Source organism: Rosa chinensis, chromosome 7, assembly GCF_002994745.2.
Source record: "Rosa chinensis cultivar Old Blush chromosome 7, RchiOBHm-V2, whole genome shotgun sequence".
NCBI classification, from domain to species: Eukaryota; Viridiplantae; Streptophyta; class Magnoliopsida; order Rosales; family Rosaceae; genus Rosa; species Rosa chinensis.
In genome coordinates this window covers 45797613-45867203 of record NC_037094.1, presented here as the reverse complement: position 1 = coordinate 45867203, position 69591 = coordinate 45797613, and the positions used below count along the sequence as shown (strand labels likewise).

Here is a 69591-nt window from a genome sequence, read left to right as displayed (position 1 = left end):
CATTCTCATAAAGTTCTTCAGCTAAGGCAAAGAGAGCTGGGAACATTAGACCACTGCTTCTTTCTTGAAAGGCAAATAAAAGATTATCCAGGATTGCCTTCTGGTGATAAGCTAGTCTCCTGCCAGTTCTGAACACAGGAGTATCAAAAGTTCTTAATTCATAATTAAAAACATTTATAACTCCACTAGGAGTTGGTCTGCTTTTTGGCAAAGCAGCAGCCATCAACGGTCTTGACGAGCCTTTACCGTCTGCCGTTTGAGACGGGCTAGCCAATCCTTTACCCTGGGATTGATCAGTTGAGGCCAAGCTTTTTGAGCTTAGCAGAAACCTTTTAAGGATTTTTTCTTTGGTTTCTTTTGGATCTTCTTTAGGTTCTTGTTCTTTCCCAGGCCTTTTACTTCTGGGATTACGACCTTCGTCGTCTTCTCTTTGGCTGAACATTGCCAATTCTCTGGTCAATGCGTCTGGGAGATAGTTCTTGTTTCCTGCAATTAATTCAACAGTATAATCATATTGGTTAAGAAATAATTGCCAATTTGCTAATCTTCCTCTGTCAGCAGCTTTATCAAGTTTAAAATTTTTGAAATTCTTTACTCTGGCACAATCGGTGCGAACAGTAAAGGGTTTTCCAAGAAAAGCTGGAGAATTTAAAATCGTTTTCTTGACAGCTAAGATTTCCTTTTCCCCTGTGGGATAATTCAGTTCTGCAGGGCTGAACTTGCCGCTACAAAATTTGCAAATTTTTTCAATGTTGGTTCCAGGCGCTTTCGCCAAAACAACACCAGACCAGTAATTATCACTCGCATCAGTTTGGAGGATAATCTCATCATTCTCTTCTGGTTGTTGGAGAGGAGGGAGGTTTTTGCAGAGATTTTTTATCTGCTTCACGATCTTTTCATCATCTTCTGTGAAGTTCCATTTTCGTTTGGAGCTTGTCTTGGGAGATAACATTGCTGTTAATCCTGAGATTTTAGGGATGAAATCTCTCCCATAATTTATGACACCAAGGAATCTCTCTAGACTCTTAGCATCAGGAATTCTGTCTGGAAACTTCCAGATCTTTTCAAGAATATGAGGTTGGAGTTTTATCACTCCATTCTTGATGTTTATCCCTAGGAAATCTACCTCATCAAGGATAAAGAAGATTTTCTTTTCTCCTAGGATAATTCCATGCTGAACTATCAGCTTTGTTACCTCATGGAGGTGTTTCATGTGTTCTTCTCTGTTTTTGGAGAAGACCAGGATGTCATCTATATAGACGACGCAGAACTCCGATACATGCTTGAAGATGTTGTCCATCTTTCTTTGGAAGATTGAGGGAGCTTGCTTTAGACCAAAAGGCATCACCAACCACTCGTAATGACCTTGTGGTGTTCCAAATGCAGTGAGAGGTACACTCTCGGGATGCATCTTGACTTGCCAGAAACCCGACTTTGCATCGAATTTCGAAAAGACTTTGGCTCCTCTGAGCTGGTTGATCAGTACTCTTACTTGAGCAATTTGATAACCATCTTTGACAGTCTTCTTGTTGACATCTCTGTAGTCAATCACCATTCTAGCTTTTCCTCGTAGAGTTTCTGCATGATTTCTCACGTAGAAAGCTGGAGCATGATGAGGGCTAGTGGAAGGTTGAATCAATTTCTTGTTCAGAAGATCTTCAATATCTTTTCTGAATTCTTTTTGATCTTCTTCTTTGTAATGAGGAATGGCTTTGACATGGCAGATAGCATTCATGTCATGCAATTTCAATTCACAGACCACTGGGTCTTTTTCCCAAAACTTCTGAGGATTTGTATCTACATTCTGCTCGAGTAGTTTCTTGATTTTGTCAAGAGTGGGAGTTTGTTGAGACTCAAGCTTGTTCTGAAAGTGCTTGAGGTTATGCTCGAGGATGAAACTAGCTTCTTCGTCTTCACTAGTTTCTTCTTTTTCTTCTTCTGAAGATTCTTCAACAAGCAATTCTTCTTGTTGTTTGATTTGGAGTATGGGCTCGAATTTGGGTTTGTAGGGGGTAAGATCACCACTATTCGGTTGCGATCTCTGATAGTGCACCGTAAAACCGGGACCTACCACACTGAATGCATGTGTGAGCCGGTCTGCCCAGAACACCCGTTCTCCTTTCCTGAAGCCTATCGCTTCTTCATCCTGAATGAATCTCTGTTGGAGAATAAAATCATTTCCTAACAGGAAATCAGATCCTTGGCCTTCTGACTGCCAAACATTCTGGATGATAAATGTTCCTCCACCAATGGTGATATGAACATTTTTTGCTACTTTCTTCATTGTGAGATGGCTTCCATCAAATGTAACACCAGTAGCAGACTTTTTCTTATCTTCTTTCCAGAGTTCATCTGGAATTGCAAATCTCTTTGCAACAGTAAAACCTGATCCATTATCTACAAAGGCATGTAGATGATATTTCCTGTGATCAGGGAACTTGAGTCCGATCTCTATGTAGTTGCTGTATCTACTTGTAGAGACGACTTTCGATTGGTGAGGCTCATTTTCTTGAGCTTGCTCTTTTGGAATGAATGGTTTACATTCTTCTGAAACATTTTCCTGCATGGGTGATTTATCTTCACTATCATCCCAGTTTGTAGGAATTATCTCTTTGATGTCTGGATCACTGAACCAGGACGGAAGATCATATCTGACTTTATAATCATACTTGCCAGAAGGTTGGCCAAGTAGATCCCATGTGTCAGTAGTCTCCTGTCTTTCCAAGAGATGAACTGTTTCTGGTGGTTGTTTTACCAGTTCAACATTTTCTGGTATTTCAACCAGTTCAATATCCTCATCGATTTTTTCTTCATCGATGGTTTCTTCCTTTTTCAAGGAAGAAGGTTGTTCCATGGTTTCCTGGAACAGAGTTTCTACTTCTTTTGCCTTTTGTTCGGCAAAATACTCTTCATATTCTTGTTCAACCAGCTGGCTGACAAGACCATTTTTGGTTTTTCTTCTTGCTTCAGCTATGAAGCATTCTTTATGATAAGTCTTCTTAGACTCTTCACAGAACATAGGAAGACCATTCTTTTCGTGACAGAAGCAGTAGTCACAAACGAATGAACCAGGGTTCACCTGATAGGAAGACATGAAGGATTCTGTCTTGCTTTCTTCCCAGTTTTTGATTTTCAAAACATTCATTTGTCTGGATTCGAAGTACTCTACTTCAGAATCATTCTCAGACTCTGCTGATGAAGTTTCTTTTTCAGACTCGTCAGACCAGGCAGAATAGACTGACCTGCTATCTTCTTCATCATCAGAATAGGCTATTTCGTAGCCTTTCATATTTGCTACTTCTACTATTTGCTCATATTCTTCAAAGAGAGCTTTAGTAGATCTTTTACCCTTTTCTGGACATTCATTTGCATAGTGTCCTTCGGCTTTGCACAACCAACATCTGCAAGCTTTCTTGCTAGGTTGTTTATGCTGAGAAGAATTCTTCTTTTTCTTGAAGAATTTCTTTTCTGGACCTTCTTTTTGTTGCTTCTGGTAATTGGAACTTTTCTTGAACTTCCACTTCTTCTTCTGATTACTCTTTTTGAATTTTTTAGAGTAATATCGTTCTTTTTTCTTTTTCCTGTGGAAATTGGATTCATGACATCCCCAGTTTGTGGGCATATCAAGTATTCCATAGCAGAAATTTTCAACTCCTTTGAGTTGTTTTTTGGCCATCTTAGCTCTAAGATTGGCTTTGCATTGCTCCTTCAGTAGTTGCCGGATTCTGTCGGCAATTCCTCCAACTGAAAATCTTTCAATTGGTTTTTCAGCTATGCTTTCTCTCACAGCTGTTCTCCATGGTTCAGGGAGCTTTCTGTGCAACAGGTTGACTAGATCAGTATTCTCTAGTTCGCCAATAGTACAGTAATATTCCTGAAACTCATTCAGGTATTCTTCAAAATATCTCATGTCACAGATTTTGAGAGCATAGATATTTGATTTCGCTGTTTCTTTAGCTTTATCACTCAGATTTGAGAGATCTCCACAGAACTGATCGTACAGGGGTACTGCAAAATCATACGGAGATTTTGAATTTTTTATCTCTTCAAGCCAGTCTCTTCCTCTGGCAGTTTCTTTGAAAGATAGGTAATACTTTTTTGCTACTCCAGTGAGAGTAGTTTCATAGTACACCTGCAAATCTGGTGCTTCAAATTTTCCAAGGGTGAGTGCAGAAGCCATCATCAGGCTGTCTACCCATTGGTCAATAGTTTTTCTTTTGTCTAGACTCTTGTCTAGATTCAACCAGATTCCGTAGTTTGTGATAGGAACTCTGGGCAGATTGTCCTCTGGGACAAATCTTTGAGAATTTCTTTCTCCTTTTCTACCCGTGGGGGCTTTTTGGAATGGGAGTTTTGTTTCCCTTGTTTCTTTTTTGATGAAAGTTCTGGAGCTTTCTCCATCTTCCATTTCAATATCTTGATAAGGAAAGACTTTTCTTGTCTTTCTGAATTTGAATTCTTTCATTTCTTCGATTAGTTTTTCTAATCGTTCAGGATTTTCACAATTCTCAGCTTCTTCATAAAGATCATAGAGTCTTTTAGCTCTAACCATATGGACTGGTCTGTTTAGATCAGCTTCCAGATCTTCTTCTGATATCGGCTCTTCTATAGTGGGTTTTGTACCACTGATACTTGCTTCTCTGGTGCTGTAGCTTCTTCTCAGAAGATTGCTGTTTATCCTGAGGTTTTCAGGACAGACATCACTTTTTCTGTGATTGTCGAAGTTGAGGCTGATTTCTCCAGTTCTTCTACTCTCGTAGATTTTTGCTTTTGCTCTTTCCGGTTGCTTTTTTGGACCGGATAGTTTCCATTCAAGAGGAAATGTTACTTCATTCCAAGTAACTTTGTGGATCTGCTGTGAATGGTTCTTCTGATTGGTGAGGAATCCAGTAGTAAGACCTGGGATATTTGTAATCCGTGTCTTAGGGGCTACTGTAGTACTCATCAATTTATAGTATATCCTGTATACTATTGCTAGTTCTTGCATATCTTCTTTCATGGATATGCCATCCGTCTTGACTCTCAGTCTGAGACAATGAGCTGCATCTTTCAAGCTGGTGGTGAAGTTGGGGAAGCAGTTGAAATATGCCACTTGATCACATAAAGATGCTTCGAGTGTTCCCAACAGACTAGCTTGGAAGTCTGTTAACCTGTTGTCCTGTAGCACACAGAGGACTGAACAGTTTATACCTTCTCGAGCAAGCAGATTTATGCCTACTTGGACTGCTCCAATATGCATAAATTGATATTTTTTCGCTTGTGCTCTGGCAACTTCTGCTGGAGTGATGAGTAGAAGATCAGTCTCTCCACCGGCGGTTGCTGGGGTTGTAATCTCCAGTAGTTTAAAATAATGGCTGTCCATTAGATCAAACTTTCCTCTTTTGTAGATTTGTTTGAAATCTAACTTTGGGATTGAGGAATTTTTTACTTCTTGTTCAATCTCATTGAACTCAAATTCTTCGGCATTTAGAAGTTGAACTCCTTTCTTTTTCCCAAAGATGCTTAACATCTTCATTTCTCTTTTTTCCGGGTTTTCATACCGGATACTAGTCTGACTAGTAGATGGTTCCAGAAAAATCATGTTTGGAACACGATTTGTGTCTGGTTTTTCTAATGGTTTGAATCCATTAGTCTTCTTTTTTACTGTAGGCAATTTCTTGTCCTTCAGTATAGAATCTAGCGTTTTTTGCTGTTCTTTGATTTTTCTACTAACACTTGTTAGTTTTTCTTCTTCCGTTTTTGGAAGCTCTTTGATATAATCCAGTTTGTTTTCCAATCTTTCCAATTGGTGGACTATAGCAGGAAATTTTTCTAGAGTCGACTGACATCTAGATATTTCTAGTAACAACTTCTGATATTTCTCATCAGAAGATTTCAGTAGAGAATTTATTTTCTCTAGTAACAATTCTGACATTGTCCCCATTAAGGAGGGGTTCTCCTTGAGCTATTTTACAAGCTCTGATACCAGTGAATTGCGGATCTAACCAATGCTCAAATAATCAAGAGGTTTTTGTTCCTCTTTCAGAACATCTAAGAGATTATCTATCTCTTCTTCTATTTGATAGATTCTAGTCTGTAGTCTATAGATAATATCCCAATAGTTAGGTGATTCTCTATCAAGATTATCTCTATAGGTTTTTAGTTTTCTCAATTTTTCTCTTTCCTTTTGCAGTTCTTTGCTTGTAATTTTACAGATGGCTACTAATTCGAGTCTGTCAACAATCGAAATTATGAATAGTAAAGTGTACTGTTTACCTTTAGGATAGAGGATGAATTCGTATCATGCTTCTATTTAATAAAAAATGGGCCCACCACGTTTCATCAAAGATTAAAAAAAAAAAAAAAAAGAACAGAACATACTATGCAAAAGATATCTTAAAGGATATGATCGGGAGAGAAAAGGAAGAGTTGGGTGAGAAGGAATGAAAAGGACAGAAGTCTGGGTGGAGAGGAACAAAAATAGTTTAGTGGGGTTTTTGGGAAGTATTTTATCAGAAATCGGGTGTATGAGCATTATCCCATATTTGAAATCCACTACTACAAATGCAAAGGGGGAAGAACTCTGCAAGAATAAAGATACAACAAATATTAGTATTTGAAATAAAAACTAAAAACAACAATGTACCACTGCAGCGCAAACGTGGCACTATTTATCAACTAGATAATAATAAGCAATCTAAAAAACTATTGTCATAAATATAGAATGTTACTATAACACACATACAAAGCTACTGAATCAGTAATAAAAAACTACTAACACAAGTACAGAAAGCTACTATAAAGCTACTGGACTATTAATAAAAAGCTACTAACATAGGTATATAAAGCTACAATAACACGTACAAAACTACTGGACCAGTAATAAAAAACTACTGATATAGGTACTGCAATTTCAAGCTACTAGACCATCAATCAATACGTACTGCAATTTCAAGCATTTAACAACTTCTAACACCACAAACATCATCAGGTTCATAGCCCAAAGAATTCAATTCCTTCAAATCAATTACCAAAAAACACAAACAACTCAAATCCTCAAGAAAAAGAATTAGCCAAATCATACGGCCAACAATAAAAATCTAAGGCAACGAAACTAACTTTGCAGAAAATTACCAAATCTGAAACCAAAAAGAAAAGAAAAAATTACCTGGAGCCAGCGGTTGTCGGAAAGCGACTTGGTTAGTGTTTCGGAGTGGAAAATCGTTCTAAAAGGTTAAACGGGGACTGTAGTGATGGAGGCGTGAGACACGTCGGTGCTATTGCTGTAGAGATACAGTTGCGAAACGGCGCCATGCGCCAGAGATTCAATTTCAGTCGGCCAACGCGATCCATTTTTTCCATGAAAACAAAATTCACAATTCCAGGAAAAAAAAATTGAAACAGCAATTAGGATAGTGATTACCTTCATGAGAATCAGGTGGCTTGAAAATCAGGAGGTTTGAAGGAGTCAACACCAAACTGAGCCCTAGACAACATCGTGGATGCCTGGGCTGCCTTGTGTCACCTCGCCATGCACCTTCATCATCGTCGCAATCCTCCTCTCACCTTTCCGATCACAATCATCAAGCAGTGATCAGACGGCAGCCGACTAGCTGCCTGCTCCTCTCTCATTTTCATTCGATCTATAATTTTTTGATCAGTTTCATTTTCTGAAAATCGAAGGTGACAACGGTGGTGCAAGGTCCGATAGCGCCATGTTGGTGTTCGCCGGAATCGGAAGCAGAGACAAAGATGTGAAGATATGTTATCGAGGGGAGAGAGAGAAAAGGAGGGGTGGGAGAGAGATCTGTGATCGATGTTAGGCTGATGGAATTGGGCTTCTCAGGTAAAAGGGTAATATTGTCATGGATGAAATAAGGATTAATTTCAGTTTACCCCCCCGAGGTTTGGGGGTGTCATCATTTCACCCCCTGTACTTTTAATTTTGAATTTTTACCCCTTAAACTTTCCAATTTCAATCAGCCGTGTCCAATTTCTACTATTCCGTCCAAATTGGACTTTAAGTTTGACTTTTGAGGGCTAAAATGGTCATTTCAACATAAAAAAATTAAAAAAAAATCTTTTTTTAGTTTTTTTTTTTTTTTTTTTTTTTTTTTTTCAGTTTCTTTTTTTTTTTTTACTTTTTTTTTTTTAATTTTGTCTTCAACCTATATACCACAAGTTATAATAGATTTATAAAAACAAAAAAATACTCTAGGTGGTTGAAAGCCGCTCGCTGGTCTACGATATTTGTGATATATCTCTGATAAAGTAAAGAATTTTAGGATATATCCCCAATAAAGTGAAGAAATATTTGTAAAAAATAATTTTACACTTTATCTGTAAATAAATATCTGTATATCCCCAATAAAGTGAAGAAATATCGGTGTAAAATCATTTTTGGTCTATGATATTAGTGATATATCTCCAATAAATTTAAGAATTTTATGATATATCCCCAATAAAGTGAAGAAATATCTGTAAAAAATGATTTTACACTTTATCTGTAAATATCTGTATATCCCCAATAAAGTGAATAAATATTTGTGTAAAATCATTTTTTACAGATATTTATTTATAGATAAAGTGTAAAATTATTTTTTACAGATATTTCTTCACTTTATTGGGGATATATCCTAAATTCTTCACTTTAGTGGAGATATGTCACAAATATCGTAGACCGGCTAGCGGCTTTCAACTACCTAGAGTATTTTTTTTGTTTTTATAAATCTATTATAACATGTGGTGTATAGGTTGAAGACAAAAAATAAATAAATAAATAAATAAAACGAAGAAACAGAAATTTTTTTTTTTTAAAGAAACATAAAAAATAAAAAAAAACAGAAATTTTTTTAATTTTTAAATTTTTTTATGTTGAAATGACCATTTTAGCCCTCAAAAGTCAAACTTAACGTCTAATTTGGACGGAATAGTAGAAATTGGACACGGTTGATTGAAATTGGAAAGTTTAGGGGGTAAAAATTCAAAATTGAAAGTACAGGGGGTGAAATGATGACACCCTCAAACCTCAGGGGGGTAAACTGAAATTAATCCATGAAATAATATGTGGATGGAAGTGGCCTTATTTGTATAAAAAGAATTAGGTGGCTTTAAGGCTAATTAAAGTTTCAAACTGACACTTGTATGTAATTTTCTATTTATTTTTTTGGCGAGCAGGTATTCAATGTGGAGAGAAAAGTATGTGGTAATTTTAGGGTTTTAAATCCCAAAAAAATGATTGGAAAATTAATATAAAAGTAACTTAATTATGTTAAATAAACTCACTTTTTCTCTCCTTTTATATGAATTTTAATATTTTAAGTTTAGTATCATGTAGTCTAGCGCAAGATGATGTGTTTTAACTCATGAACAACAACTTATTCTAGGAAATACGATGGTCAAGTGGGACTAAAGCCAATAATGAGCAAAGTTCAGTTATAAAATTCTTTCTTACCTATCTCTACTAGGATTTACTCAAAGGCAACCATCTTCGACAAAATTTCAACATGGCCGCTAGTGGTGAACCTACAACTAGGAGGGCACGGTTTTGTTGCTTTCTCACTGCTGGTTGAATTAAGGGTGGTGGCGGGCTGGCGGCGGAGTTTTTCTCCACCTTGTTTCCCTACTTCTTGACTTCTCAATTCTACTCGTTTTTGTGAGTTTTGTGGTCGCAGGATCGGTGAAATACACTGTGTGACATGAAGTAGTGATGCACCTCTCCATATTTTGGAACACATAAGAAAAACAATGCTTTCCACTTGTAGGGATATCCTTATTACTGAGAAGCATCAACAATTTTGAAAGAACATGTTGTTTGTCGACAATTCAATTTAAGTTCACTCTTGTACAAGCACAACCCAACTCTTTTTGGTGTTTGGCTCTATACAGTGCCACTGTATAATGCTCGTAAGGAATCATTACCCTGCCAAGCGACTCAAATGTAAATGGCTTTGGATTGGACAAATCTTGGGATAGAATAAGCATTTCATTGTTATTTGGGAATCGGCATTCCCATTCCAATTCCAAGTTAGATGGAAGGCTTAACTTAACTAACCCATCTCAAACTATTGAAAGATCAAGGTAGAAAGATAGTTACCATCTACTAACCAATTACATTGCTAATGTCAACTGCATCGTGTTTACCAAAAATGAAAAGTGGTTCAACAGTTCATGCAACCAGTGCCAATATGTACCACTCCAAGCCTTCCGAACAGCTGATAAAATATATGGTAGGTCCATAATTATCTAGTAATTATTCCTCTAAGCTTGCACTTTTGCTTAACCTTTGTGTTTATTTATATTTATATATTTATTATATTTTCCTTATCATCCTAGGAAATGATGGAGAAGCTTGGAAATTGTTACGTCCCATATCTCAATTTACCGGTTTTACTAGTCATTTGGACGGTAAACGACAATTACTTTCACTTTTTACTTTGTTTCAGTACTTTTAGTGGACTAAAAAGTTGACTTTTTGTTTCGTTCCTTATTTGAGAAATTTTTTTTCACTAAAGTTGTAGAGGATGTCAAACCGAGTTCGTGGACACGCGGTACTCTCAAATCGGAGTTCCTATATGAAAGTTATGGTCAGAAAACTAAAATTACTGTTTCGGGAAAATTTACTATAAATAACCATTCACCTTCGGCAAGTTTCATTTTCGGAAACTTACCCAAAGGCTCAGCCGAAATTCTCTCTCCTGCAACCCGGAAGTCCCAACCTGACCATTTCTTCGCCACCCGGCCACCAGACTACTCGCCACTGTGCAATTCGGACTGCTTCGTCGCCCTTTGGAAGTCTGTGGTGGAGATAGGGGTCGATTTGGCTTGTAGAAAACGAATCGAAGCAAAAACCAGTTTTCGCCGTTGTTCGAGTCGACCCGGTCGTAACTCTTGATTCCGGCCACCTTTAGCAGTGCTACCGGTCAAGTTTTGAAGCTCTGGAAATGTATAATAGCGTCTTGATCCGATTTGAAGTGTAGAGGTCGAATCGAGGATTTGAAATTTCTAGGGCTTCAAGGTAAATTCCGGCCGATTTATGCCTTTTTTAGTGTGGTAGTTGTAAAGGTTGTTGGACTTGATGAGAGGAAGATTTTGGAATAGGTGGTTTCACCCAATTTGGGGGTCAGAGAAGGCGGACAAACACCACCACTATTGGTGATGCGTGGGGCTGATTTCGGCCTCCTAATTGGGTTGGTTGTAGCGTGTAGAATTTGTAGAGATGAAATTGGTGAAAATCGGAGGAAGTTTGATATTGATTGGAATTTCCAAAGTTTTGGATTTTCGGGTTATGATTCGAGGAGACCCATTCCTCCAAATGCTCCTGACGGTATGATATTCTTTCCTTTGAGTTATTTCTTGTTATGTTTCACCTTGGGGACGCGTATCCGGTAGAGGACAAAATTTTTATAAGGAAGGGGAGGTTGTTACTTCTCATACCACGATTTACTGGTTTACTAGTTTGGACGGTAAACGACAATTACTTCTACTTTTTACTTTGTTTCAGTACTTTTAGTGAATAAAAAAGTTGACTTTTTATTTTGTTCGTCATTTGAGAAAATTTTCTTCACATAAGTTGTAGAGGACATTAAAACGAGTTCGTGGACATGCAGCACGCTCAAATAAAAGTTCATATGTAAAAGTTATGGTTAGAAAACTAAAGTTACTGTTTCCAAAATTTTACTATAAATAGCAACTTTCACCAAGGTAACTTGCCATTTTCAGAAATTACCCAAAGTCAAACTGAGATTTTCTCTCCAGCCAACCCATGTAGCAAACCTGACCCATATTCAAAACCCAGCGGATTCCGCCACCCCAGACAATCGAACTTGTCCCATCTAGAGCACCACCTCACGCGATCCCCTTTTTGGCTTCATCTTTCATCGCCGGCCGGTCCAAATCATTTAAATTGGGGAAGAGAGAGAGAAGCCTAGCTTACCGCCTCGTCCAAATCAGCATTACCGGTCTTCACCGCCATAGAAGAGCAAGGAGGTCGCAAGAGAGAGAAAGATAGAGAGAGATCTGTGATCTGTGATGTAAGGCGTTGCTTTTGTTAGGTAAAAGGGCAAAATTGTTAGGGATGAAACAATTTGTAGATGCAAGTGGCCTTGTGTGTACAAGAAAAAGTAGGTGGCCTTATAACTAATTAATGTTTCAAAATAACACTTATGTGTAATTTTCTAAAGACTTAAATTGAATATGGAAGTCCTTAACTCCCTAAGGCAACCAGTGGTTATGGAGTCAAACAATAAGTCTCTAGCTTGAAGCCTCACATGGTATAAAATGGGTCTTTCTAAATGTACCCAGCAAATATTTTGGAAATACCCACCCAAACAAATTACATGTACCAAGCAAATCAAAATTCCAGAATAGTAAACCAATCGTACATAGTAACTATGAAAACCTTAAAGAAGTACATGCTGACGATAACTAAGAGACTATGGTTCACCACACATTGATTCAAGCTTTGACAGGACTTTAAAAAATTAAGGAACTCAAGTCACATGAAGACTAATCATACTATTATGCAATATTCCTAATAGTCTTAAGAAATTTGCTAGGATTTGTTAAGGATTATATCCTCTTTCGTGACCTTGTGTTGGATCCCAACACAAAACTTGAATCACAACGATGACCCACACGATAACCAAGGCTCTCCAAATAACATAGAAATCCATTCCATAAACACCAGTAAAAGGCCTCGTACTTGATTCCTAGATCAATGTGCTCCTAGATACCAAAGCCAAAGCAACCAGTATCACTAAAGTTCTTTCAGAGCAACTTGTATTTCTTGACCTTCAAGCCACTCTCCAGAAGAACGCTTGGGATCTGGGATTCTGGGTGCACTCAACCAAGGGAGATAATCGGGGTTTTGCTGGGTGTGAGTTTTGCCGGGTTTAATTAAAAGTAAGGGTATTATTGGAAAAGTTGCTAGGTGCAACTAGAAATTCTATGTTTTGCTCGGTGTAAATAACATGTTAGGTCTACATAGATATTTGCTTAGTACATTTAGAAAAACCCTATAAAATTTTGAGGAAATTACCACTAGCTACAATAGGCTAGTGTTTCTTCACATGCGCAAGATTCATAGCTTGCAGCCCATGCGGTCAATTTTAAGAGTAACGGCCCATTTGCAAAAAATGAAAAGGCCCATCAAGTTCTAATTAATTACAAAATTGCCACAACCTTTACTTCAGATTTCTCCCAAAATAAAACTCGTAAAATCTATTTCTCCCAAATCAAAACCCTCTCTTCCATTTTGGCGAAACTAGGCGGCAAAGCAAGACGGCGAAGTCAGTGTCGAAGCAAAGTAGCGAAGCTAGGGTTTGGTCTCGGCATACAAATCCATCGTTGTGCAAGGCGGCGAAACTAGAAGAGTAGAAATTTCTCCCAATCTGTAAATTTTCCTTTGAGTAAGGCAGCGAAGTTAAGGTTTGGTCCCGACCTACAAATCTACTATCGAGTAAGGCGGTGAAGCTAGAGATTGCTCCCGATCTGCAAATTTTTTGTCAAGTATGGCAGCGAAGTTAGGGTTTGATCCTGACCTACAAATCTACCGTCGAGCAAGGCGATGAAGCTAGGGATTGCTCCGAGTCTACAAATCCATCATCGATCAAGGAGGTCAGCATTATTTGAGATCAATAGCTTTAGTATCTGAGGTCATTAGCTTTACTTTATGAGATTTGTTTGTCATGATGAAAATTGATGAGTTATGTGTTTAAGAATAGTAAAAGAATAAATTTTATGAGCTTATTGAGAGTCACCAGCATTAGAATGTTGCAATATGTGCAATCTAGGATTACATGGACCCTCTAAAGATTCTAGCTTTAGTTTCAAAGGATCAGTAGCTTTAGCTTAATGATTTCATTAACCTTATGTTTATTGCAAGCTCATTATTATGTTTATTTCTGAGGGTCGGTAGCTTTAGTTGATTTCATTTGTATGTGTAACTCTATGCATATTACAACCTCATGTCTATATTTAATTTTGAGGATCAATAGCTTTAACTTCATGATTGCATAAGATATTCGACTCAGATTGATGTTATTAGGATTTGACATGTGAGTCGTGAAGCAAATAGTGCAGCGGATAGAATTGCTCACTTTGCTAGGTTAGATCATACTATTGATCTTACTTTGGAGGAGGCTCCGGGCTTTTTGCAGGATGTCCTTTACGAAGATAACTGTAATGCTATTAAGCATGCTCGAGGTCAAGGTATTACTAGTAAGCATGCTCGAGGTCAAGATATTACGTCCCCCTCGATGCGGCAAATAATTAATATTAATAACATAGGCGTGGGGATGATCCTCCCAGCTTGACTGGGTTCCAAACCCCATTATTAAAAAAAAAAAAAAGATATTCGACTCAGATTGGTATTTTGTTTTTCATCATTTTTCTGCTATTTTTCTTAGTAAAGGTTTTATGTGTTTCTTGCTATTATACAATTTTTGTTTGTTCTTTGATATATATATATATATATATATATATATATATATATATATATATATATATTGCCCTTTTTTACTGAGGTTAATGAGGGTCAATAGCTTTATCCTTTTAGAAGTGCTTGTTTGTTCTGATGGAAATTGATGGAGTTCTTGTTCTTGTTTTTTACTAAGCTTATTGAGGGTCAATAGTTTTATCCTTTAAGAAGTGTTTATTTGTTATGATGAAAATTGATGGAGTTCTCATTTTTTACTTAGCTTATTGAGGGTCAGTAGCTTTATCCTTTGAGATGTGCTTGTTTCTTCTTATAGAAATTGATGGAATACTCATTTTTTATTGAACTTATTGAGAGTCAATAGCTTTATACTCTGAAATGAAAATTGATAGAGTTCTTGGTTTTCATTGAGCTTATTGAGGGTTAGTAGTTTTATACTGTGAGATGTGCTTATTTGTTCTGATAGAAATTGTTGATTTATGATGTATGATTTAATTGTTGCTATATATTTTCTCAAATGAGTGGAGTTAGGATGAATCAAAGTAGCAAAATGATCACAAAATAGAATAGTTGGTTTACTAAACTATAAATTATTCATCTGCTTTGATATTAGTATCGAAGCTACTGCATGTCATGTAGCTTTAGCGAAAGTTAATACTTACATGAAATGCAATGTGTATTTGCTTCATAATGTTGTGTATATTTGATGCAATATGTATTTACTACTATATGTAATGTGCTTGCACCAATATTTCTGTCAGATTTTATTTCACCTACCTTACTGAATGTTAGTAGGTTTAACCAAATGCATACATTTACTTACATTTCTTTATCATTTTTCATAGTTTGATTGTGGAGCATATATATCCTAAACTATATAGAACAAGTTGCTATTAACCAAGAAGTCAAGGATAGAAGTGTTTAGGAGACAATGTGCTACATATTGAAAAGAAAATCAAAGATAGCCTCAAGCATGAGGAAATCCTACTGGAGAAACTTCTTCACCATGAGAAGAGGTGAAATTTAAAGCAACTTGTATGTGAAAGCAGTAAAGCCAGAGATAAATGATGTAGTGTTCAAGTTTCATATTATAATAGGTATGAATAGTTTTTGGGATTACTATATAAATGAGTTGTTTCTCAGAAAAACAGAGATGGAATGTAGAAATATGATTTCTCGATTTGTTTCTTTGAATATTTCACAACTTGAAAAAAATACTTTTTTTTGTACTGTGATTAAGTAGATTTTAACCAGAGGGATATGTTCAAGTTTAATGACACATTTGGATATCCTAAATAGGTTCTTCAAGTCCATATATGTATAAAATGTCACAGAATACTCATTCATGAATAACTTGTACTCAAAAGGAAACAATAGCATCAAAAGATAATTATTCATAATGCTACTAATATTTAGCAGTGCTAATACACATTATCAAAATCACAAGGGCAGTTTCATAATTTAATTGTTAACAGAAATCATTCAAAAATAGAAAGAATCTTACTACAAGGGATTAGACCTCGCACATGGGCCTTGTGCATTACCGCACGGGAATTCAAGAAAGCAGGCCTGCTGATGGCAAATTATGGGCTAAAAGTATAGGCAGTGGTAATTTGCTATCAAATTAGTCCACAACCGATCGTTTATATAGTTATGCCTTTGGTTTGCAATTGTATCTGCTACAAAATTTGGTCATCCTACTTTGATTAATATACATTGTCTTCCCAAAAAAAAAAAAAAAATAAATAAAAAATTCCTACTACACAAGAAAATATATGTATGACTGGAGACAAAAAAAAGGTACCTAGTAGGCCCAAGTACCGAAACAAAATGAAGTCTTTGGGAGTTTTGGTGAAGCTCAAAGGATCACAGCAACCAATTTTAGTTGTGACTTGTGAAGTTGAGAGGATACACAGAATTGAAGACTTTTTTTGTTTCATCTTTATTAAAGAGGATCAAAGGATTTCACTCATATCCCCATAGTGACTCGAACCTATGACTTCGTACATAGGTAGTGGGTGCTCTAACCACTGAGCTAACACCACTTGATCTTTCTGAAAATGATGCGCAAAACGTCTTCTTCTTGCTTTTCTTGTTTCAGTAGCACAAGAGATATCCCATTTCTTCACTCTACCACTCTTCTTGTTTTCATCAACAATTACATGAGCAGAAGAAGAAGAGACCCAGCAAAATCAAGAGAAACCCATCGAGGGAAGCTCTGTGCCCTAAGTCAGAAGTCTTGAACATGCCTTGTAAGGTTTTGGATGAAATGTTCCAAAGGCGTCATCTGTCAACTTGTCAAATTGAAACACTATTCTACAGTCATGGCTTTGAATAATAGACCAATGTGTCTGATCGAAATCACTTCTAATGTTTATACTCTTATCTATTATCATTAGTTCTTCTGCCATTTAAATCAAATGGGATTTAGCTTTTCAGTCTTGGGACAATTCTTCAAATTAGGTCTTCAACCAGGTGTCACCACCTACACTATAATCAGTGGGTTTGTTCTCCACAATAGAGTAGGTGAAGCAGTAGGGATTTTCAGCAAAATGCTGCATGGAGATCATTGTGTGCCTGATGTGGTTACTTTCAGCACAGTTATAAAGGGACTATGCATGAAGGGTGACAACAGTGCAGCTATTCAATTGCTCAGGAAGATGGAAGAAAGAGGTTGTAAGCCCGACATAGTCGACTATAGCACGATCATTGCAAGTCTTTGTAAGGATACACCAGTTATTCACCTTTAGTGTCTTGATTAAAATGTTGATCGTGGATGGAGGGGATGGTCGGGGAAGCCAAAAGTGTGGTTGAAATGATGATCCAAAGAGATATTGAGCCTAATGGATGGTTATTGTTTGCGAGGAGAAATGGATAAGGCAAGAAAAGTCTTTGATCTAATGCTTAGCAAGGGCTGCATGGTTGATTTTCGTAGTTGTAAGTTGTAGCACATTAGCTAACTGGGTTTTTCAAAAAATGCTTTGCAGGGAACTTGTTCTTGATACCATTACTTACAGTACTCTTATTGACGGTTTTTGTAAAGCGGGAAGAATATAGGTAGCAGAAAAGTTGTTCTCTCAGATGCAAGGTTATGGCCGACAACCTGCTTTCAGATCTTCAAACTTACGGCATTTTACTTGATGGGCGATGTAGAAACAACCCATTTTCAACGGAAATGGAACTGCTTAGAGAGATGGAAGAGTACAACAAAAGTTGGAAATAGATATTATAATTTACACCATCATCATTGTAGGTTTTCTCAGGTAAGGATATCTTTACCTAAGCTTATGGAACAGATTTCCAGTTTTTGGTCACTTTTCGATCACATATTCACATCTTAACCGTTTAGTTTTTAAGTCCTAATGTATAGATCATTTGTACAAAATTTCATCCAAATTATTGAGGAAAGAAATCCTCCTTAAGTTGGAATCTACGTTGTCATGATCTTCTGTATCACACAAGTTAATTAGCAGATTTGTACTACCATAATTAGTCCTACAATTGTGGAGTAGGAGATGTATACTCCTTGTATAAAAGCTTGTAACCCTATTCTGTAATAATTCGAGTGAATACAATATCCTGCTCAATATCAAAATCTTTATGGTATCAGAGCAATCGCACTTGAGAACCTAGAAACCTATAACACAAATACCCTATGGCAGGTGACGAAGAAGAGAAGTCCCTTGATTCAACAAGCAAGGGCTCGGAGACTTCCAAAAACTCAGCACCATGGGAGAATACAAACCACCCTCTTTTCCTCCATCACTCAGATCAACCAGGAGATGTTCTTGTCTCACAGCCACTGATGGAAGACAATTACATCAATTGGGTGCAATCAATGACTATGGCACTCACAATCAAGAACAAGAAGGGTTTCATAGATGGAACCCTCACAAAACCAACACACAATCTTGATGAACAAAGGCAGTGGAAACACTGCAATACTCTTGTTAAAACCTGGCTGCTTGGTGTGATGTCAAAGGAGATTTCAAGCAGTGTCATTCACTGCAGAGATGCAAGAGGTATGTGGTTAGAACTGAAGGAATGCTTTTCTCACACAAACACGGTCTCCTTGTTCCAAATAGAAAATGCCATCCATGAGTGTGAGCAGGGTACCACTTCTGTCACGTCTTTTTTCACAAAGCTCAAGGCCTTATGGGATGAAAAGGATGCATTGTGTGGTTTTCCTCCTTGCAATTGTGAGCTGCCTTGAAGTTAAGGCCTACATTGAAACTCAGAAAACCATGAAGTTTTTTATGGGACTTAACGAGAGCTATGCACAGACACTGAGCAATATTATTGGCATGGATCCCCTTCCTTCTTTGAACAAGGCCTATGCAGCAGTGTTACGGCATGAAAAACAGATAGCAGTGTCCCAAGTGAAGCCGACAGCATCATCTGAAGACTCGACGTTCTCTGTTAAGAGGCATGCACGTGATTTCCAACTGACAGAAGGAGAAGCCAAGTTTTGCGAAAAGTGCAACATGACTAACCACAATAGCAAGAACTGTAGAGCACATCTCAAGTGTACCTATTGTAATGGTAAGGGTCACACTCTTGATTATTGCCGTCACTATGCCAATAATGCCTTCAGACGACACATTTCTGTCGTCTGACATGTTTCAAGTTTTTTAGACGACATAATAAACTAATTGTGTTGTCTGAATAGCATGAAAATCCACACTAGTTCATTTTTTCCAGCTTTGAAAAATTCAGACAACAGATAACTATACCAAGAAATTCTCACTTTCAATTGAAAAAATAAGACAACATTTTTATGTTGAAAAATGTTGTCTGAGTGAAATAGGGAAATTACTTCTCATTGTGTGTCCAAAAACCATTTTTTGTTACAACGTAAACTTATCAAATTAATACCCTAGCAAGCCCGTGTTATTCCCACAAAAACTCAAACCATCAAAAACACATTCTCTCGCGCCTAACTCTATCTCAAACCAGCAGCAACCCAGAGCAACAAACTCAGCAGCAATCCAATTTATAAAACAGTCTCTCTCTCTCTCTCTCTCTCTCTCTCTCTCTCTCTCTCTCTCTCTCTGCAGCCTTCAGCTTTGATCTTTTTCATTCTGGATCTGATTCATAGCCGCTTAATCTCGAGGCCCCGATCTATCGTCAGCTGAGGTTACATGTTGCTCGGGTTTTGGCAAATTAAAAACCCAAGCTTGAGCCCTTCGATCTCTCTTCGTGAAACCCTAAAATCCCATTCCTAGATGCCAAGTTATCTGCTGGTATAGGTCCTATCGAATCTATGCCTTATCATCTCCGGCAGAAGTCGCCGCTTCCTAAATACGAACCCAACTTTTGGTCAAATGCAAATAAGGGCACTTTTCTATTCTCATTGCAAAGAATTGGTATCCAAGACTATGAATTTCCTGGAACGAAGGTAAGGTTTTCAATCAACATCTCAATTTGCCCAGATAAATTCTTTATCAGTAATCTCTTATTTAGATTCCATGCCTTTGTTGTTTAAGTTTAGAACTTTGCCATTAATGTTGTGGATTTTAGTTTCCAAACGAAATCCCAGATCCATGTTAGTCAAAGTTCTAGGGTATTTGAGTTTGAGTGATGGAAGCCTGGTTAGGTTCCTTTATCTACCTCTCTCTTTAGACCCTTTGGCCTATGTCTATCAGATTCTCTTCTCAGATGATTTTGCAGTTCATTTCTTTTCTTAGAGAAAATTTGAGTTGGTAACATGGGTTTAAATGCTTGAAAATGCATTAAGGACATGATTTTCTTGCATCTTCAAATGAGTTGTGATTAATGATTTGTTTGTTAAGTGTATTATGTGATTGACATGGAAGGGATTAGGTAAGCATCTGGCGTACTAAGCCAAGTTTCAAGTTTCTTTTACAGTCAACTCTTCAAAGTGGGAGCCAAAACTCAAGGTTTCAATGTGTGAAACATACTTATCAACATTCCTTCGTTTTCTATTTGAAAAAGAAAATGCTGAAATAGATGAACGCTGAGTTATGGTAGTATGAATGAGACGTTTGAATAATGAATTTTGATGAGGAGCAGGCAAATTGGGCAATATGAGCTATAGTACTTAGTATCAAGATATAGTAAATCTGGAGCACTTATATAAATCTACTTGCAGGCTGAAGTATGCTATACATATGTAGTATAAAATGTGTTTGATATTCATACGTTTGTGGGGTTCACACTTTAAGCTGCTATACTGACAATTGTTTTTGTGTTCTACTATCTGGTGATACTTATCTTGAATTGATCAACTGCAGGTGGGAGGTTCCTGTTCCTCGTGCAATTGAAGTTATTTATTCTTCTTCATCTGGAGAGGGCACTGATCCTCGCTTTGTAAAATTGGCACCAGTATTTAGATGCTCAATGTTGAAGTCTGGTGACAAAAAAAGGTACACAGGATTACTGGATATATTCTACTTTTTGACAATGATTTGGAAGCATACTGATATGGGAAAAAAAATGGGTTGACCTGAAATTAAAAACATCATTTACAAGTTTTTGATATCATACAAAAGCTTCCCGAACATCATAAAAGGAGAATGAAATTCACACTCCCTAATTTGCAATCCACATTCCTTTCCTTTTTTGGTTGAAGTTCTTACCAAAACACAAAATTTAAAGTTACTGAAAAAATGCTGACAATAGCTGACAATAATAAGACACAGCTATTAGAATTTGGGTGCTGACAATAATAAGACACAGCTATTAGAATTGAATTACTACTTATCTTTCAAATTATGAAATTAAAATTGATGCACCTATGAAATTGAAATTGTTGTGTTTCAAATTGTACCAGGCTGATTCCACAGTCTCACTGGTTTTACCCTGGTCTACAGACCCAGGTATCATGCACAAGGCTGATTATCTTTTCAAACTTTTGTTGAAGAGTCCTGTTCCGGCACCTCTGGTACTCATGGCCGACCCCTTGTTATTTTGTTATAAATTAAATGATTTGAGCTACCAAATTTAATTTTTTGTTGTGATGGTCTTTCAATTTCTGCTTCTCCTGAATGATATACTAAATTATCATCTTGAATTCAGATGTATGATGTTGTGCTGCCTCGCATTTTTTCAATACCTGGTTCTTTTGTCGTATATATTTTGTTTATTTACTTATTTATATGGGTGCTGAACTTATAATTCCAGGCAATAGAGTTGGCACTCTTTGGCAGGAAACATGATCTCATCAAGCTTGGCACTCTAAAGGGTGGGATATGCAAAAAATATGGGATCAACAAGGTGTGTATTCCTAAATTTACTTCTATGTAACTCCTAACTTTTGTCTGAAGAAAGAGAGAGGAGAAAATAAGAATCATAAACAAAATTGTGCATCCTTTATGCCTTCGGGAGAATTCTGTGTAATTGTCATGTGTGAGCAGTTGATTTAAGCTTATCTTTAACGCAAAGCGTAGGGAAACAGGAATTAGTTAATCTGCGTAATTGTACTGGGACAGCTAGGGTGTTGGACTTAACATCTCTTGATTTGATATGCTAGATGATACGAAATGTTCAAGTCCTTCCTGATCTTCTAATATTTTGTGCAGGAGAAAATTGATATACTGCGGAGACGTCTCGAACGCTCCTTAAAGGTGTGGGTGAAGTGTTCTAAATCATGTCCTAGTGATTGCTTCTTTCTCATAGATGTTCCTTTAATTATTTGCAATATAATTGTGGTGCAGGAACTTTTTTGTGTGAAATGTTCCTTAAAGGTGTGTGAAGTGTTCTCGAACGTTCGTCTCTGTTCTTGTGGGTTGCTCAGTAATGTAGGGGAAATGTAGAATGTCCTTCTATGTTTGAAAATAAGTATTTGGTTTGAATATATATATATATATATATATATATATATATATATTCAACGGTTAAGATGTGAAAATATGATCGAAAAGTGGGAAAAAATGCCTATCCCTATAAAAGACCAAAAAAAGGGATCCCTTAGTGGAAGCCCTCTATATGTGTGTGTGTGTGTGTGTGGAATGTCCTTCTATGTTTGAAAATAAGTATTTGGTTTGAATATATATATATATATATATATATATATATATATATATATATATATATATATATATATATATAACGGTTAAGATGTGAAAATATGATCGAAAAGTGGGAAAAAATGTCTATCCCTATAAAAGACCAAAAAAAGGGATCCCTTAGTGGAAGCCCTCTATATATATATATGTATGTATGTGTGTGTGTGTGTTTGATTCTCCAGTTTTAAATACGGTTTGCTGTGTTGTTTGTAGCAACAAGGATGGAAGGAGCTTTGTCAATGGTGGAGTCATCTTTAGAGAAATATGGCATTTCTTGCACACTGAATCTGGTACGTAAGTTGTTACAAGTGTTTGTACCATATGTTGAGTTTGTATTTCTGATTTATTTACCTTTTTAAAATGCATATAGTTTGATCAATGACATTATTTATTACAAAGACGCCTGGTTTATTGCAAATATGAAATTGTTGTACAGATTAAGCGTACCGTGACTATCTCAACAACTGGAGCGACCAAAGAGTACCCCGATGCTCTTGAGAAAGCGAGGCATCTTTTGCAACTTTTGACAACAACTAATGTCCCCGCCATCTCGGGTACAAATTGCAGATCCTTCCTGTTGTTATTTTATCTGACAAGTAGTACGTGTGCTATCCTTCTGATGAATGTAATTCTTACCCTTATGAGGCCAACTGTTAACATGTAAATGATTTATAGCTGTTGCAGGATGAATAGTAATCAGTATTTGGGTGCTGACAATAATAAGACACAGCTATTAGAATTTAACTCTTTAAGCTTTATTTGGATGTTCCATGCCATACTTTGGTAATTGGTTTCATTAGAAGAAGGTTCATATCTTTCTGCTGGACATAAGATATTGTTATTCATATATTTCTCTCCTTCTGATAGTATTGGTATTATTCCTCAGGTACTATGACTTGAAGGTTGGGAATGGAACTGAGGCAGTGATAGGATCCCGGGTTGCAGTACGGTTGTGATCAAGTTAAATTTCAATATTTTGAGTATATATAATCAATACTGTCTCCAAGAATATGCCAATACCAAGTGTTATTAGATATCACATATTACTAAACTTCCATACTTGACTAGATACCAAATGAACCTTCGAGACATTCCCAGTAGGACCTTACTATGCTCGTAGCTAGTTGTCTGCTCAAGTATTCTCTCTTCCAATGTGTTACTTGGCTGCCTTTTAGGTCTATCTTCTAGATTCTTCCTATCTTCTTTTTACACTGTTTTACGAATGGCACTAATTGATACTTTGTACTATTATCCGATTCCATACCATGATATAGACATTCTGAGAGGTAAGAAGCCCTCACAGATCTTCTGGGATTAGAGTTGTTCATTAGCTGCATCCTCAAAAATCAACTAAGCATGTAATGGATACATTCTGTCATAGATTTTAAAGTAAACTTGACCTCAGATAAGATTGCTAAAACACATAATTAGAGTCTTTCAAATTACCAAAAATCTATGAGTAATTCAAGAGTCTTTCAAATTACCAAATATTTATATGAGTAATTCCAGTACAATGAATGCAATTTAACTAAGCATCTCTGTTTGCAGGTTCATTATGTTGCAAAGTGGAAGGGTATCGCTTTCATGACAAGTAGACAAGGATTTGGTGTTGGTGGAGGAACGGTAAGGATAGATTGGTGCTGCTCTTCACTTGTATATTTAGTACTATAGGTCATTCTGACAGTAATTTCAATTGCTGTCACTCTTAAACAAAAATTTAGGAACCAACCAATTTTATGCTCATAGAATTTAGTTCCCAGAATAACTATCTAGACCATAAACTGCATTACTATGTAGCAAAACAGTTCTGATTAGTAAAATTGAAACAAATTGAAACAGTTCTGTTGACCATGCTGCTGAGATTTTTTTTTATATGACTCCTGCAGTTCAGTCAGATTGTGTTAATCTTTTTCCTTGCTGTCCTAAATCTGAATTCCATGAAAATTTAGTATGTTCTACCTTAACATGTTTTCTATGAGTCTGCAAAAGTTCAAGTTCATGGCTGTACAAATGGACTTTAATAAATTCCCAAAGCTAAGTTGTTCATGCCTTAACATTCCAGTTCACTTATGTCTCCCTTTTGATGTGTGATGCAGATTACTTTGACTCTTTCGTGTTGATTTTACTAGGAGAGGAGAGCTTGCAGATCGCCATGTCAATTCCATATATATATATAGGGGCGGGTTCTGAAGCGGACGTCCGCACTTGGCTAAAGTGCGGACGGCGACGCAGCGGCGGCGTTCCAGGCTGCGACAGCGGCTCGGGGCTTGGCGGACGGAGGCCGGAGGCTTGGTGGACGGTTCTGGGCAGCGTTCGAGGTTGGAGGAGGTCGGAGTTGCAGGTTTCTGGGCAGCGAGCTCACCTGCAACTACAGGTTTCTGGCCAAGGCTGCAACCACGTCGCCGGCGACTCCACCGACTGCAGACCCGTCCGTCTGACCCGTGGCGTCTGTCCGGCAAGCTCCGCCGCTCCGTCGCACCCCGAGCCGAGCTGTAGCAGCGCCGTCCGCACTTTAACGAAAGTGCTGACGTCCTCTTTTGAACGCGTTCCTATATATATATATATATATATATATATATATATATATATTGCTTTGGAGTAATATTACTCTATAATTATTTGTTTTTGGGTTAGAAGTAGTCTAGTTTTGCTTGGTGTTCTCTTAAATTATGTTCTGAATTGGCTTCAAGCCTTTTGACTTTGATGATATAACAAGCCTTTTGTATTGTTCCAAAATGAATGGTGTCCATGTGGTTAACAATCAACACAAGATTACAACATATGTTGTCTCAACATGAAAATGAACAACTAAATCGTACCAAAATCTGTTGTTTCTTCTTATATCAAACAACAGAAGTAATAAGTTATTTATATTTCAAATGTGCTTCAAACAACAGAAGACTGAGTTTCTGACCTCAATCAAACTACACAACTACATGATTATATATAGTTATATTGTTTATCAGACAACATAAATACTTAAAACTGTGGTTGGAATACAAGACAAACGACATAAAATAAAGTCTTAAAACTATTTAGACGACAGATGAGCATAATTTACCCAGTTATAAGTGATTTTCAAACAACAATTAAATATCTTCAAAAATGCATTCAGACAACAGATTGTTAAACAAGCCTTTATTTTGGTAACTTCAGACAACATATAAATGTGTTCTTATTACATGTCAGACAACAGCAGTTTTATTAAAACTGTAGTTTGTAGTTCATTTGAACAACATTAGTCTGTCGTTGTATGTGATTATTTACGACAGAAAGTCCCAAATCCTTCAGTGTTGGGTTGTTCAGACGACAGAGTCTTGCGAAACTTCTGTTGTCTGAGTGAGGAAGAGACGACGGAGGATATTTGTCGTCTGATGCCGTAAGAGACGGCAGCTGGATACACAACAGATAATTTACATATCAGACGACAGATGATATCTGTCGTCTGAAGCTATTATTGGCATAGTGCGTAGGCAAAAGAAGATCATGGGAGAAGGCCAATGTAGTTCCAGAGCCAATCATGTAAGGTTGCTGAATGAGAGCAAAGAGGATGTGCCGACCTTTAAATTGTCACAAAGTGAATGCCAGCAAGTCATGGGGCTCTTAAGCAAACTCAAAATAGCAGCTCCTAATACCAAGGATGGGCAACAGTTATTAGAGATGTTGAATTCAAAGCAGCCTTCTGCCAATTTCGTTGGTAACGTCCCTAACTATGAGAACTTGTCAGGTAAAGCTTTTGCCCTCTCTCAAGATAATAACTCTGAGACATGGATACTAGATAGTGGGGCTAGTGATCACATAGTTTGTAGCCTTACATTCCTTACATCATTCCAATCCGTATCCAATCGAACAGTAAGGTTGCCTGATGGTACCACATTGCCAGTTTCTCACATAGGGACCGTCCGATTTTCTCCACATTTTGTCCTTCACAATGTACTTTGTGTCCCATTATTCCATCTAAATCTCATATCTATTAGCAAACTTGCTTTTGACTCCTTTTACATCACCGTATTCATTAAACTAGTTTGTTTTATACAGGATCTTCGATCGGGGAGGATGATTAGGACGGGAGCTGAAAGTGAGGGACTATACTGCCTCAACATGCCAAGGAAAGGAACATGCAATGTGGTGGAGACCAAGACACCTGACGTATGGCATCAAAGACTCGGACACCCATCCAATAGAGTATCTTCGTTGTTTCCCTTTTTACAAAATAAATCTTGCGATGCAAGTCATTGTTCCATTTGCCCTTTAGCTAAACAAACCAGAAGACCTTTTCCTTTGAGTATTTCATCTAGTCATTCTTGTTTTGATTTAATTCATGTGGATATATGGGGCGGTTATCACGTCCCTTCTCTCTCTAGAGCAAAATACTTCCTAACCATCATAGATGATTACTCTAGGAGCACTTGGGTCTATCTCATGCATCACAAATCAGAAGCACGAGCTCTACTTATTCACTTTATCAACTTAGTTGAAAATCAATTTGGTAAAAGAATAAAAGTTGTTCGAAGTGACAATGGTCCAGAATTTATGTGCATCGATTTTTATTCTTCCAAAGGCATTTTACATCAGACTAGTTGCATCAACATGCCACAACAAAATGGCGTAGCTGAGCGAAAACACAGGCACTTGTTGAACGTTGCTCGTGCACTTCTTTTTCAGTCACATTTGCCAAAACCTTTTTGGGGTGATGTTATCCTCACTGCTGCGTATTTGATCAATCGAACACCAACACCACTTTTGCAAGGAAAAACACCTTTCGAAAAATTGTTTTCCAAATCACCAACCTACTCACACCTTCGTGGTTTCGGTTGTCGTTGTTTCGTGTCTACTCATCCTATCCAACCTACAAATTTGATCCACGCTCTATTGAGTGTATCTTTCTAGGTTATCCTCATGGTCAAAAAGGGTATAAAGTCTATAGCTTGAAGGATAAGAAAATATTGGTGTCCCGTGATGTAATCTTCTTTGAGAATGAATTTCCTTATCACAGTGTATCTTCTCCACCTTCCTCTCCTATTAATTCTCCATCACATCCTCATATCTTTCCTTCATCATCCGACTCATTCTCCATAAATGACGACACCATCTTTCCTTCCTTATCCAACTCACCTTCCTCCAATGACACGCAACTCTCCTCAAATCTCTCATAATCACCTCTTAATTCTCATCCCATAACTTCCACTACTGACATTCCTCCTAATTCCACAAGTGACACGAACTCATCTCCTACACCTTCGTCACCTTCTTCGTCCAACACTCAACCACCAGACTCATCTCTTACCTCCACACTTCCGCCAAACACGTCACAGCCCCAACCACGGAGATCAACACGGCCAACTCGAACTCCGACAGCATTGCAAGGCTTTCATATTGAGACAGCCCTTCCTTCACGCACCACCTCATCATCATCCTCGAGCGAGGTCAATCCGGCTCACCCTTCAGGTACTCCTCACTCTCTTGCTCATGTTCTCTCTTATGATAGACTCTCTCCTCACCATAGAGCCTTCACTATTAACATTACCCTCGAGAAGGAACCCACATCTTTTTCTCAGGCTATCCTTGAACCACGCTGGAGAGAGGTTATGAACAAAAAAATTCAGGCAGTTCAAGAGAACAAAACATGGAGCCTTGTTCCTTTACCTCCTAACAAGAAACCCATCAGATGCAAGTGGGTGTACAGGATTAAACACAATCCCGACGGCACAGTCGAACGCTACAAAGCCCGTTTGGTGGCCAAGGGTTATAGCCAGGTTACAAGGATTGATTACTGTGAAACTTTCACTCCTGTTGCCAAACTCACCACCATTCGAGTATTGCTTAGCCTTGCGGCTTTACAGGGTTGGTACCTCCATCAACTCGATGTCAATAACGCCTTCCTTAATGGTGACTTATATGAAGATGTCTACATGCAGTTGCCTCCTGGTTTCGGACGATAGGGGGAGAACAGGGTCTGCAAATTACACAAATCCTTGTATGGCCTCAAGCAAGCATCAAGACAGTGGTTTTTGAAGCTTTCTGCCGCACTCAAAGCTGGAGGATTCAGTCAGTCTTGGTCCGATTATTCACTCTTCGTCCGAAATATTGAAGGTAGATTCACAGCCTTGCTTGTATATGTTGATGATGTTATAGTGGCAGGAAATAATCTGCAAGATATCATAGCGACAAAGCAGTTTCTTGCAAGTCGGTTTAAGCTCAAGGACATGGGTCAAGTGAGGTACTTTCTTGGTATAGAGGTGGCGAGATCAAAACAAGGCATTGCCTTGTGCCAACGGAAGTATGCACTAGAAGTCCTTTAGGATGCAGGCTTTCTAGGTGCCAAACCGTCCAAATTTCCTGTTGATCAAAACTTGGTGTTAACGCAAGGTGAAGGAGTGGAGTTGAAGGATGCATCTCAATATCATCGATTAGTTGGGAGACTCATATATTTAACAATCACGAGACCCGACCTTGTGTATGCAGTGCATATTCTAAGTCAGTTTATTGATAGACCATGACAACCTCACCTAGAGGCCGCTTTCAAGGTGTTAAGGTATGTCAAGCAAACTCCAGGACAAGGAATCCTCTTGCCTTCTACTCGTCAGTTGGAGGTCAAGGCGTATTGTAATGCAGACTGGGCACATTGCAAAGACACAAGAAGATCGACTACGGGCTATTGCATTTTCTTAGGTAATGCACCCATTTCATGGAAAACCAAGAAGCAAGGAACTGTATCACGCTCCAGTGCAGAAGCGGAGTATAGGTCCATGGCAACAACATGCTATGAGATTACATGGATTCGACATTTGTTAAGGGATTTGAATGTCAAACATGCGCATGCAGTCAAGCTTTTCTATGATAATCAAGTGGCAATCCATATCGCATCAAATCCAGTCTTTCATGAGCGTACAAAACATATTGAGATTGACTACCATGTCGTATGAGAAAAAGTACAGAGAGGACTTGTTAAAACCATGCACATTCGAACACAAGAGCAGCCAGCTGATTTGTTCACTAAGCCATTGGGTTCGAAGCACTTTTCAGCACTTTTGAACAAGTTGGGTGTAATTAACATACACTCCAACTTGAGGGGGAGTATTGAGGAAGGAAATCCTCCTTGAGTTGGAATCTGTATTGTCATGATCTTCTGTATCACACAAGTTAATTAGCAGATTTGTACTACCATAATTAGTCCTACAATTGTGGAGTAGGAGACGTATACTCCTTGTATAAAAGCTTGTAACCCTATAGTCCTTGTATAAAAGCTTGTAACCCTATTATGTAATAATTCGAGTGAATACAATATCCTTCTCAATATCAAAATCTTTACAAATTGATGATCGTTAAGCCAACGAAAACTGCAATTTACACGAACGAACCAAGTTTGTCGAACCTGAACCATTCGTGTATATTGTTGTAAATTGCAGTTTTGAATGCTTTAACGATCATCAATTTGGCTGAAATTTTGTACAGATGATCTATACATTAAGACCTAAAAACTGAATGGTTAAGATATGAATATGTGATCTAAAAGTGGATAAAAACTGGAAATCCATACCTAAGCTTAGGTAAGAACATCCTTAGCCAAGAAGAACTGATCATCATTGAAGGTTTGTGCAAAGCTAGAAAACTGAAATATGCAACAGTTGTTTTCTCTAGTTTGTCATAAGAAGTTGTTCAACCTAATGTGAAGACATATACTCTAATGATTAGTGGACTCTATAATGGAGACTAATTGGTTAAAGCAGAAAAGTTGCTTAGAGAAATGGGAGAGAAAGGCTATTTTCCAAATGATTGGACATATAACACCATCATTCGAGGGTTTATCAATAACAATGAGACATCAAGGGCTGTGGGATTTATTCAAGAAATGGTGGAGATGGGATTCTCTGTAGCTGCGTCAACTACGGAATTGATAATTGATTTGTTGTCTAAAGATAAAGTAGATCCATCTTTGTTATCATTGTGAAAACGTTCATTATGAAGATAAATTGAAATATTGAATAGTTGAAACAGAAATTTCCCCCATGTACAAGTTTGGATATATTAAGGCTGGGATCGGTTTGGCTCGGCTCGGAAATGGGCCTATATCGAGACCGATACCGACTTTATAATAGGCTCGGGATGCCGGAATTTTATCAGGGATACCGATTGGTCCCAAAACAGATCGGTTCGGTATAGTTTCCGTATCAATCGGTTTCAACAGTTTGCCGATGGAAAACCAACTGTCTTTCATGCAACTGGCTGTGCCTTTTGGGTCTTTCACTTTTTCAGATAACCCAACATCACAGACCCCCCTCTAAAAACCACCTCCCCCTCTGATCAAGGTCAAGGAAGCGGGGCCCACTCTTTCTCATATGCCCATCTTTGGCTTTGGCCCTGTGTTCTTTCTCTTCCCTCTCTTAACATAGCATTGTCTCTTTCCTGCTTACCCGTATCCAGATCCACCACTCCCTGCCTCGACTTCAACCTTGCCCTTTCTGTTGCCGGCAACTTATTCCACCCGGGCTTCCACGCGCACGACACCACCACCCCCACCGTCTCCGTCAACTCGTACCCATGGCTCACCACGAATCCTAGCGACTCAATCCAAGACATAACCTCCACGGGCAACGGAGCTCCAGAGGTCATGATTTGGTTTCGGCTCGGGTCGGACAATTCGGTATGTATTTGACCCATACCGGTGCCGACCCGTTTACATAGTTTTCGGTACGGTTCGGGTCGAGATGCCGAAGAGCTGTCTTTTCATACCGAGCCGATCGGTTTCGGTTCGGATCGAAGGGGATCGATATCGGTTTCTCGGCTTTGAATTCCCAGGCCTAGGATATATTGGTACTATATTTACTAATCTATCATTAAAAAATACCAAATAATAATAATAATAATAATAATAATAATAATAAAAAACATGACTCTGGTGATTAAGGCCGCCAATGAGTCGCATCATGTTGAAATTGGGCCATGTCAATAACCAACGCCAATAAGGAATCCGATTACATTGCAGTACCAATGAGCTCGATTCTCACTGTCATATATAAGGGTGGGTTGGCCTAAGTATTTTTTTTGTTTTTTTTGTCAGTGTGCTGTGGCGTGTTGGTAAGTTAAAATTCCAACATTGTAAAGGTCATGAGTTCAATTCTCATTGTCATATATAAGGGTGGGTTGGCACTTGGCCGAAGGATTTTTTTTTTTTTTTTGTCGGTGAGCTGTGGCATGTGTTGGTAAGTTAAAAACTTAAAATTCTAACATTATAAAGGTCATAGGTTCGATTCTCACTAACATATGTAAAGTGGGCTAAGGGATTTAAAAAAATAAAAAAACTATTATGCAAGGGAAGGCAATAGTCGCCAGTTGTTTAATCCAGGGTTATATTGGCAGTTGGATTATTGGTTTGGTTGCTAAACCAGGTAAAGGCTGAAAATGTGCTAGCTACTTCCATGGTCTCAAGTTAGAACGGGAGAAAGGTATCAAGAAGCTCATGGTGGATATGGATTTCAGCAAACCCTGGCATTAGTATTTCAAGCATCTCCAGCCCCTCGAGCACCAATATGTTTTATTCATAAAAGAACATCAAGACCAAAAGAAAAGAGAACAAAACTTATAACTACTACCTGATTCCATTAATATTAGGATCCAACTGAAATTCAACCACATTCAAAGAGGTGAATATCTTAAACATGAGGTCAAAACTGAAATCATTTCACATAACAACGATTACAAATCTGGTGTAACAAGTGCAGTCGTGTCTTTTAGAATCTTGTGTGCGTGCCACAGAATGAAAGTAGCACAAGTTTTATCCACAATTCATCTGCTTAATCAATGATAACTACCAGGCAACTGACAATAGAAAAGACAGATTTTTTTCTTTTTTTTTAAGAAACAAATTTATTGAAAATGGAAATTGCAGTTCTCTTTATAGTAGATGTTTGTAAACTGCTAAAGCTTACCTTCGTCTCCATCAAATAGTAATCTCGCCATAAGCTCAAATCTTGGTCATAAGTTTTAAGTGCAGATTCATATAATTTCCTGGCATTGATGAGGCTATCTTTGTCACTAATGGATGCAAGGTTTGATTCCAATTCAATGCAGGCTCTATATAGTGCAGGTCCAGGGTGTGGTAAAGGGATGAAGCTGCAATTGAAACATGACACAAGCTCAGAAACTTCTCAGTGACAACTGCATAAGCTAATAATCAAAAACCATACACCAAACAATTCTGGTTGAACTATAATTTTAACCTTCTTAATTCTTATGTATCCCCTGGGGTTAAGAGTATCTAGCTCATTATGAAATGACCTACCGTTTATATATCTCTCTAGCATGTAGTACTCCATCCTTTTGAAGAACAAAATGCATAATAGCAGCAGAGAGGGAAAATCCTTGTTCATTGCCGCCATTTTTTGTCAATGATCTAACAGAAATCTCAACTAACTTGTCAAAGTAATGTTTTTGATTTGCAAAGAATTTAAGGGCCTGTAATATTAAAAGAAAATGTTAAAATTGTCCTCCACAAAATAGTCATAATCAGAGTACAGGAGAGGGAAAAGTTGAAAGGTATAGACACCATACCATTAACCACAGGTTCTCAGCTTCTGAAATGGACACTCTTGCCAAAACATCTTTAAGAAGTTCAAAGATGGACAGTAGGTCAGCTTTACTCGGTGAAATGGAATCCCTTGTAAAGTGTCTAACACCTACAGAGACTCTTAATAGCCATAACTTCATTGAATTTGAAAATATTCCACAAACAAAGATTTTCTGCCAGTTTCTGGGCTTCCTCCAGTCTTCCAAGTTGCAGAAGAAATGAAATATGCTGACAAGCAAGAACCACATCAATATACCCCCCATTGTTTTAACCTTTTCGTAAGCCCTCAAAAGAAGAGGAATATAACCAGCAGATGGACTAGCTAACCCAGAAGGCTTGTTTTCTAGTTTTAGAAGAGTGACAACACCATTCAAAAATTTCCCATACTGGTGGAGCATTATGGCCGTAGGCAAAATTTCTATAGCCTCCTCGTAAACCTAATGCAAGGATTTCATGAAACAATTACAGGCATATAAGTCAAATACAATCAGAAAATGCATGAGTTTATGTTAGATACATGTCAGCATAGATACTGAACTATTAGTCAAATGAACACCACATAAATGAAGTTGCTAGTTTAGGATGTAAGCAGTTTAAATGCATCTATACCTGAACTGCTTTTTCTATCTGAGAAAGTGTGACATCTTCACCAATATCTTCCCTACTTGCAGGATTATATTCAAGTCTTGCAAGCCAATCCCAATACTCTGGTTTCTGTTGAGACTTGAGAAGGCTCTCTTCATATCACTTAGTATTTCCTTACGTATTGCATATGAATTAAACAAGTCAGTTGCTTCCAGGATCTCCAAAAAAGGTTTTCTCAGACTAAAACTAGAGGGAAGAGATTCTACTGCTCCAGCATATATGGCTCTTAGTATGCTAAAACCTTGCTCTTGAAACTTACTAATTTTCTTTATTGACTTTTCATTTTCATCATCTGACCTTTCATTATTTTCTCCTTCGTCATTAAGGGACATGAGTAAGTCTTTGTTCTCATCTCTCCACTGTTTCTTATCCAAACTTATCTGATCACGGGCAAAAGTGCCCTCATCCTCTCCAAGAGCAACCTTCCGAGCCTTTAATTTATTGAGGAATGTGAGTTCCATGCGAAGATACTCTATCCAGAGGTCTTCTGAAGTTGCGCAAACTCTTAACCCATTTTGCATGATAGCATGGGCAGCTCAACATTCAAATTATGGTCAAAATCCCAAGCTGCAGCATAGATCCAGATACCAGGGACCTTTGGGTGAAATTTGATTGCATCAGCCAGGATCTGCAGAAAGACATTCCTCTTTCAGCAATTTCAGACTTTAATGCAACAGGTAAAAAAATATATATCTGAAACACACAATTATATGTAAATGATCATAGATTGTAATAGGAGAGTGCAATTAGCACCAAATGCACTTCAGTTATTCTTACAATGCAGTAATGAAGTCTAGAATTAAATGAACACCATAAATAAGAAACAGGAACCATTCTAGGGGTGTGAGTATTACCTTCTTCATTCTACCATTCCTTCGCTGTCGACAGAACTCAAGGTACCGAAACCAGAGCTTGATATCTCCCTTAAACCTCATGACTGCAAGCCTATCAATATCAACAATCCTCATGATACCAGCAAAGTCCGAAACTGACTTCTTCATCTTCTTCATGGTCTTAAGGCCCTGCTTTTGCAGCTCACGATCCGACAGGAGAACAATTAGACGATCCAACAATCACATCCCTAATAATTCCCATGCTGCATACCATTACATTTTGTAAGACTTGGACCTTACACCTTGACTTAATTCCCTTGCGCCTCCCCTAGGCTTCACAACCTCAGTCATCACATTCTCAGCAGAAATCTCCTTCACAGCTTCACAAATAGCATGCACAATCATTTTCTTCACCTCCAGCCTGTCCTCACTGGCTCTGTGGTTTGTCGGAAGTGTGCGAAACTCTTCCGTCAAACGAAAGCACTCACCCACATTCTCAGGGGAAACAAACTCCAGTGCAACTTTGATACAAGACTTCAAGTTCCTCACCTGATGAGGACAACCTGCAGGAATAAAAACAGCATCTCCAAGTTTTTGGACAAATGTCCACGGCTCGATACCGAATTCCTCCTTGAGCTTCCTCTTGTGCTCTACAGTGAGATAAACAGTCTGATCATGTATAGCATGAGTAACACGCTGCAAAGGATTACAGAGCACATGCATAAATTCATTGACGTGCTTGTGGATGTATTTCTCCAGCAGCGGAACATCCTGAATCCGGAAAATGTCCCATAAGGCACCTCCATCCTCACATACTTCAGCGGATTCTTGCTGCGGCCCACTTCCATTTCCAGCACTTGTGTGACAATTCCCAAATATCTCTCTTTCGTCTTGCTCCCTGTGCTTTTTCTTCAACTTCTCTATAGTTGCCAGTTGTTCAGTTGTAAGGGGCACTTCAGCTGTATGCGTCAGAATATTAACCGCATCAGACATATTGCAGTGAAGCTTGGTTACAGAATCTCCCCGTCCAAGCTCCTGTGCAAAACCATAGGCAATATATGTTTTTGGACCCATGTCCGGCTTTACTGAGGTAGGTGGCAAGTAGATAGCAAGGTTCAGAGTTCCCTTGTTGGGGTGAGTATACTCCTTGAAAGGCAGACAACATAAAAATTCCTTAACATGCCGGGGAAGCCGATTGTGAAACTCAGTAGATGATGGGAAGTCATTGAGCTTGAGATTCTGAGGCCATCCTGTCTTATAACGCCGTCCGTTGGAATATCCACTAAAGAAATGGAGGATGTTGATTTCTATAAAACACCAATCCCAGCAATCAATGGCGTGGACTGTCAATTCACTATCATGCTTGATCTTCTTTATCTTTCTAAATGCCCGCCACATGACAGATGGTTCCCAGCTTAAACCTGATCCATTTTCAAGTGCATTGCTAACGATCACAGGCTCACCCCTCATCCAATGCCACTGAAAATGCCCAAAATCCTTATCTTGGATTTGTCCAACCCTTGGACAGAACAAGTAGTTATCATCAGAACCATCTCTAGAAGCTGCTTTCCTTAACATAGAGCAGCTGCTACTTGAGCTAACGGCATCATCCACAGGTTTAACACATGAACACTTGTGTGCAGGTGTTTCACTACTAGCACGCAAATGACTGTAACTTTCATCTATTTTTCCTGCTTTCTCTACCAATTCTATGACATGATTCTGAGAAAATTTGCATTTCAATTCTAATTTATGCTTACCACAGCATTTCATATGTGTCCAGAGAATGCTTCCATCTTCACTTGCTCTCCACTCAAATGTGGACACTTGAGCATTCTCCTCCATCCCTCTCTTCTTCCACCTGCCATCTCGAATCTCCCGGCAGCAACTGAGGCACAGATCATACTCACACTCAGGACAACTCCTATGAAAATCAAAAATAGAAGTGCTGCAGTTGTTGCAGTACATACGCTCATCTTCACCGCAATTAGCCTTCTCCACCTTGAGCTCCGAAACATCACGTAATCCCTGCCTCTTAGCCTCGATCAGCATCTCAATCACCTGCTCATCCCTAATCCTCTTCAAATAGGGAAGCAGCTGATGAACCAAGTACTTACAGTGCTCCAGCTTGGTACCCTTGTCGATTTTCGGGTCTAGATTCTGCAAACGCCTGACAGGCACATCCAATCGAAGGCAGGCTGTGCAGTTGCAGTTGCCACGGCACACAGGACAAGCCTTAGCAATGGCTTCCTCTGATGTGTTGGGATACCATCTCTGTATGCAAGGAATACAATACCTCTTCCTCACACACCTTGTGCACCACACCACTCTTCCCTTAACATTTCTCTGACATTGATGGCAAATTGTCGACACGTCCAAGGGAGCCCTTGCCCTCTTTGCCTTCACATCCCTTGCCCTCTTTACCATCACATTCTCACCAGAAATCTCCTTAATAGCTTCACAAACAGCATGCACAATCATTTTCTTCACCTCCAGCTTGTCCTCACTGGCTCTGTGGTTTGTCGGAAGTGTGCGAAACTCTTCCGTCAAACGAAAGCACTCACCCACATTCTCAGGGGAAACAAACTCCAGTGCAACTTTGAAACAAGACTTCAAGTTCCTCACCTGATGAGGACAACCTGCAGGAATGAAAACAGCATCTCCAAGTCTTTGAACAAATGTCCACGGCTCGATACCGAATTCCTCCTTGAGCTTCCTCTTGTGCTCTACAGTGAGATAAACAGTCTGATCAAGTATAGCATGAGTAACATGCTGCAAAGGATTACAGAGCACATGCATAAATTCATTGACGTGCTTGTGGATGTATTTCTCCAGCTGCGGAACATCCTGAATCCGGAAAATGTCCCATAAGGCACCTCCATCCTCACATACTTCAGCTGATTCTTGCTGAGGCCCACTTCCATTTCCAGCATTTGTGTGACAATTCCCAAATATCTCTCTTTCGTCTTGCTCCCTGTGCTTTTTCTTCAACTTCTCTATAGTTGCCAGTTGTTTAGTTGTAAGGGCCACTTCAGCTGAATGTGTCAGAATATTGACCGCATCAGACATATTGCAGTGAAGCTTGGTTACAGAATCTCCCCGTTCAAGCTCCTGTGTAAAACCATAGGCAATATATGTTTTTGGACCCATGTCCGGCCTTACTGAGGTAGGTGGCAAGTAGATAGCAAGGTTCAGAGTTCCCTTGTTGGGGTGAGTATACTCCTTGAAAGGCAGACAACATAAAAATTCCTCACCATGCCGGGGAAGACGATTGTGAAACTCGGTAGATGATGGGAAGTCATTGAGCTTGAGATTCTGAGGCCATCCTGTCTCATAAGACCGTCCGTTGGAATAGCCATTAAAGAAATGGAGGAGGTTGATTTCTATAAAACACCAATTCCAGCAATCAATGGCGGGGACTGTCAAATCACTATCATGATTGGTTTTCTTTATCTGTCTAAATGCCCGCCACATGACAGATGGTTCCCAGCTTAAACCTGATCCATTTTCAAGTGCATTGCTAACGATCACAGGCTCCCCCCTCTTCCAATGCCACTGAAAATGCCCAAAATCCTCATCTTGGATTTCTCCGACCCTTGGACAGAACAAGTAGTCACTATCAGAAGCAACTCTAGAAGCTGCTTTCCTTAACTTAGAGCTGCTGCTGCTGCTGCCACTACTTGAGCAAACGGCATCATCCACAGGTTTAACACATGAACACTTATATGCACATGTTTCACTACGATCAGGCAAAAAATTGTAACTTGCATCTATTTCTCCTGCTTTCTCTACCAATTCCATAACATGATTCTGAGAAAAAAGGCATCTCAATTCTAAATTATGCTTACCACAACCTTTCATGTGTGTTGGGGGGCAGAGAATGCTTCCATCTTCACTTGCTCTCCATTTCCACTCAAATGTGGACGCTTGAGCTCTCTTGTTCCACTTACCATCTCGAATCTCCCGGCAGCAACCGAGGCACAGATCATACTCACATCCGGGACAAGTCCTATGAAAATCAAAAATCGAAGTGCTGCAGCTGTTGCAGTACATACGCACTCCGTCACCGCAATTAGCCTTGTCCACCTTGAGCTCCGAAAGGTCACGCAACCCCTGCCTCTTGGCTTCCACCACCATCTCACTCACCTGCTCATCCCTAATCATCTTCAAATACGGGAGCAGCTGATGAACCAAATACTTAGAGTGCTCCAGCTTGGTCTCCTCATCGATTTTCGGGTCTCGATTCTCGAAACGCCTGAAACGCGCATCCAACCGAAGGCAGGCTGTGCAGTTGCAGTTGCCGCGGCACACAGGACAAGCCTCAGCTATGGCTTCCTGTGAGGTGTTGGGATACCATCTCCGTATGCAAGGGAGACAATACCTATTTCGCTTACCTCTTTCGGGACACCTTGTGCACTGCACCCCTCTTCGCTTACAATTTCGCTTACATTGATGGCAACATTTCCCCACGTCCAAGGGAGCCCTTGTGCACCAATTTGCCGCCCTTGCCTCTCCTTCATTTTGATTTCCCAAAATACCCTCGCATCCTGTCCTCCGCCGCTTCCTCCCCCAGGGAACAAGCTTCGGCGCTGCTGGCTCCACATCTTCTCCAATTGTTCCGTCGTCGTTCTGAATTCCCAAAATACCCTCGGCCTGCTTCTCCACCAAACCACCGCCGTTCGGCCGCTTTGTGCCTCGGGGCCTCAATCTCGCCGCCGTGGCCTGGAATTCCATTCAATCTGATTCTTTTTTGTCAACTCATTCAATCTGATTCACTGCTGCCGGAAGCAACACTCGAATTGGCAATCTACTCCTTTCTCTCTCTTTAACATTATTGTCTTTCGACTAATTTTAAATTTATATTATTATTTTTTTATAAATAAAACATAATTTAAATCTATATTATTATTTTTTTTATAAATAAAACATAATTTAAATCTATACTAGAACTCAAAGTATGGTGAATTTACGTAAATATCCTTATACTATAGGTTAATTTAAAACATTTTTTAATATATAAGAGGTGTTACGGTAAATAGCAACTGTATGAAAAAAAAAGAATAATATATTCAAAAATGAAAATATCAACCCTCCTGGAATATATTTAGCTACATCATCTTTTGATGTAAATTCCTCACTCTTAAATTAGTTTGTATGGAGTAGGGTTTTTCTGTAATGCTGTTATTTTGTTTTTTTGGGCAGCAGGTATTCAATGTATAGGGAAATGTAATAGAATAGCTCATAGACTAGCAAGCATTGCTTATGAATCTGCACAAGGAATTATGTGGTCTGATGTTATACCAGATTGCATTCTTGACCTTGTGCAGCAAGAATGTACTCCACTCTAATTTTTAATAAATCTTTTACATCTAAAAAAAAAAAATATGTATAGGGAAATGTGAGTTTTATATATATATATATATATATATAATTGTAATGCCCCAGAAATTAGTATTTATTTTCCGAGGATTTTCCGGAATCTAAATTACGGTTATTGGATGGTTTCGTGGCTCGTAGATGGAGCGGAAGTGTTTCGGATGAATTTTTATTCGGAAAGTATGACTTTAGGAGGGTGTGCAAAGGTTGAGATTTTATTCGTTGGGATTCTCCGAAAATTTCCTTCACGAAATTTGTAGAGAGCGTTGATACGAGTTCGTGGATCTGTGGAATGCGTAAATCGGAGTTCGTATGAGAAAGTTATGGCCATTGGAAGGAATTTCCATTTTGGCATAAATAGAAGTTTCCCGAAGGAGAAACTTACTATTTCACTTATTTCCTTTTCCGGAAACCAGCTCCTTTCTCTCTCTTCTCTCTCGGCTGCTACCTTCAGAATCGAAGATTTCAGACTGACCCGACCCCGACCCGGTCGATCCGACCCGACTTTTCCGGCGAACTGCGGCGGTCTCCGGCGATGAAACTTTCCAGATAGGATCGTCTCCTCCGTCTGGTCGTCCCTCTGGTGTCCTCTAGCGCCGATTCTTCTCCACGACGGCGCTGCAAGGCGGTTCAGTTTGTGGATTTCGGACCCGGTCGGAATTCCTTGTTCCGACGTCGGCGAGGCTTCAAGTCTTCTTGGTTGAGCTCAGAGTAGCCTCGTTAATCAATCCTTGGTGGTTGTTTGGATCGATTCACGTGAAACTTCGATCAACTCGAATTGGATTACTGTTCACGGCTTGTGAGGTAGTTTTCGACCCCTTATGCTTGTTTTCTGACTTCGAGCTAGTTATGAGAATTCACAAGCATGCTTAGATGAAGAACTTTGATGTTGGGAGTTTCGTGAAATAATGAGTTTTTGGCCGGCGGCGGTGCACCACCGTCTGTGGTGGCGTTTCGGCAGTGTTCCAGCCACTTAAGGAACTGTTTTTGGTATTGTATATGTTCTACTCGTTGATACGAGCGTTTCGATATATAATATGCAAATTTTGGAGTTCGTATGGAATTGTTATGATTTTTGCAGTTTCATACGGATCGATTATTCTATCCGTGAGGATTTGAGCGTCCGATCGACTTGTGGTTTGGTCACATCGATCGTGGACGTATTCCAGAGACTTTGGGAGGTCTCGGATGTGGTTTCGCCTCGATTGGCGTCACTTTGGGGGATTTTAGTTCAAAATAGGGGTTTCGGACTTAAATTGGTTATGAATCGTTACTGATTTGAGATCATTGGTGAATAGGTGCTTCTAAAAGGTGAATTGGACGAGTTGTTGGTGATAGTGTTAGTTCGGTTCTGTATAGAAGACGCAGTGGGATTCTGAGGTGAGTAATCTCATGAAGTTCATTCACGAACGGGAATACCTAATTGTTTTGAGAGTTATTAGTTAACTGCAAACTATAGTTGGTATTAGTAGGCATTCCTGAGCGGATGACTACATATAGATATATATTTGCGTGAAATATATATGTTTTGGGTGGTTTGTGGATTTATAAAAACAATATGCATGAAATGATGCTTTTTATTGTTTTGGGGTGTGGCTTTTAGAAAACAAATGATTTGTGGAAATGATTGATTTCGATTTGTTTTGAAAAGCATTGAGATTTGAGAAAAGTGTTGAGATTTGGGTATGAAAACAATAGGCATGAATTGATGCTTTTTATTGTTTTGTGTTATGGCTTTTTCGGAAAACAATGATTATGGAAATGTTGATTTCGATTGTTTTCAAAAGCGTTGCGATTTGTGTAACATTTTAGGTCCAATGCGACTCCTTTAATGATTTGCTCCAAGGGACAGTGCGGCTCGAGGATCGAAGGTCTAAGACCTTGGGCAGAATCTCTGGTGACCACGTCTTTGGCCGAACGAGTGGTTACATTTTCAGTTAGAGCTCTAATCTGTCTACCATATAGGTAATTCATGGGGTAACAGGAATTGGTTATTTACAACTCATGACATTACGTATTTTTAGGGAACAAGGTGTGAGTTGCTTCCTTATTAATGGTTTTTAAGGGGACAAGGTGTGAGTTGTTTTCCTTATTAACGTTTTGATAGAAATCAAGGTGTGAGTTGCTTTCTATGTTTTATTGATAGAATTCAAGTGTGAGTTGTTTTCTATGTTCCGTTTTAAAAGAAAACAAGGTGTGAGTTGCTTTCTTTTATTTCGATTTGGAAGGAAATTAAAGTGTGAGTTATTCTCCTTTATTTCGTGTTTTAAGAATTCAAAGCGTGAGTTGTTTTCCTTATTTTGGCGTGAGTTGTGCATGTGTGTTTTGAGTTACTCATACGGGCTTGCAAAAGCTTACCTGGTTTGTTGTGTGGCAACCCGGTACACTATTCAAACGGTGTAGGGGTTAATCCTGCAGGTTAGGATAATCGGGGCTGAAGCTAAGGTAGCGCCTTTGCAGCTTTACGGTAGGAAGCCATTTTTGTAATTTTACCGTCGATAAGGACTTCCGTTGTATAGTTAACTCTGAGCAACATTTACGTTTTATTTTGTTGTTGACAATTTAATTCGTAAGCTTATGTAATATATGACTCTATGGAGCGGGTCAATATTGAGATAGTGGGTTCAGGGCATCAATATGTACTTGGGTTAAAAGGAAAAAGTAATAGAAATATATATTGTATTGATGGCTGAACGTTCACGCATATATAATTATGGGGTTATATATATCGATTTTCATGTGTGTAAAATCAGGGGCGTGACAATAATTAAGTTACTTTTATACAAATTTCAATGTTTTAAGTATAGTAGAACTGTAGAAAGAAGGTAATGTGCTTAACTCACGAAGAAATACGATGGTCAAGCGAGACAAAAGCAAATACTGAGCAAACTTCAGTTCTCCGAAATTTTTACTCTGCTAGGATTTACTCCAAGGCAGCCATCTTCGACAAAATTTCAACATGGCCACTAGTGGTGAACCTACAACTAGGAGGGGCACAGTTGGTTGGCTTAAGGGCGGTGGCGGCGGAGGCGGAGTTTTTCTCCACCTTGTTTCCCTACTTCTTGACTTCTGGATTCTACTCGTTTTTGTGAGTTTTGTGTCCGCGGGACAGGTGAAACAAACTGTGTGACATGTAGTGATGCAGCTCTCCATATTTTGGAACACATAACAAAAACAATGCTTTCCACTTGTAGGGATATCCTCACTACCGAGAAGCATTAACAATTTTGAAAGAACATGTTGTTTGTCCACTGTTCAGTTTAAGTTCACTCGTGTACAAGCACAGCCCAACTCTTTCTAGTGTTTGGCTCTGTATAATGCCAGTGTATAATGCCAGTAGGGAATCATTACCCTACCAAGCAACCAGAATGTAAATGGCTTTGGATTGGACAAATCTTGAGATAGAATAAGCGTTTCATTTGGGAATCAGCATTCCTATTCCAATTCCAAGTTAGATGGAAAGCTTAACTTAACTAACCCATCTCAAACTATTGAAGGATCACGGTAGAAAGATAGTTAACATCTACTAACCAACTACATTGCTAATGTCAACTGCAGCATGTTTGCCAAAAATGAAAAGTGGTTCAACAGTTCATGCAGCCAGTGCCAATATGTTGCCACTCCAAGCTTTCCTAAGAGCAAGTGCAGCGGCTGCACTTTGACTGGACAAAGGGAGGGATTTGCTGATGTGTTAACCAGGTAAGTGAATTTTTTGCTTCCACCGGTCTTGCCTTGCCCAGCCAATTGTTGGCTGTTCTTGACTGAGGCCAAAAAAAAAGGCAATCGATTTTGGTTGTTGGTTTCATGTCAATCAATTTCCCATTTTTTTGATGATGGGTTTTGTTGTTACCCCGACAGAGAGAACTTCTGTTAAGCCATCACTGGTACATCACTGGGTTACATTAAGCCTGGATTGAGCGATGTTGTGATTTGGTATTGATAAAATCAGTGAAAGGCTTTGACATCAATGAAAGAAAGGTAATAGGAAGGGTTCATGTATACTAGAAATTTAATACTTTAAGCTGTAAATACACACGCTTGGTGCCAAATTTATTTCCCCAGATCTGCTAATTCTTATGAAGTGTGAATAAAACAGTGAACTTCAATCTCTAACATAGAACTGCACACTTATAGTTTAATATATGATTTTGTGTAGATTTTTCATTTACATACCTGGCTCACACATAAGTTTACTATTTCCTTTCATTTTTGTTTGCAGGTGATGGTATGACAGAGTAAAATCCTGATCCTTCAATATATCTGACAGCTGTTAAGGTAATTGATCTACATCCTTATTTTCTCCATATGTATATATATCTCAATTATCTTGCTCAATTACATTGTATTGTCTCTCTCTGTATAAAGTGTTACTGATCAAATTTTAAAAAGAGAGATCGCTAAGCTCTATCTATATCCAGTAATCACACAGAAATTGAAGATGGTAAAACTTTCCTGAACTTATTGCCTATCCATGGAGAATTGGGTGAATGCCATGTCTCAGCCAATGTCTGGCAATGAATCATTGAAGCTTCCTATGGAGTCATGATTGCTCGGTTTGAGCTTGGAGTTGAAATCCCACTCGAACATGTTCCAATTATCCAAGAGTAAATAAGTCAAGTGTGTAGGTAGCTAAACAATGTTTTGTAGCTTCTTAACTACTTGATTCAATGATTGAATACCCAACCCCAACACACATTGAGGTACCACTCTTAATTGTACTAATTATACTGATAACAGAGGAAGATCAAGAAAATAAATTTTCTCTATAATGACTTCAAATGCAATACCATGATGAATATCTCCTCTACCTTCACTGATCAGAAAAGAAGATTTTTTTTTTCCTCACCTTGGTGTTGGATTGGACAATCAATGTGATGAACCAGTTTCAAAGAAACCGTGTGCTTCCCCATCATGGACTACACACAATTAAGAAGAGCTACTAGATTGCAAAACACTATCAGAGGTTTTAAAGAGCTTAGAAAAGATGGCGCCTAACTTGAAAATTTTCACCTATGAATGATTGGATCGGTTAAAAAGAACTGCTATCTTCACTGAATGTGAAGTGAGAATGTGATAGAGTCAGTAATCTAGAACTGAAGGAAAATATTTAACATATTGTTCCTTTCTGATTTTGGTTGGTTTCTGTTCTATTTTGTTTTGAATTGGTTTGCCTATTTGAATTCTTTTCGTTTGATTTTGTTAGTTGTTAGTTCAGTTAGAAAAAAAAAAAGAAGCAATTTACAATTGTTATACGACTTGAATGCATTTATAGTTTATACTACCCGCAGCAAAGCGCGTGATCTTTAACTAGTCTAGTACATTATATAGAATGAAATGAAATGTAACAGTATAGCGTAGCTTGAACCAGCCTCATGATTTGAGATTAATTACATGACAATATTGGTTTGAATGTAACAAACTCGATCTAGCCCTGCTAGAAGAATTGAAAAGCCCCAGAGCAATGCAGAAGCATAAAATTGAGGAAGTTTGTAAAGATTTCATCAAGGCAGCCAGATTCAGCATGTTAGTTTTTATTTATGCATAAGCACAAAAGAGCATTCATCAGCAAAACCTAATAATAATGTACAGTATGAAGCATGGATACGGCATTTTGGCCTCGTATCCCGTACCGATCCGGGATACGGGTATGATACGGCTTGGATACGCTCGGATACGAGGATCCTGATTTAGATACGGTCTGGATACGTCGTATCTGAATAGGATACGAATTTTTGTAATTAAATTGGATACGTGGGGGTACAACCGTACAACTGACATTTTCCTTTTGAAAAAGGGAAAATGGTCCGTACGGTACCCCGCCTTTGGCTCCTTATAACTTTTGGTACCTGACAAAAAAAAAAAATCAATACGGTACCTAAAGTTCTTTGCCCGACCGAAGATTGGTACATATGGCCGTTACCTCCGTTACGGAACCTGCCAGCTGGCAATTTTCAACTTAAAATGACCAATTTACCCTTTATTTTAGGGAAAATGGTCCGTACGGTACCCCGCCTTTGGCTCCTTATAACTTTTGGTACCTGACAAAAAAAAAAATCAATACGGTACCTGAAGTTCTCTGCCTGACCGAAGATTGGTACATATGGCTGTTACCTCCGTTACGGAACTTGCTAGCTGGCAAATTTACAAGGGTACTTTCGTCCATTCACATATCAATTAATTTTTTTTTTCTCTAAGCATTTTTCCTCTCTCTCTCTCTCTCATTATCCTTCGTCTGCTTCTCTCTCTCTCTCTCTCTCTCTCTCTCTCTCAGCACTGAAATTCAAGCCCCAAATCCAAACCCAATCGAACCCTAAACGATCTTCCCGATGAAATTCTGATCCAAATCCTCTCCTTGATTCCGACCTTAGAGGCCATCCACAACTCCCTCGTCTCCTGCCAATGGCGATCCCTCTGGTCCCGTCTCCGCTTCCTCGAGTTCTCCTACCACCTCTTCCCGGTCAACGACGCCGAACCCCTCCCCATCACGAGCCACGGCTTCGTCGAGTTCGTCAACCGCGCTTTCATTCTCCGCCCCAATTCTCCAATCAAAACCTTCCACCTCTCTTTCATCTTCTACCAGTACTACACCTCCCACATCGACTCTTGGGTGTGCTCTGCCGTCACGCGCTTCCAGGTGCGTGAGCCTGACCTCGATTTCTTCATCGACAAAGAGTACCATCTTTGGATTGAGGAAGATTGAGCCCCGTGTGACAAGTATGATTTCCCTTTCTCTGTGCTGAGAAACGACTGTGTTGAGAGGCTCACGCGCATCGATCTAGCGTTGCCAGCGAGCATGGCCACGATGGGTGTGAGCTTGGTGAGGTCCATGTTTCTTAAGGATGTGGATTTGATGGACCAGATGTGGGAGCGTTTGATTTTGGGGTGTTAATGCTCAGGTCCGGCGGTGGCCGATTCCTTACTTAACGCGGGTCCGGTGGGAGGACCGCTACTCCTAGGATTAGGTGCTTCCGGTTACTGCAACACGATAGACAGGACGTCAAAGGGAGACCGCGTTGGGCGGTCTTCACTTCTTCGATGCCTAAGTCAGTCACTGTATGCGCAGCATAATAATAAATGAGTAGTAATTGCGTAATTAATGAGGAGAGAGGAGAGAACCTTTTATAGGCGAGGAAGGGGTTGATCTTCTTCTTGTTTCCGATGTGGGACTGCTGTGCTTCGATTCCCAGCGTCAGGGGCTTCTGATGCTATCTTGACGCGGCGCGTGGCGGCGCGTCAGCGGTGATCTGGGGGCGGTCCGGGGCTCAAGCGGTAGCCCGCCTGGCCGTGACTTCGCAGGTCATTCCCTTGGTGAGATTCGGTACCTCCGGCGGCACAATGAGCGTGGCTCATTATAGCTAATTATGCTCGTTCTAGCGTATGTAGGTACAAGTCCCCAAGTCCCCAGTCAAGGAGGGCAATCTTGGTTGGGGAGTTGATCGGCGGTGTGAAGCGTTACCTCCGGTAGACTTGCAACAGCATAATTAGCATCAGTGCGTCGTCAACCATGGGTTTACTGAGCAAACGCTTTATACCCTTTCGGGTGGGCCCCTGCCGGGCCCGCCAGGGAATCCCCCACTCCCTAGCCAAGACGGACCTCCGGATGATCTGCAAATTGTTTGATGAGGGGAAGCTGCACAGAGCAGAAGGTGTTGGGTTGCGAGCCCAATCTTAGTACCCGAGTGGCGGGGGTCAACGTACCTGATCAGGGTCATCGTAGACTGTTGACAAGTCCCCGTGTCCCGTAGGGACGGTCTGACTACAACGCCGCGTGGCGGTCGCTGACAGAAAGGAGGCGTAGCCTGGGGATCCGCCGTTGGCGGATACCCCCCGCTGGATGCAGCAGGAAAACAGCGTCGGGTAGACGTGTTCGGCCGTGGTTACTGAGCGGAACTACGCTCAGCAATACACGGGGTTTGCAAGATGGAGGGCCCTGCCGGCGGTGCCATACAACCTAGGCTGCCCCTTGCCAATTGTCGAGTGAGAAGTGCCGCTAGCGGGGTTTCGCTCAGGGGACTTCGATACTCGACAGATGACAAGTGAGAAGTTCCGCTAGCGGGGTTTCGCTCAGCGGACTTCGATACTCGACAGATGACAAGTGAGAAGTTCCGCTAGCGGGGTTTCGCTCAGCGGACTTCGATACTTGGAAGGTGACAAGTGAGAAGTTCCGCTAGCGGGGTTTCGCTCAGCGGACTTCGATACTTGGAAGGTGACAAGTGAGAAGTTCCGCTAGCGGGGTTTCGCTCAGCGGACTTCGATACTTGGAAGGTGACAAGTGAGAAGTTCCGCTAGCGGGGTTTCGCTCAGCGGACTTCGATACTTGGAAGATGACAAGTGAGAAGTTCCGCTGGCGGGGTTTCGCTCAGCGGACTTCAATACTTGGCAGATGATAAAAGAGAAGTTCCGCTAGCGGGGTTTCGCTCAGCGGACTTCGATACTTGGGGCCTTCTAACCAAAAGTTGTGGCTTCGGTCGGACGCTTCGTCTGATGGTGGTGGACACGTGGCAAGCCCCCAAAGGGTTAGCGTGCAGAGGCGTGTCCCCTTCGTCGAGCCGTCTCCTCGCCATTAATGTTGAGTAATGATGGATTTCGTAACCGAGGCGACGCCTCGGTTAATCCGGAGAGTAACTGCAGCTGTTGGACACGCGTACGGCTGGCAGTCGATGTCGTTTTTTAAACGGACGGCGTGGGATTGTTTGACGTTGACATAAAAGGGGGGGAAGGTCGCATATTTGGCACTGCTCTAAACTTCGAACTGTGCCGTCGTCATCTTCAAGTGTTCTCTGTTTGAAATCGGAGGAGAAAAGTGAGGTGATATTGGCGAGTTCTTACGCGTGGACGAACAGACGATCTCCGGCTGCGAAGAGTAGTGTGCACACTGCTGTCAGAGGCTCCACTGTCAAGGTTGGTAATCTAGCCTTTTTCCTGTTTGATTGGGTGTCTGCGTTGTTGGGTTTATGTGTTTTTCCGTGATATGCTCTGTCGACGTACTGTGAGGGTGTGAGTGGGTTTGGGGAAGGGTGGTTGTGATTGACAATTGGGGTTGTTAGGGCTTTTCTAGATGGTCGAATCTGGGTTTTAGTCTGTGTTCGTTCTTGTTTTGGCATTTTCTGGGTTGGGTGTTGTTGATGTTCTTGGGCACTAACTGTTATAGGGATAGGTTAGATCCTGTGTGAGCTAACTGATTTGGGTTTTAGGGTTTTTTTTGGGATGGCCGACGTCATAGAGATCTCGAGCAGTGAGGATTCCGGATCTGAAGTGTCGTTCAGCGCGGCGGATAGAAATTTTATTGACTCGTTGCGTCCGTCTGCCCGTGCAGGAACCTCACTGCCAGAACAGCTAGAAGTCGAGCCGCTACAGACCATTCCGTGGGACGTAGATATGGGTCGTGCGTCGCGTCCGGAGAGTTCTAGGGCGGGGGAGGTTGCCGTTGCGCATACCTTGCATGAGGAGCGGCTAGAAAGTAATAGTGCCGCCAGCGGTTCCGCTAGCGGGGGAGGTAACACGGGGGAGGATACCGAGTCTGCGTGGGTGTTCGAGGACGGCACTCCCGTTGACGAGGCGGGAGGTAGGATGACAGCAGTTGCCGTCAACCGTCTGAAGCGGGTGTTCCGGTTGCCCGGGGCAGTGAAGCTACGTCCACCATCGGTAGAGGAGAAAGCTTCGATTTTGCCGGTGGGTCATGCTGCGGTGCACGAGGCCATATTCCGCGAGGGAGTGACTCTCCCGCTGGTGCCCAACCTTCAGATTCTGCTGTGCGAGTTTGGCATTGCCTTTGGGCAAGTGTGCCCCAACATGTGGCGGTTACTGCTGTCACTCAACTCGCTGTGGCGGTTGTCTGGTTGCGAAGGACCGACCATGGCGGAGGTGCTGCACTTCTATGAACTGGTGTACGTGAAGCGCCAGGGTTGTAGAGGGCAAGTGAACCTCAGCCGTCGGCAAGGAGCGCCCAAGCTGATTGAAAACCTGCGGGACTCCATGTCGTACTGGCGGGGCTCGTTTTGCGTTGCCACAGCGAGATGGGAGTACCAGGTGGGGGCTAACGAGGGGGAGCCGTCGTTTAGAATTAAGTCAGAGTTCCAACCCATCCGAGGTTGTTTGTTGTTTCCGCTGAATACGACTGGTGGTTTGTGTTTTTTTTTTTTTTTTTTTTTTTTGTGCTCTACTGATGATGATGACTTGTTTGTGCAGCGGGGTTGCGGTACAACCTTACTCGTGAAGAAGAGTGCCGGGTAGCGCGCATCAGAGGTTGCTGGCGGAACCGCAACTTGCTGGACTTCCGTCTACTTAGCGAGTGGGAGTTGCTGGTAGCCCAACAGTTGACACGCGCCGTTGGTAAGTAACCTTAGCTGTATCGTACCTTTGGTGGGATTGTCCCATGCTAACTGACCTGCTACCAACTTTTGCAGAGACTCCGCCGGGAAATAAGGCTAGCTGCGATGCCTTTTCTATAGCCATGGACCGCGCTGAAATTGATAACTTCCTGGAAGCCATGTATGCTTCCGGGATGGAGGCACAAAAGACGGTGGTGGATCCGGAGACACTGGCGCTGAGCCAGTCAGAGGTTCCCGTGGTGCTGCCAATGCCACACCACTCCCATCTTGGTGGTGATGGGCTGCCCGCCATCCAGGCGGGGACCGGCGGGACGAGTGAAGTAGCGCCGAGGAAAGAGAGGCGCCGGCCCTTCGGCGCGGCTTGGCGAAGAAAGCGGTGCGCCCCACCGAGGGTGTTACCATACCGGGGTTGGCGCCGCTGGCGGGGAGTTCGAGGCCAACCGTTGCTGGGAGCACGCGGGTGCTCCAGCTAAAACGCCTCCAGCCGGACTCTGGCGATGAGGAGGAAGTGGAAGTAACGGGGGCCCGAGAGCAACCCAAGAAGTCGAGGCAGGCTCCGCCCGGGGCTGTTGCGGATGTGGCAGAAGAGGTGGGTGCGAGCGGCCTGGACTCATTCGCTGCCTACGCCGAGTTCCTTAATGATGGTGAGCGGGACTTCCTGTATCACCTGTGCGAGCGGCTAGGTTTCGGCGGTCTGGAGGGGATTGTTCGGTCGACCGCCGTCAGCGAGTCGCCCTTCAGCACAGCCTTTGGGCACGTCGCCGTTGGGCTTCACGAGATGTTCCAGGCGGCGTCCAAGCAGCCTCTGGTTGAGCGGGAGCTGAGGGAGGAAGTGGCGGGCCTCCAGAGGGACTTGGGGAAGACACAGGAGAAGTTGGCTGATGTCGAGCAACGTCTGGCAAAGGCCGACTGCGATGCGGCGGATGCCAGGGGCAAGCCGAACTTTGCCATTGAGCGGCACCTGGACCAGAATGAGCGGTACGCCAAGCTGGAGCAGGATATGTCTCTGGTACAGGACCGGGTGACCGCGAAGGAGAAGAAAATTGAGATCCTTCAGCGGGAGTCCGCCGCTAAACAAGCTGAGATCAAGCGGCTGGAAGGTGAGGTCGCTCGCCTGGAGGCTGAGGGAAGCCGTGCTGCGGCTGCCGCTGTTGAATCGTATAAGCAGTCGGCAGTCCACAAGAAGGCGCTGAACGACGCAGCCAAGGCCGGTGCCCTGGCCAATGTGGAGATGTTGTGGCAGAAGGGCGCCATTGACTCGGCGAAAGCGGCAATGCCAGTCGTGCAGCCAAGGAAAGAAGCGCCGCCGACAACAAGTACCGCTCCCCCTGCCGCATCTGGTCCCGGAGTCCTTTCGGGTAGCGGGGAGAGTGGCGAGCCTCCAGAAGGTGACTCCCAGCGGATGCCTACGCAATCCGAGGAGTCCCGCGCCGGGTTCTTGGCGGCCCACACCCGGGCGGATGGCACGATAGAGACTCCCAGCCCCACGGCCCGAGGGTCCGATCAGACGAGCCGCTCCCATCCTCCGCAGGCCACCGGTGGAACTGTTGAAGGTAGCGGGGTCGACCCAACCAACCCTGCTGATCCCGCCAATCCCGTCAACCCCTAAATAGTAGGAAAATTTTTGTATGGCCGCTGAGGCATAATGATGTAATTATGTTTTGAGATGAATGAAATTTGTTGGCACCCAAATTCCAAGTGTTTGTTTCTGTTTATGATAATGTGTGTGCCGCTAGAAGTCTTGATACCTGCTTTTGGTCATGAATGAAACATTAAAGGAATTAAAATTGGTCCAAGTGCACAATGTAGCAGACGTAGTCCGCTGACTGGCGTTGCCAGTTGCCCTCAGTGCTAGACTTGGTAACAATGGTTTGAATAATTCCTCGTTTCATTGATAGCTGTCTGAACAGCGTTTACAAAAGCTGGGTCGTACCCGTTGGGTAGCTTCCCTTAGCTAAATATTGAACAAAAATTTAGCTAAGTCAAGATGCTCTTGGGTAGCGGTATGACTATTTGTAGTAATACCGAAGGTGTTCGATATTCCAAGGGTGGGTCGTTGTGACGCCATCCTTGTCCATTAAGTAGAAGGTTCCCGGGCCAACGACCTCTACAATTTTGTATGGACCTTCCCAAGTTGGGCGGAGTTTCGTCGGTGGGGGTATAGCTTCTTTCATCACCCAGTCCCCCAGTTGGAGGTTGCGGGCCTTAACCCTGGCGTTGTAGAAACGTGATACTCGCCGCTTATTCTGGAGATTGCGCAAATGGGCTGCGTCTCGCTTTTCCTCTAGTAAATCCTTGTCGAGGTTAACGCCGTCGCAGTTGGTCTTGGGGCAGTAACCTTCGACCCTAGCGGTTGGTTGGGTTACCTCGACAGGGAGGACAACCTCGGTCCCAAACATCATGCAAAAGGGGGTTTCACCTGTGGCGGAGGTTGGAGTTGTTCTGATGGCCCATAGAACCTCCGGGAGCTTCTCCGCCCACAAACCCTTTGCCTCATCGAGCCGCTTCTGCAATAGTTTCTTGATTATCTTGTTTGCCGCCTCGACCTGGCCGTTGGTTTAGGGATGGGCGACCGATGCAAAACGCATCTTGGTGCCCAGATTGGCGGTGAAAGAGATGAGTTCCTTGTTGTTGAACTGTGTGCCGTTGTCTGTGATGATTGCGTGTGGGACACCATAGCGGCAGTAGATGTTCTTCCAGAAGAAGTGGATTACCTTGGCGATAGTTATCGCCGTCAGTGGCTCCGCCTCTATCCATTTGCTGCTGTAGTCAATGGCGACAATGATATATTTGAATTGACCTTTGGCGGTTTGGAATTTTCCCATCAAATCCAGGCCCCACGTTGAGTGAATCCAGGGGCTGACGATAACCGACAGAGGTTCCGCCGGAGCGTGTGGAAGATCAGCAAATTGTTGGCATTTGTGACAGGATCTTGATATCCGCCGGGCGTCATCACCAAGCGTAGGCCAAAAGTAGCCTTGTCGCATTGTGCGATTAGCCAAGGACCTGGCGCCTGAGTGATTTCCGCATTCCCCGCCATGTATTGTTGCCAGCACGACCTGTCCCTCTTCTGGGGTTAGACAACGAAGGTTGGGGTGAGTGAATCCCTGGCGGTAAAGTTTGCCGCTCTGCATGTTGTACTGGGTTGCTCTCCGCTGGAGCTGTCGCGCCTTGATTTTGTCTTCCGGCAATGTCCCGTTGCGTTTGTATTGGATAATCTCATCCATCCAACTAGGATTGACCTCGATGCTAAAGATCTCCGCCAAGGTTTTGGTGATACTTGGCCTATCCAGGGACTCCACCCTTATGTCTGCTGGGCTCTGGTGTGGTTGGGCGGTTGCCAGTCTTGCCAGCGAATCAGCCTTGGCATTCTTTTCCCTGGGGATTTGTGTGATGGTGTGGAACTTGAATTTTTGAGCAACGTCTTGGTGTATCCTAAGTATGCCGCTAACTGCTGATCCTTGGCCTGAAAGCTGTCGTTGACCTGGTTAACGACCAGCTGAGAGTCGCTGAAGATGTTGACACTGTCGGCCCCTGAATCAATGGCTAGGAGTAGGCCGGCAATGAGTGCCTCATATTCCGCCATGTTGTTAGAAGCTTTGAAGTTGAATTTCAACGCGTACTCAACGTTAAGCCCCAACGGTCCTGTCAAGATGATTCCGGCACCGCTGGCCTTGGCGGAGGCGGACCCATCCACGTGTAGGTTCCACTTCGACTGTTGGGGTGTCGGCTCTACAGCCGTAGCAATTTCTGTTCCGAGCGGTATATCGATCTTGGTTTCGGGCTGACGCTCGGTGAACTCAGCGATGAAGTCCGCCACCGCCTGGCCTTTCATGGCGGTTCGTGGTTTGTAATCAATGTCAAACTCGCTGAGCTCAATGGCCCACTTGCTGAGGCGGCCCGAATGTTCAGGGTTTTGCATTACTTGTCTCAGCGGTTGATTGGTTAACACATGGATTGTATGGGCTTGGAAGTACTGGCGGAGGCGTCTGGCGGCAACGATGAGTGCGAGAGCAAGCTACTCCAATGGAGGATACTGCGTCTCTGCTCCGTTCATGCCCCTACCGGCATAGAAAACTGGGAGCTCGTCCTGGCCTTCCCGCTGGAAGATGGCGCAGCTTACCGCTGACTGAGATACCGCTAGGTAAATGTACAATGTTTCTCCTTGGACAGGAATGGAGAGGAGCGGAACTGCCGCCAGGTACTCCTTCAGGCCTTGGAACGCCGCCTGGCACTCTGGGTTCCAGTCGATGACCTTCTTGTGGGTTGTTTTGAGGACTTTGAAAAATGGGGCACACCTGTCGGTCAATCTGGAGATGAATCGAGACAGGGCGGTTAGCTGGCCCTGGAGGCATTGGACGTGCACCTTCCACTCTGGGTCCTTCAGGTTGAGGATAGCCTGTACCTTGTTAGGGTTGGCCTCGATGCCTCATTCACTGACAATATATCCCAGAAATTTGCTGGCGGTGACGCCAAAGAAACATTTCTCCGGGTTAAGGCGCATGCCGTAGGCCAAGAGAATGGTTATTATGATTTTTAGATTTGCCACATGTCCGCTGGCCTTTCTACTTTTGACCAACATGTCGTCTACGTAGACTTCGATTATCTTGCCCAGATGTTCCGCGAACATGGCGTTCATCAGCCGCTGATAAGTTGCCCCAGCGTTCTTCAAACCGAAAGGCATCACATTGTAACAATACAGGCCTTTGTCGGTGGTGAAGGTGGTACATTCCTGGTCGGCGGGATGCATCCTAATCTGGTTATAACCGGAAAAAGCATCCATCATGCTGAGAAGCTCGTGTCCAGCGGTTGCGTCGACGAGTTGATCGATGCGAGGTAATGGGAAGCTATCCTTCGGGCATGCCTTGTTAAGGTTTTTGAAGTCGACGCACATCCTCCACTTACCGCTAGCCTTTTTGACCATAACCAGGTTGGAAATCCACTGTGGATAGATGACTTGGCGGATGAACCCAATGCCCTGGAGCTTGGCAACCTCTTCTCTGATAGCGCGGTACTTTTCTTCGTCGAAGGCTCTGCGTTTCTGTTTGATAGGGTAGAAGGATGGCTTGATGCTCAACTTGTGTGAGATGATTTCAGGGGAGATACCTGGCATGTCTGCATATGACCAGGCAAAGACCATAGCGTTGTCACGTAGGAACTGGGTGAGCTCCGCCGCCAACTCTAGGTCCAATTGAGCCCCTATGCGGACCGTCCGCTCAGGGTGCTCGTCCGAGATGCTGACAACCCTCAGTGATGTTTATGGGTTGACCGACTCCTTCCTCACGTACTTCTTTTCATCCTCCCTGGGGTCCTCAAAGATGTTTGGTGGCGGTGCCCGACTGCCTACCGCTAGGATCTCGTGGCGGCGGGCCGATTGTGCCATTGTAGTAGAGTAACACTCGCGTGCCAATTGCTGACTTCCCTTGACACATCCTGTGCCGTTGGGTGTGGGGAATTTCATGAGCAACATGTACCCGGCGATGATGCACTTGAGTTTGTTGAGCGCTGGCCGACCAATGATGGCGTTGTATGAACTCGAACAATCGACAATTATGAACTCCGTATGTATCTCAGCCATACATGGACTACTGCCCATAACGAGCCGCATATAATCAGAACCCAGCGGTTGTGTAACGCCGCCGGAGAAGCTGAGCAGTGGTTCATGGTCTTGGAGCAATTTTCTGTTCCTCTTAAGGTTGTTGTAACAACCGCCGAATATAACGTTGACAGCGGAGCCGCTATCAACCAGGACTCGTCCTACTGACATTTTGCCCAGAATAGCGTCAATCAAGAAAGGATCGTCCTGGGGTAGATGTACTCCGCGTTCCTCCTCCTCCGAGAAGGTAATGGGTTCCCAACCAGATCTTGGGATTTTGGCGGATCTTTCGTAGCGGATGTTGCAGACTTCCTTTGGGTGATTGGCTCGCGCATAACGCTTTCTAGCTCTGTGAGACATACTGGTGATTGGAGCACCTCCGTCGATTGTGTTGATGCGGCCCATGGGCTCAATATCGGCGATCACGAGTGGCGGTTGGCGTACCTTGAACTGCTCAAGCTTGCCGTCCCGGTACAAGGTATCAATGGCCGTTTTGAGGGCATTGCAGCTGTTGGTATTGTGACCGCTGTCCTCGTGGTATTTGCACCACCTGCCGGTGTTCCTTGGTTTTCCCGTTTTTGGGTATTTTCCCGGGGGCGGCGGTGGGATCTGATCCTTGCATTGATTGTATATTTCTTTATGTGAAGCCGTGAGGACTGTAAATACTGCATACCGTTGGGAAGACTTCGCATGTTTGTTGCGGTTGTCCCCATGGAATGGGCGGTTTCCCTTGTAGTGCTGTTCCTTTTGCCGCTTGTTTTGGTACTGACCCTGCTGCCATTCCCTCTTCTTGTCAGCTGGCGGTGTGGAGGTTTTATTAGCGGTCCCCTGCTGACTGGAGGAGGGTTGTGTCGACTTTGTCAATGCCGCTGGTGGCGGTGGGGCCTCCCCATATGTGATGAATTCTGCTTGGGCATGAATGACCGCCTCACTCATGAGGTGGTCATATACCTCATTTGGATGATTGTAGTTGAGGTGATAGAGAAATGGCCCTTTGAGGAGTCCCTGCTTAAAAGCCGCCGAAGCCATTGTTTTATCGAGGTCACGGCACTGAGATGCTGCCGCTCGCCATCTTGTGACGAATGCCTTCAGTGTCTCCTCCGTACCCTGCTTGACGTTGAACAGTTGGCTTGTGTTGTGGTGCCCTGCAGACAGTAGGATGAACCGAGAAAGGAAAGCATGCGATAATGCCTGAAATGAGTCAATGGATCCCGGCGGGCACTCGAAGAACCAATTCATTGCCTCATTGTCCAGCGTTTCACTGAACAAGTGGCACAGGGTGGCGTCATCGAATCCCTTGTTGTTGGTGACCTTCTTGAAGGTGTCCATATGGACGAAGGGATCAGTCTTACCGCTGTAATGTGACATTTTAGGGGTCTTTGCATACGCCGGTCTGACGGCTAGCAAAATTGCAGCAGTAAATGGTCCTAGCCTGGCCGCGAAAAGCGGGTTTGAAGCTGGTGCCGGGGTGCCCGACTCCGCCCGGATTAACCTTTGTTCCAACTGCTGCATCCTCTCCAATATTTGAGCGGTTGCGTCGCCGGCGGGGTGCAGGCGACCACTCCGCTAAGCTGATCCTCGCCCTAGAGTGGGCGGGTCTCCCTCTGTTCTCGCCCTAGGTCTCGAGCGGTGGGTGCGTAGTGATGACTCCGCCTCTTGTTCCAACATTGGCTGGGGTGCGGGGGGTGGTCCCATTGCCGCTAGCTCTGGTGGGTGCAGCGGGACTTGCATATGTACGACCGGTGCTGGCATCAGTGCTCCCGTGCCGGGTCGGCTATGCCTGGTGCTTCGTGACTGTTCACTTCGTGCCGGGTTGGGTGTTGCTTCCAGCGCTTTCTTTAGCTCGTCGAAGCGGGACACAAGCGTGGCCACCTGTCTCTGGGCTTCGGCCTTTTCCTTGCGTTCTTGTTCACGTTCTCTGTTCGCCTTGTGAAGATCCGCCAGTGCCATCTCGTACAGGGAGGCGAGGTCTTGGCTTGGCGGGCGGCTGCTACTTGGGTTTGTTTCACCACCGGGGTTGACCGGGGTGGTGAATAATGCGCGGTTTACGCCTACCGCTGGGTTGGTGGGTTGGGGAATGGCAGATTGATCTGCCTGCTCTTCAGCGTTTCCCCCGCTGTCGTTAGTCATGGTGATTGTGGCGGGATGACCTTCTGTTCAAGGATTCCCACAGACGACGCCAATGTTAATGCTCAGGTCCGGCGGTAGCCGATTCCTTGCTTAACGCGGGTCTGGTGGGCGGACCGCTACTCCTAGGATTAGGTGCTTCCGGTTACTGCAACACGATAGACAGGACGTCAGAGGGAGACCGCGTTGGGCGGTCTTCACTTCTCCGATGCCTAAGTCAGTCACTGTATGCGCAGCATAACAATAAATGAGTAGTAATTGCGTAATTAATGAGTAGAGAGGAGAGGACCTTTTATAGGCGAGGAAGGGGTTGATCTTCTTCTTGTTTCCGATGTGGGACTGCTGTGCTTCGATTCCCAGCGTCAGGGGCTTCTGATGCTATCTTGACGCGGCGCGTGGCGGCGCGTCAGCGGTGATCTGGGGGTGGTCCGGGGCTCGAGCGGTAGCCCGCCTGGCCGTGACTTCGCAGGTCATTCCCTTGGTGAGATTCGGTACCTCCGGCGGCACAATGAGTGTGACTCATTATAGCTAATTATGCTCGTTCTAGCGTATGTAGGTACATGGGGCTACACCTATAGAGCTAGCTTTAGTCAATGGAGAGAGACCCAGAGCCTAGAAGAAGGCTCAACCTCAAGCAGCCACTCACGCTTGGCCGATCTATCGCCTCCATGGCATTCCCTTGTATTTCTGCATCAGAGAATGATGCTATGGAAAGTTCTTTAGTGTCAGGGATGTTAGAGATTTGTGGGCAGAATTTTGGATTCAGTAATATTTGTTTCTCAGAGTCATGCTCTATGTGGGGTGATGATGTTCAAAAGCTTTTAGACCTGCATTCGGTCCATGATTATTTTCTTTTGAGGATGGAGAAGAGACGAAATGGGGAAGTAGATTTGGTGGTGTTCTGCCACAAAGGATCTGATTCTAAAAAGGAACTAGAACACCCACATTCAGAGAGTACAATTTTCTCTGAGATGGTTAGTTTTGTAGATCAGTCTGGGGCAAAATATGCAGTTCTATATGTCTCAGACCCCATTAAATCAATCCAATATCCTTCTCATTGAGAGTTTCTCGCTGAAAGTGCCTCAGGAAATGCATCAGCCAATTTGACAACCTGTGATGAAGATCACACAAGCCAGATGAAATTAAACAAAACCCACATGAACTTAAGCAAAAAATTCTTTTGATTTTTTTTATTATATGAAGAAGAAGAACTAAGAAAAAAATAATAATAAAGGGCAAATTGGTCATTTTAAGTTGAAAATTGCCAGATGGTAGGTTTCGTAACGGAGGTAATGGCCATACGTACCAATCTTCGGTCGGGCAGAGAACTTCAGGTACCGTATTGATATTTTTTTTTTATCAGGTACCAAAAGTTATAAGGAGCCAAAGGCGGGGTACCGTACTAACTATTTTTCCAAAAAAAAATTAATTGATATGTGAATGGAAATACCCTTATAAATTTGCCAGCTGACAAGTTCCGTAACGGAGGTAACGGCCATATGTACCAATTTTCGGTCGGACAGAAAACTTCAGATACCGTATTGATATTTTTTTTTTGTCATGTACCAAAAATTATAAGGAGCCAAAAGTGAGATACCGTACGGACAATTTCCCCTTTAAAAAAAAACAAAACATAAAAGATAAAGACGGAAAGACCTACCCAAGGCTATTTGTTTAGACTATCTGCAGCAGCCGCTTCTCTTCGATCAGACCTCAAGATACACTTTCTTCGATTAGACTTTGAAAAACAGCTGAAGCTTCCGGTACGTTCTTCTCCTTTCTTCTCTTCTCTTCTCTTCTCTTCTCTTCCTCTCCTCCTTCGTTTGGAGCTTCTTTTCCTCTTCTTGGAGAGGGAGAGAAAGAGCCTGGTCGTCAAAGACCTTGAGGAATCCATGATTGCAGACTTGCAGTATTGCAAAAGAGAACGGGAGGAAGGCCAAATCTACTTTCTCAGAGGCTATCGTCTCATCCCTAAATTGAATAACAATTGACCTTATCCACCTATATATGGGCTTATAAATGTAATTTTTTTATTTATTTTTTGTGTGGAGGAAAACGAAAGAGGTATGTATTACAGTATTCTTGGTGACTTGGTGTGTATTAATTGATGATGAGGAAAACTGACCTCTATATTGCCATAGTCTAGTTAAGAAGGATTAACCGTAGTTAATTTCTTTCTCTATATTATACACGTTTTATTTATATTTTAAAAATTAATATATATATATATATATATATTAAAAAATATATTTAATTGACGTATCCTTCGCGTACCGTATCTTAAAATATTTTGAATTTACCGTACTTACGTATCGCACTGCATCGTATCCGGATACTCGTACCGTATCGGTGCTACTTAGTGCACTGCATTATGGTTAATGTTTTGACACAGAATTGGAAATAAATGCAAGTATATATAGCTTATTTAGTTTAGTTGGTAGCGAATGGTGACTATATATATAAGGCCAACTAATTTAGTTGTTTAAGGCCAAACCATGACGAAGAAATAGGGAAGATGACTGCTACAATTCATTTTTAATCAGAGTTAAGGGTTTAGAAGATAATGTTGAACAATGTATATACTAGTCCTGATCGATCATTGACTTGGACGAAAGATTTAGACTTTCAAAAGTCTCTCTTTGGTCGTTCTCTTCTTGCTTAAGATTTCTAGGATACCTTACAGAACAGAAAAAAAGATATAAATTTTTATATATTGATATATAGATAGCTAGAGATCTGAAGGAGGAAGAAGAAGTAAGAAATGGACATGATCAGCATGTTGCCAGTGGAGTCCATCTCCCTCATCATTTCCTTTACATCTCCGCGCGATGCCTGCAGATCATCAGTAGTCTCTCCTGTCTTGAGAATAGCTGGAGATTCTGATTTTGTCTGGGAGAGGTTTCTGCCTCAAGATTATAAGCAAATCATTTCGCAATCCCCGTCATCGTCGTCTTTGAACTCCATGTCCAAGAAGGATCTCTACTTTCGTCTTTGCAGTCACTCGATCATCATAAGCAATGGTAACATGGTAAGTGAGCCAAATTTAGTACTAATTAACTCTGCTCTTCAACAGTATTGTGTACTTTCATACCTGTATGATTCTATATAGATTAGTATCATTCTGTTTCTGTAGCATGAATATCTAGCAAAGTTCGACAATCTTAGGCCCAGTTTGGGACTGCTTTTGATCTCAAAAGCGCTTCTGAAATTGTTTGGTGGTGTTTGGTAAACCATGGAGAATCAGCTTCTGACCCGAAGCGCTTCTCCCAACCGCCGAATTGAAGAAGCTGCAATTCGTAGCTTTTTGATTTCAGCTTCTGCAGGAATCAACCCTCGACGCGAAAGATTAAATGAAATTTTGATGAATATCCGAATTTTCCTCATGCTCTTCTCAACTTTACATCTTTCCCTCTCGCACTCTTCCCTCTGCAAAGATCTCAACAACGTCATCTACAGCACCTCCGCCTCTTCCTCTTCCTCTTCACTAAAATTCAAGAGAGCAACATCCCACAATTTTGAAGAGGTAAAACATCTAACTCATAATCCCAAACTCTCAAAATCAAGTAGACTCATACCCATCTCCATATCTCAAGAGCTCATCAACATCAAATTGAAACCCAGAAAAACCATCTCAAAATTCCCAGAAAAGAAACTCAGAATGGAACCTACAAGATTGATAGCAGACTCAAAATCTCCTTCCCATCTGGGAACAAACTCAACATAACCATAATAGCATCTCACCATGGTTAAATTTCAGAACCCAAAATAAAGCATAGATCCAAAATTAATGACACAGAGAGAGAGAGAGAGAGAGAGAGAGAGAGAGAGGAAACGAAGATGAAGAGAAAGGTAGATCAGGAGGAAAAATCAACAAGATGAAGATGAAATTGGCTATTTGGCTTTTCTTCCTTGAGTTCCTTCTGCCTGATCATTGTGGATTAGAAGGGAATGAGTGATAATGGTCTTCTCTTTTTGTTTACTGTTCGTGTCTTATTTCTAAGCTTTTGTTGTTTTTTTTTTTTTTTGGTAATTCATTTGTTTAAATTATCATCAAAGGTATCTATCTAGATTGTACAATTATAATAATATACGTTAGGTTGTCTACTTGTCTTGTTCGAACTTCGAAGGGTCTGGAGTCTGGACACCTTTCCAAATCAATAAAAAAAAATGCACTAAAAAAAACAAAAATAAAAATCAATAGAAAATATAAGAAGAGTTAGATGAACATAATTTTTTTTTATTTAGTGGTATTTATTTGGGTATTTTCAACATTTATGTCCTTTTTAGTAATTATAAATGCTTACAGCACTTTTTATTCACAGTTTACCAAACACTTCGAAATTGTTTTTCGTTCTCACAGCACTTTCAAAAACTGTTTACCAAACACTCAACTGCTTCCTCTCACAGCAAAATTAGAAGTGCTTCCTCTCACAGCAAATTTAAAAGTGATTCCTCTCACAGCACAGCAATCCCAAACTAAGCCTTAATTAGATGACGAGAATCAGGACATCTGCATAAATATCCATCTATAGGAAAGATTGACTGCCCATGCCATGATATCAAATGTCTACATATATATGCACTATTAATCCTCAACTCTTTGACACAGAGCTTTGCACTAGAAAAGCAAAGCGGCAAGAAATGTTATATGGTATGCGCAAGAGGGCTTACAATTGCATGGGGAGATACACCCGCTTATTGGCATTGGATAACTCTACCACACTCCAGGTATACTTGACTTCGATCAAATGATCGAGGATGAATATTACTACTAAGTGGAGCTTTATTTTGATTGTGCTGTAACCATGCATTTACATATATGTGTGTGAGATAAAATGATAGGTTTGCTGAAGTGGCTGAGCTCAAACTTGTATGGTGGCTGGACATCAAAGCATGCATAGAGACCAAGGATTTATCCCCAGGAACAACCTATGCAGCTTACCTTGTGTATCAGCTCTCACAACACAGATATGGATTTGAATCGCCTCTTGTGTCGCGTATCAGTTATCAACAAAGTGACGTAGTGACTGTGCATCGTGTGATCCTAGACCCTAGGCCTCCGCGACCGCAAGCTCGAGACAGAGGAGATGGGTGGATAGAGGTTGAGATAGGTGAATTTTTCATTGAACAGGGAGACGATGATGATGTTGTAGAGTGCAGTGTAAAGGAAGTCAGTAACTCTAAGCGTGGCCTCATCGTTGAAGGTATTGAGGTGAGGCCTAAAGGGATATAGCTCAATGTTGCTCAAAATTTTCAGACCAATAAATTGCAACCAGGCATCTGGAATGCTTCTTATCTGTGAGCATGCATGGTCTTTTATTCGGTTGGAGGATGTGTTTAGGGCCCATGTATTCTTTTTTTGTGTATCCTCTTGGAATTGGTAACATGTCCCCCTGTGTATTATTGTTCTTCAGATTAATGATACAATGTCCGCCTCTTTCTGTGACTTGTTTGGTCATTTGGGCTTGCTCGGGCAGAGGAAAGTCAGCGAAGGGACTGATACAAGTAGATCTGGTTACATAGATAGTAATTTTATGCAACTTTTTTAAAAAATAGTCTATTATTAAAGATATTCAGCAGATTGCTCGAAATTTTAAAAAATTCAACATCTAGCATAATTTCAATGAAACAAATTTCTCGATAGATGCTCTAGCAACGTTAGGACATTCAAAATCGGAATGAAAAGTGTGGGAGCACTCCATCCTTCTCTCAATTAGTAGAGCTATTAGTTTCGATCAATTTGAGTCGGATGGTACTGTATATTCATAAATTTTAGTATTTAAAGTTGTTTCTTTATCAAAACAAAAAAAAGGAAAACTCTTTTGATAAAATAGGGTAAAAAAAAAAAAACAGAGGTGACTAAGGGCTAGTTTGGGATTGCTGTGACTTTAAAAAAAAAAAAAAAAACTGCTGCTGCTGTGTTGTGAGAATAATCAGCTGTCAATTAAAACAGTTTTGTGTTTGGTAAATAATATTTTTAAAAGTGCTGTCAATACACAATACAACTGCATAATATGTTTTTATCTATAGCAGCTTCTAAAAGCAACCTCTAGGCTGCTTCTAAAATCTGCTGCCAGTGACCTATAACTTTCAATTAAAGCTGTTTTTTATTTATTTACCAAACACAATAAAATCTAAAATTTTGAACAAAAGCTAATTTTTTTAAAAGCGAAGCAATCCCAAACAGGGCCTAAGAAATAAGGAAGCGAGTATATCAAAGTGATCTTTTTTCTCGATTTTTTTTCTCTCTGACCTAGGGCTGGGCGTCCGGACCCGAAAGACCGAGGACCCGACCCGAACCGAGGAAAAAAGCCCGATTCGGTTCGGTTTTAGAATAGAAATTTTCGGTTCGGTCTAAAGCCCGACCCGAATTCATGTAATCGGTTCGGTCTCGGGTTCCATATTTTCAGGGCCCGAAAGCCCGAACCGACCCGAATTCATGTATTTGCTTATTGTTTTAGATATATGACTTCTTACATAAGTTTTCCTTTCTCTTTTCTTTGCAGGATGACTTGTAAAACGTTCCAATGTACAACCTGGAAAGGTTCCCTTGTAGTTTCCATTAGGATAGTTATATTCTAGTGATACTTTACAATTTATATATTACAACATAGTGACACACCTTATATTAGGTTGCCAGAAAGAGACCCATCCAGGGGCCCCGTGGCTGCGGGTGGCCTTTGATTTGTAGCTAAATGAAATCTTTATCTTGATCACATGTAACATATACAATGATGTGGTGTTGGGCATTAGAAAAGGAAAAAAAAATGTTTCGTTTTTGTTTTTCGGTGGAAATAAACGTTTGGGCCCGAAAAAGCCCGAAAACCGAACCGGCCCGAACCGATAGTTTCGGGTTCGGTCTCGGTCTCACTAATTTTAGGGCCCGGCCCGACCCGAGCCCAGCCCTACTCTGACCTAGCTTTGCTAGGGTTTGCTCGACGACTGCCGTCTTTGATAAAACTTCATCACCATGATCTATGGTGGTGTACCAATGACTAGGTGGGTGGGGCTCTGTTCCCTTATCTTATCTGGTTGGCTTGTGGGTAGAGGTGGCGATATTTTTCTTCAACGTGTTTCCCTATCTCTTGGCTTCTGCCTTTTCTTTGTGCTCACCGGTGATTTGATCGGTGGGCAGGCAATGTCTCCAACGTCCCCTCGTGTTCTGTCTTCTCTTGGAGACAGTTCGGTGGTGGATCACTTTGTTATTGGAAGTGATGGGATAAGATGGGATCGTGTTGACATCAGGTCTTTGATTTTGATATCGGGTTCGAGTCAACGTGTTGTTGCCGTGAAGCCGGCTCTTGCGGTATGGGTGCAGCAATCAGATAGAGGTCGGCCAGATTTGCTTTTTGGCTTCCGGGTTGACAGCTTGATGGAACCGGACGGTGACGGTCTAGGTCTGGTTCCTTCTGTCGATGATGGCGGCAATTACCGCAACACCCTAAGCGGTGGCCTTTCGGATGGTGGTTTATTGGTAGTGTCGGTGGATCTGCGTGCGGTGGGTGTGATATCGACGATGGTAATACCGGAGCCGGTGGTGGAATTGTTGTCGATGGAGAAGCTGCTGCATGGAAAGTGGTGCGGGCTAGGGCTTCCCTTGGTTGGGGATACTGGGCCTCAAGATGGAGGATGGGACTTCTTTGTGTGGGTTTCGGTCTTTTTTGCTTTTTTGTTTTTGTTTTTTGGTTTAGTCTTGGGCCTGCCTTCTTGTTTACAAAAGGAAGCTAGGTCAATTTTCTTTTTTTGAGTGGGAGATCGACAAGAGACAAGTTGCTTCTTGGTTAATTTTATTTGTTCTTGGGGTTACTTAGTTTCTTGTTTTTGCACTTAACTAAAAAAGGTGGTGTGCTAGGGGTATACTGAGTAGTATGCTTGTGTGAGGGTGTGCTAGATAGTGTGCTCTATGTAATGGCTTTTTCTGACAGCCCTTTGGATAAGTCATTATTGTACTGCTTGCTGGATTACATGACCTTTTCAACTCAAAAAAAAAAGAAATAAGGAAGCTATTTGTCCACGTCTTTGCAACCGACGATTAACGTAGGATAGTAATCAATTTCCCCCGGCCCGGCGCTCGTCCTCTAGTCATGTCTAATTCACAAAGCTGTAAACTGGTACCTAACCCAAGACCTAAGATACACAAAGGCGAAACTTCATATAAAATCAGACACTCATCTTCCATCAGGCAGGTAGCTGCGCATGGTGAAGGGTATCTTGTTCAGACGAAGCTCCTTCAAAGCAATCTAAGCAGTTCAAAATTGAAATGATTAAATTTGCTTAGCACATACCAAGAATGAGTTCTATAACCATTGGTGTGCATACAGTCAGAACACTCACAAGTCAGATCATATGCCATATTCCCTATACATTTTGCAACTTAAAGAAATTACTAATCAAGTTCCCAGAAAAAGAAGAAATTAGTCAAATTATTCTCCATCTTGCAGCACAAGCTGCACAACAGTATGGATGAAAGTATAAGTGAATGTCATCACATTCTTAAACACAAAGGAGGTCAACAGAGGAATCTTCTCTGGAGACAGAAAAGGCCATTAAAAGTAGAAGGCCAAACAATCATTTAAAAGCTCCTAAGGCACAGACACTAATAATTTAAGATTACATCCCTAAAAATCCCATGCTGCATACCATTACATTTTGTTAGACTTGGGCCTTACACCTCGCCTTTGTTCCCCTTGTGCCTCCCCTTAGGCTTCACATCCTCAGGCATCGCATTCTCACCAGAAATCTCCACAGAATCATGTGCCACAGCAAACAATCAATGATAATCTGTAACATGAGAGTCGATCTAAAGGTTCATCATCAGAAGGAAGAAAACCCTGCAATTTGTCGAAACTTCTCGTACGAGACCCAGAAAACAAATTGCCAAGGCCCAAGCCGTGCCCATGTAGGAAAGAACCCTTTCCACAGGGCTCTCAGACCTTCAACTTTGACTGTCTTCACAAGACAACCATAAGAACTGCTGTACATAATCTTCCCTTCCTTACTTCCTGACTGATTCATCATTCTCGTCTTTACCACGTCTGCTGGACAGCTCAAAGCAGTCGCCGAAAGGCCCGACATGATTGATGCTAATGTGTGGGCATATATATTATCCTCAGAAATCTGATTATTGATAACAAAACGTTTTGCATGATCGTAACAAGCTAATTCTCCCATGTTTACTAAGAAAGCTCTTTGAACATTAGGGAAAACCCCTTTCCAAAGTCCTCCAACACCTTCTGCTCGCGCGATCTTGTTTAAAGCATCGAAACAGCCCAAGTACCTAGGTTGAAAGCCTTGGCTCACAAAACGACCATCTGCTTGCATCCTCACCTTTACAAGATCTGCCGGGCTTGCCACCAACTGTACTACTAGCAGTAAACAGAAGGATAATATTACTTTCGAAGTAAATGGACTATTTAAAAAAAACTAAAACAGCTGGCCTAATCAATTATTGAGACATTGCCAAAGAAGCGCACAGCACATCAAGATAATCATGTGGTAAAGTCGCCAGCAGAAGTATGACACTCTTAACTTCTTAAGACATATTCACTGTGAACTACATAACCAGTTAACCACATTACTTATGAATTACACTCCAAGAAAAAGTAGGTAAAATGTAAAGAGAAATTGAAAAAATAAATACTCGGAGCACAATAATTGCTTCCTGTACTAAACAAGGCTAATCTTCACAACAGTGGCGTTTGATCAAGGCAAGGAAGCCAACAACAACAACAATGTCCGATCAATCACACAGCTTGTTCTTTGTTCTTTGAGACATTACGCAATATGCACAACACTGTTGAACTATCATATAGTTTCTTGTATCATAAAAAGCTTACATCTTTAATACTTTCTCCATCAGAAAATTCCAAAATCCAAACATATTCAAAACTTATAAAAATACCCAATAACTCAAGACCAAGTTACCTGAGCAATGACGCCGGAGAGTCCGCCGTAGAGGGCTTTAGCCCCGAGAGAGAGAGACCCACCATCGGTTTTCAAAGAGTTTCTGAGGTGCTCGTAGCCGACGATACGAACAGGCGTGTAAAAAAGGTGCCTGAGAATCGCCGGCGACAAACCCTTGTACAGTCCCAGAGGGCCTTCCCGGCGCACGATTTCTGAGGCCACCCGGAATGCGTTGGTGGCCCGGGTCGAGCCGAGAGACCGTGACTCGCCGTGGAGCTGGAGCCTCGTCTTCATGAGGTCGATTGGAAACGTCGTCGTTTCGGCCACCATTGCTGAGATCGAGGTCAGTAAGATCTTTGTGGGGGCGTGTTGACGCCCGTGTTCTTGGCTCGGTTTCATCGCCGGCGAGACGTCCTGAGCTTTTTGTGTAGCCACTTAACTGCTGAAAAAAAACGACCAACAGTTTTGGTTGGTTAAAGGTTCATTTTGGCCATTTTCCAATTTAGTCCTCTTCTTTTCCATTTTAGCCATTTGTTGACTGCAATTTTGTACGACGTAACTTTTAGCTTGTACAATATTATAATATTAAACGGATTTTCTGATGAACTTTATTACATTTTTTTTTTTTGAAGAGTGAATTAATTGAAACTTTTAACGATTACAATCGTTTAGAATGACATTCTGAAAAACTTTGGGAGCAGACATAAGCCACAAACGGCTTGAAGCTAGAGCTAATCTAGAACAAACCAGAAGGTGTACTACACCAACGGGTAGTTCATGTATAATAAAATACTGCTCTGAATCACTTATAGAGAAACTAACAGAAAACTGAAGATAAATTCTCAGCCTCCGCAAGATAATTACCAACAATGAGACCATTGCCATGACCTGGAGGTTTGGAGACCAAATCATCAGAATCTCTAACTCGGGCATGTAAGAGATCGGTAGATGACTCAATACTATGTTCATCCCAGCACAATTAACACTGCTCGCCAGGCACGCAATTGTGGTACTCACAACGTGATTATACCGAGATCTTTTATAGAATATAGCAATGAACAATCTGCCTGCACGTAAGCACAACACACCCAAAATAATATGAATACATTTGAACAAGCAAGTACCCAAATCACCTCCTGGATCCCAAATCCAAATATGTGAGGAAATCAAGCCCAACCATTGTGCTCTGTCTCGGGCCCAAAGCCAGCCCAGCCGCCAATCCCACAGCCTTAGACTGGGCACCCAATCAAGGTAGGACCAAGCGCCGAAGCAGAGGACCGGTATAGCCGCTGCCCCATGTTGCACCTCCGATCTCCGCACGCCTTGAACCAGCCTGCCCTGCAGCGCCTCCATCCCAGATAGTTCCGTCACCGTCAAAGGATCAAGGTGAGGGCAACCTCGGCCACACAATCTGATCGTCCCCTTCACCGTGCCGACTTAGGTGGTCTACCCTATCGCCGTAGTAGTCGATCAGCCAAAGAAATCATCAATTCCCGTCTGTTGGACCCGATGCAGCACCGATCTGAGGTTGAAGACGAACATCGACTCAGGTCTTCTCCACACAGGCCAATGCTGAAGAGAAACACAAGCAAAGAAACTGCCAGTGCCCTCATCATCACCATCCCACGACGAATAGCCTCGCCACTGCTAAGCGATCAGAGGATCCTCGAAAGGATCACCGCCGCTCTCTGCTCTGCTCAAACCCTAGGGTTTGCTACCATTTACATAGTTGGTATTGGCTAAAAAAAAATTAAAAAAATAAAAAATAAA

At 41.7% G+C, this 69591-nt stretch overlaps 7 protein-coding genes across 23 annotated transcripts; 4 read left to right on the top strand and 3 right to left on the bottom strand.

The window, feature by feature from the left end:
* The first annotated feature begins 13214 nt into the window (after positions 1-13214).
* Positions 13215-25189, top strand: LOC112175959. 16 transcript variants are annotated; one of them, XM_040511673.1, is made up of 12 exons: positions 18980-19814; positions 20671-20801; positions 21208-21320; positions 21560-21652; positions 21958-22002; positions 22093-22159; positions 22657-22733; positions 22880-23042; positions 23119-23249; positions 23330-23403; positions 23992-24066; positions 24540-25188. In XM_040511673.1, exons 1-9 carry the CDS (start codon positions 19741-19743, stop codon positions 23130-23132), a joined length of 777 nt encoding a protein of 258 aa, XP_040367607.1. In that variant the 5' UTR covers positions 18980-19740; the 3' UTR covers positions 23133-23249; positions 23330-23403; positions 23992-24066; positions 24540-25188. The 16 variants fall into 16 exon arrangements, with proteins under 16 accessions (XP_040367618.1, XP_040367619.1, XP_040367605.1 ...); XM_040511672.1 differs by having other exon boundaries at positions 23330-24066; positions 24540-25189; XM_040511674.1 differs by lacking the exon at positions 23330-23403 and having other exon boundaries at positions 24540-25187.
* A 6830-nt stretch (positions 25190-32019) lies between these two features.
* On the bottom strand, positions 32020-33884 carry LOC112175958. Its single transcript, XM_024313690.2, has 4 exons — positions 33620-33884; positions 32995-33447; positions 32726-32898; positions 32020-32556 (listed from the first exon to the last, which is right to left on the bottom strand). The coding sequence occupies exons 2-4, from the start codon at positions 33406-33408 to the stop codon at positions 32298-32300; spliced, it is 846 nt and encodes a 281-aa protein (XP_024169458.1). The 5' UTR covers positions 33409-33447; positions 33620-33884; the 3' UTR covers positions 32020-32297.
* A 163-nt stretch (positions 33885-34047) lies between these two features.
* On the bottom strand, positions 34048-39249 carry LOC112175956. The gene is made up of 2 exons (XM_024313689.2): positions 34510-39249; positions 34048-34283 (listed from the first exon to the last, which is right to left on the bottom strand). Exon 1 carries the CDS (start codon positions 39220-39222, stop codon positions 34762-34764), a length of 4461 nt encoding a protein of 1486 aa, XP_024169457.1. The 5' UTR covers positions 39223-39249; the 3' UTR covers positions 34048-34283; positions 34510-34761.
* A 4441-nt stretch (positions 39250-43690) lies between these two features.
* On the top strand, positions 43691-63494 carry LOC112180300 (putative F-box protein PP2-B12). Of its 2 annotated transcripts, XM_024318832.2 has the most exons (5): positions 43691-43842; positions 44084-44139; positions 60643-60946; positions 62528-62646; positions 62761-63494. In XM_024318832.2, the coding sequence occupies exons 3-5, from the start codon at positions 60680-60682 to the stop codon at positions 63149-63151; spliced, it is 777 nt and encodes a 258-aa protein (XP_024174600.1). In that variant the 5' UTR covers positions 43691-43842; positions 44084-44139; positions 60643-60679; the 3' UTR covers positions 63152-63494. The 2 variants fall into 2 exon arrangements, with proteins under 2 accessions (XP_024174600.1, XP_040368052.1); XM_040512118.1 differs by lacking the exons at positions 43691-43842; positions 44084-44139 and adding an exon at positions 59561-59681.
* LOC112177997 (translation initiation factor IF-2-like) lies at positions 49435-51804 on the top strand. Its single transcript, XM_024316222.1, has 4 exons — positions 49435-49536; positions 50665-50784; positions 51043-51345; positions 51439-51804. Exons 1-4 carry the CDS (start codon positions 49435-49437, stop codon positions 51802-51804), a joined length of 891 nt encoding a protein of 296 aa, XP_024171990.1.
* Positions 58512-58979, top strand: LOC121050657. Its single transcript, XM_040511461.1, has one exon. The coding sequence runs from the start codon at positions 58512-58514 to the stop codon at positions 58977-58979; it is 468 nt and encodes a 155-aa protein (XP_040367395.1).
* Positions 63495-66364: 2870 nt separating the features above from the next.
* Positions 66365-68315, bottom strand: LOC112179025 (mitochondrial uncoupling protein 3). The gene is made up of 2 exons (XM_024317325.2): positions 67843-68315; positions 66365-67275 (listed from the first exon to the last, which is right to left on the bottom strand). The coding sequence occupies exons 1-2, from the start codon at positions 68218-68220 to the stop codon at positions 66733-66735; spliced, it is 921 nt and encodes a 306-aa protein (XP_024173093.1). The 5' UTR covers positions 68221-68315; the 3' UTR covers positions 66365-66732.
* Between the last annotated feature and the right edge of the window lie 1276 nt (positions 68316-69591).

Coding starts and splice junctions, on each gene's coding strand:
- LOC112175959 (XM_040511670.1), top strand. CDS start 19,741: ATGCAAATAAGGGCACTTTTCTATTCTCATTGCAAAGAATTGGTATCC. Junction 22,003..22,092: donor GTCTCGAACGCTCCTTAAAG/GTGTGGGTGAAG, acceptor ATTGTGGTGCAG/GAACTTTTTTGTGTGAAATG. Junction 22,160..22,656: donor GAACGTTCGTCTCTGTTCTT/GTGGGTTGCTCA, acceptor TGTTGTTTGTAG/CAACAAGGATGGAAGGAGCT.
- LOC112175958 (XM_024313690.2), bottom strand. CDS start 33,408: ATGCTCCACCAGTATGGGAAATTTTTGAATGGTGTTGTCACTCTTCTA. Junction 32,899..32,994: donor CTGAGAACCTGTGGTTAATG/GTATGGTGTCTA, acceptor TTAATATTACAG/GCCCTTAAATTCTTTGCAAA. Junction 32,557..32,725: donor GCTAGAGAGATATATAAACG/GTAGGTCATTTC, acceptor TTTCAATTGCAG/CTTCATCCCTTTACCACACC.
- LOC112175956 (XM_024313689.2), bottom strand. CDS start 39,222: ATGGAATTCCAGGCCACGGCGGCGAGATTGAGGCCCCGAGGCACAAAG.
- LOC112177997 (XM_024316222.1), top strand. CDS start 49,435: ATGACAGCAGTTGCCGTCAACCGTCTGAAGCGGGTGTTCCGGTTGCCC. Junction 49,537..50,664: donor AGAAAGCTTCGATTTTGCCG/GTGGGTCATGCT, acceptor CGGGTGCTCCAG/CTAAAACGCCTCCAGCCGGA. Junction 51,346..51,438: donor GCCGTGCTGCGGCTGCCGCT/GTTGAATCGTAT, acceptor ATGTTGTGGCAG/AAGGGCGCCATTGACTCGGC.
- LOC121050657 (XM_040511461.1), top strand. CDS start 58,512: ATGGAGAGAGACCCAGAGCCTAGAAGAAGGCTCAACCTCAAGCAGCCA.
- LOC112180300 (XM_024318832.2), top strand. CDS start 60,680: ATGGACATGATCAGCATGTTGCCAGTGGAGTCCATCTCCCTCATCATT. Junction 60,947..62,527: donor TCATAAGCAATGGTAACATG/GTAAGTGAGCCA, acceptor TCTTTGACACAG/AGCTTTGCACTAGAAAAGCA. Junction 62,647..62,760: donor ATAACTCTACCACACTCCAG/GTATACTTGACT, acceptor ATAAAATGATAG/GTTTGCTGAAGTGGCTGAGC.
- LOC112179025 (XM_024317325.2), bottom strand. CDS start 68,220: ATGAAACCGAGCCAAGAACACGGGCGTCAACACGCCCCCACAAAGATC. Junction 67,276..67,842: donor TCTCCGGCGTCATTGCTCAG/GTAACTTGGTCT, acceptor CTAGTAGTACAG/TTGGTGGCAAGCCCGGCAGA.